The sequence below is a fragment of the Sorex fumeus genome, unplaced genomic scaffold (assembly GCF_029834395.1).
Source record: "Sorex fumeus unplaced genomic scaffold, SorFum_2.1 ptg000064l, whole genome shotgun sequence".
Lineage (NCBI taxonomy): Eukaryota > Metazoa > Chordata > Mammalia > Eulipotyphla > Soricidae > Sorex > Sorex fumeus.
In genome coordinates this window covers 6599794-6660877 of record NW_026606121.1, presented here as the reverse complement: position 1 = coordinate 6660877, position 61084 = coordinate 6599794, and the positions used below count along the sequence as shown (strand labels likewise).

Sequence of the window (61084 nt, the reverse complement as noted above, 5' to 3'; positions counted from 1 at the left end):
GGTTGTGGGCGGGGTGGGGGCTGACTGGGGGTCCCGGCAGGGGTGTGCGCAGAACGGGGGGGGGGGGTGTGGGTCCGGGCCGATTTGGGCGGGGTCTGGGGCGGGGCAGGGCAGGGCTGAGGCTGGGGTCCGAGCCGGTGTGGGCGGGGCGGGGGCTGGCGGTGGGGGGGTACGGGCCGGTGTGGGCGGGGGCTGGGTGGGGGTCCCGGCAGGGGTGTGCGCGAGGCTGGGGTGAGGGAGGAGTCCGGGCCCGTGTGGGCGGGGTCTAGGGGGTCTGGACGGGGCGGAGCGGGGCGGGGTCTGGCGTTCGGGGTCCGGGCCCGTGTGGGCGGGGCGGGGGCAGGGTGGGGGTCCCCGGCAGGGGTGTGCGCGGGGCTTGGGGGTCGGGGAGGAGTCCGGGCCCGTGTGGGGAGGGGTCTGGGGTCCGGACGGGGCGGGGCGGGGTCTGTCGTCCGGGGTCCAGGCCCGTGTGGGCGGGGCGGGGGCGGGCCGGGGCGCGGGGCGCGGGACCCGCTGGACGCTCGGGCTGGGCGGGAAGGGCCAGCTCGGCACCTGCGGCCACTCCGGGCGGGCTGCGCGGGCGCGACTGGCGGCTGCTGCTCGGGCCATGGTGCACGTGGGGGGCGCGGGGTCTCCGCGCCGGCCGGGGCCGCCCGTGAGCTACGGACGGACGGAGGGACGGAGGGACGAGGGACGAACGAGGACGGACGGACAAGGGGCGGCGGCGGGAGCGATGCGGGCCGTCCCGGAGGCCGGTGCCGCCGGGCGCGCTCTGGCCCTGGCCCTGGCCCTGGCGCTGCTGCTGCCCGGCGTGCCCGCGGAGGACCCCGCTGCGCCTGCAGCCCGGCATGTGAGTCGGGGCGGGGGCCGAGGGGCGCTTTGTCCGGGGCGCGGAGTGGGCCTGGCGCTGCCCGTCGAGCCGCCCGGCCCCCCCCCCCCGCCCGAGGCCTGGTCTCGGCGTTAGCACGTGCGCCCGGGCGCGCGCGGGACGAACCCGCGCGGGTGGGCAGGAAGCGAGGCCCCCGCCGGCCTCCGCTTGGCGGCCCTTCCTCATCGGCGGGAGGGCCGGACCCTGCTGGGCGGCCGGCATCCACCAGCCCCGGGCAGGGCTGCCTGCCCCTCCTGGCTCCGTTCCGGTGTACCTGGCCTGCGCCCTCCGGCCTGGGCCTCGCTGGGTCCGAGCGGGAAGGATGGACCTTTGCGAAGGCGCAGGTTGGGCGGGAGTGGCCGCCGCCTTGGCCCTCTGCCTGCCTGTGCCGGACGCCGGGCCCTGCCCCTCGAGGGACGGTCACTGTGTCCTCCCGCCGGAGGAGGCCGTTCAGTGGCCCAGGCCCCTGGGAATTCTGGGTGCTGGTTGGACGGACGTTGCTCAGACCCTGGGCATGTGGGAGCGATGCCAAGGGCCGGTTTCCCGGTGCCCCTCTCCCCTGGGCGCTCTGGGGGGGGGGGAGGACTCGGCCTCCAGGCTTCCTGAGCAGGGGGGCTTGCCCCGTGTCCCTTCCACCGCCCTTTGCCTGGGCGTCTTGGGGAGCCCCACGTGTTGTTGGGCCACCCTGGGGCAGGGGGAACCGTGGCTGCAGGGCAGGAGGGGGGTGCCCTGCCGTCTCCCTGAGGGGCTCAGGGCTGCTGGAGGCACCCACCCTTTGCTCCCCGAGCCGGGAGTGGGGGAAACAGGGGCGACCCCCTGGGGTCCATGAGGACCCCCAGGCCGGTTTTCTGGACCTCCGCGGGTACAGGAGGTGAAGGCTGGTTTCCGGGGGTCCAACTGCTTGAGCTCTGCTGCTTGTCTCTGTGCAGCCGCCCTGCAGCTGCCGGAACCGCAGAGCCTGGGGCTCTCCCTGGCCTACAGTCCCACAGGGAAAAGGGGCGCCCCGGTCACGCCAACTCTGGGTGCCCTTTGGGGCAGAGTGGGTGGTCTGGCGCTTCAAACCGGCGTCTTTTTACCAAGTAAACGGGCCTTTCTGCTCCGTCGTCCAGAGTGAGTTTCTCTGTTGTCTGTGCTGGCCTCTGCGCGCCCGCCTCCTGAAGCGTCCTGGGGACCCAGAGACGGGGGCTTGAGAAGCATTGGGCTAGCTCAGTCGTACCGCTTAGATTCCCACCCAGACCCCTTTACGCCCCACAGACCCGCAGCCGCCACACCCCAGGCCTCTGCAGGCGAAAGGTGGGGAGTCCCGCCCCAGTGGGGTCTTGCACCTGGGGGATCCCCGTGCCTGGGGGATTCCTGCCTCTGGGGGATCCCTGCCACAGGGGGGTCCCTGCCACTGGGCAAATCCTTGCCCCTGGAGAATCCTGGCCCTGGGCAAATCCTTGACCCTGGGGAGTCCCTGCACCTGGGAGAATCCCTGCCCCTGGGGGAATCCTTGCCAGGCAGATCTCTGAAACTGGGGAATCCCTGCCCCTGGGGGTTCCCTGCCCCTGGGGGAATCTCTTCATCAAGCACATCTCTGCACCTGGGGAATCCCTGCCCCTGGGGTAATTTCTGCCCCTGGGAGATCCCTGCCTCTGGAGGAATCCCCACACCTGGAGGATCTCTGGACCTGGGAGGATTCAGGTTCAGGCACCCACATGCTGTCTGCACAGGAAGTGGTGGCATGAGATGGGGGCTTCGGGGTCGGGGGTTGGAGCAGAGCTGGAGCTCGCAGCCCGGCCTGCCTCCCCCCGTGTGTGCCAGAGCCCAGGGTTTGGCCGCATGCCCAGGGGTTCATTCCAGCCAGGATCCAGAACTACCCACGTGGGGGAGGGCTGGAGCCTGGCCTCTGTCCGTACCCCCCTGTGCTCGCTCCCAGGCCACCCCCCGCATTCTGACACTCCCCTCAGAGTTCAGGGTGCTGGAAGCCCCAAGGGTATAGCCCACAGTCCCAGTCTCTGGACACCCCCAGCCTCTAGATACCTCCACTCCTTGGACACCCCCAGCCTCTGGACACCCCCACTCCTTGGACACCCCCAGTCTCTGGACACTCCCGATCTCTGGATGTCCTTCCAGCCTTTGGTCACCCCCAACCTCTGGGCACCCTGAGTCCCTGGACATCCCCTTCTCCAGCACCTCCTGTTTGCCTGCTGGCCTGGCCTGCAGCCAGCTCCCACTTGGGGCCAATGTGGGGATGGGCCATTTGGTCAGGGGTCAGGGTCACCCCTGCTGCTGGGTCTTGGCAGGGGTGGGCGCGTGGGGGCAGGAGGTCACTGTGCCTTTTGCCCCTGAGACCCTTTGCCCCCAGCCGGTCAGGTGTCTGGGCGGGGGTCTGGCCCCTTGGGATGGCTGGATACGGAGCTTGGGCCTGGGCCGGTACCCGCTGACCTGCTGACCACTGCCCTCTGCCGCAGGCCCCATGTGTGTGCTGAGCAGGAAGTGACTGTGGTGGGCCGCCGCCAGCCCTGTGTGCGGGTCTTCAGCCGTGCTGTGCCCGTGTGGAGGACCACGTGCGGGCACCGGGCCTGGTGCCTGGGCCACGAGCATAGGTAGGTGCTGGGTCCTGTCACCCAGGGCCCTGACACCCTGTCAGAGTGCAGGCTGAGGCCTTCCCGGGACCAGCTTTCTTGTGCTGGAGGGGGCAGGGGACAAGGAGCCCCGCCCCGTGTGGAACTGCATGAGGGAAGGAGCCTGGGTGAGGCGACCCCTCTGTTAGGCGTGTCCTGGGTCAGATATGTCCCAGGTCAGGCGTGTCCCGGATCAGGCGTGTTCTGGGTCAGGCATGTTCCAGGTCAGGCGTGTCCCGTGTCGGGTGTGTCCCAGGTCAGGCATGTCCCATGTCAGGTTTTCCTTGTCAGGCATGTCCTGTGGCAGTGGTGTCCTTTGTCAGTTGTGTCTTATGTCAGGCATGACCCATTTACTCCTATCACCCACCCACATGAGACTGTCCCACATTAGGCGTGTCCCCTGGGAGGCCATCCCATGTCAGACATGTCTCGTGCGATGTGTCCCACGTTAGGCGTGTCCCATGCAGGCCGTGTCCCCTGCCAGTCCCCAGGGGTGAGGGGTGTTCTGGGCCTGAGGTACTGGCGCTGTCTCGGGCAGTTTGCAGTGGGTGTACTCCCTGCCCAATCAGCAGTGCCCACCCTCATGCTCTGGAGTGACCCTTGTTTGCTCGTGGGCCTCTCCCTGTGCTGGGTCTCACTGTGAGGCCAGGTGGGGGTGGCATGGCAGGTGGTGTCCACTCTGCCCACGTGGTCTTCCTGGGTTCTCCATGCCCTCCAGGTCCTCACCCCCAGACTGACCCTTCCTCCCACCGTGGGCAGCAGGCTGGGTCGGCCCCCGCCTGTGTCCATCCCCTGCCCCTATCCGCATCAGACCCCCACCTCCTGAGCCTCCAAGCGCGTGTGACCACACCTGAGCCCCCAGACACACCTGCCCCTCTCTGAGACGGAGTGTGGGAGGCCCGTGGGCGGCGGTCCTGACGACTCTTCTCCTTCCTAGGACTGTCTATCACGTGAGTTCCAGGCAGGTATACACAGTGCAGACGCGGACTGTGTCTAGGTGCTGCCCGGGCTGGAGCCAGCAGCCAGGTGACCGCGGCTGCCTGTCAGGTGAGTCCCGCAGGGCCCGGCGTGGGCTCGGCTCAAGGACGCGAAGGGCTGTGGACAGGCAGACGAGCTCCTGGGTAGAGTCCACCCTCAGGGCCAGAGGGGAGAACAACTGCAGGGCACAGGCGGGGGTGGACACAGGAAGGTCGAGGAGGTCGCGGGCACCCGAGTGTCTGTCGAAAGAGGGGCTTTCTGTCTCCTGGTGTCTGTTTTGTTTCTGAGCTACGCCAGGATGCTCAGGGGTTGCTCCTGCCTCTGTGCTCAGGAATCACTCCTGGTGAGCTTGGGGGGCATATAGGGTGCCATACAGGGGTCGACCCTGGGCCGATGTTGTGCAAAGCACAGGGCCTCCCAGCCGTGCTGTCGCCCCGTCCCAAGGGCTGGTCTCCCAGAAGTGGAATCCTGGCATCACGGCTGTGTGTGAGGCCCCGGGACACTGGCCAGGGGTGGCCAGGTTATGCTCACCTTGTCGTGGATGGGGCCTGGGTTTTGGAACTGGCCCCTAGAGGTGTGGGTGTCCCTGGGGTTGTCCGAGGTCGCCATCAACTGCCTCCTGGCAGGAAGCTAGGAATAAGTGTCCAGGCTGGGCTGGTGGCAGGGGAGGAGGGGCGTCTCCGTCCCCACCCCTGGGTCCTGGCTCTGTCCCCTGGGATGGCAGAGGGACCTGGTTGGGTTCGAGGCCGGTGCTTCAAAGCCCAGGTCCCCATTTCCACGGGCCTTGCTAAAGGCACGACAGCCACGAGGATCCCGTTGGGGACAGGGTCCGGCCTGGGGGCGGGAAAGGAAGTGAAGCCGTGCCTGTCCCCCGGACTCACGGGAGAGCTGGCCTGGCTGGGTGCCCTCCCTGTGCCACTGGGCGGGGCGGCTGTCGGGGTTGGCTCTGCCCACAGGGCTACCCGTGCTGGGGACCGTCCTGCCCAGACTCCCCAGGGCTCTGTGCTTGAGGTTCGTCTTTCTCTGTTTGTTTAGAAACTTTATTTTTAGCTCAGGATTTCCTTGTCGTGTATTTGGCTTTGATGTTTGTTGTGACGGGGAGCAGCCTGGGACGTGCCATCTGGGGACATAAGCTGTTCCCTCTCATGGGGTCCTGAGAACGGAGGGGACGCGTGGGGCCGGGGTTCCCGGGCACCGAGGGGGGCTACCCGCGTCCGTCCATCCGCCTCACTCAGTCACTCATTTTCCACGCATCCCCTCGCTCCCCACTCGGCCACTCCCACTCGCGCACCTCAGGTTTCCCCAGCTCCCACCCAGATGTGGAGTTGAGGGGTGCAGCCTGGTGGGGGCTGTCTGCCCTGGGGGGTTGCTGGTGTGGTCATCAGAGGTCATGAAGGACATAAGGCCGCGCAGAGGATGCAGGACGTGTCTCGTGGAGGGTTTAGCGGCTCTGCTGGCCAGGACGTGGCCGGAGCTGCTGGGGGTGGTCAGGGACCCTGTGGCCGGCTGGCATGTGTGGAGTGCCATCACAGTCGCTGGCCTCTGCAGTCCGGGCCCTTCCCACGACTCCACTGCGGCCACCTGGGGTTGTGGCTTCTCTGCAGGGGCCCCCTGGCCTGGGGCACCGCCCCCAGCCATACCCGCAGAGGGTACCCCGAAGCAGGGGCCCGGTTGTGCTGTCTGCTGCTCACAGCTGCCCCAGCATGATCCGACGTGCCAACCCCCGTCCGGCCAGAGAGAAACACGTCTGTGTTGAGAAGGGAGTCCTGTGTGCACGCAGGGGACAGGCCGGGGACAGTAGGGACACGGGAAGGGAGGGAAAGAGGAAGAGGGGAGGAGGGGGGGAGGAGAAAGAGCTGCCCCAGCTGGCCTGGCCCGTGGGAACTTCCCTCACCCAGATAACAGGCCTGGAGGGTGGGCCCCCGGCCACAGCCCTGCCCGGAGCGTGGGGGTCCGGCCCATAGTGGGTGGTGAGGCCGCTGGGACCCGCTCTGTTCAGGGGAGCCTCTCCGTGCACCTCTGGACCGGGCACACAGGGCGGTGTTCTTGCGGCCAGTGGCCCTGCTCCTGGGCTGGCCGTGGCTCCGGCTCTTCCCCTGCCTCTGGGCCCTTCCATGTCCCCCAAGCCCAGGGCCATAGCCCTGGGGAGCAGATGCCCCGCCCTGCTTCCTGCTGCCTGGACGGCAGGGTGGGTGCTGTGAGGGGCCGCAGGGGGGACTCTGGGCTTGGGGCGGGATTGTCTGAGGGGCACCTGGAGTCAGCGCACCCACGGTGCCCTCTCAGTTCCCACCACAGAGCCAGGGGGAGCCTGTCTCAGTGCTGACATGGGGTGCCGAAGTGCCGGGTGCCGACATATGGGGGTGCCAACATGCCGGGGACGCAGGCCTGCACCCAGAACTAGCTGCCTGTCCCCCACGTGGTCCCCCGCCCTCACATCCTGGAGGCTGCCCCGGTCAGGGTGGCTGGCCGCGGGCCAGGAGGAGAGAAGTGTTGGGATGGAGGGTGGCCCCTTTCCTGTCTCCGCCCCGTCCCTTCCGCGTGCGCACTGTGAGAACCGCAGAGCTGGTGTCCGGCTGGGAATCGTGAGACCAAGGGGCAGGGGACACTGTCTGGGGCAGGGGGGGCGCCCAGCACGTCCCACAGTGCCGGAACCGTGACTGTCCCCTGTCTTATTTGCTTGCACAGGCGTGCCGACATATGGTCTCCACGCTCACACCCATACACGTGCCCATCCCCCAGTCACGCAGGGCTGCCCACACTCAGGCTAGTTGGGCTCACACATGCTCCCTGCACGCTGAGACACACAGCACAGTGCTCACACTGGCTCCACATGCTCCCGCCACAGACCGGCCCGCATGCAGTGTGTGTGTGGGTGTGCATGTCTGCGTGCACACGTGTATGGTGGGCTTGCCTGCTTCTGCCCGGTCTGAGGGACAAGGCTGCTGGGTAGCCTCTGTGCTGCGGCCACAGGCTCCCGGGGTCAGGCTCACTGTCCCCTCTTGCGTCTCCCCCCAGGACCACAGATGGTCCCAGGCAGCCTCCGTCCTTTGTGTCCCTGAGTGCTGAGGCTGGACTCCCCCCACGGCCCTCCCCTGCCCGGCACCTTCTCCCAGGCGGGGCTGGAGGTGCCGATTCACTGGCAGCAGACCGGGCTGTTCCCACCCACACTGGTGTCCTGGCTGCCTGAAGGGCCCTTGGTGCCAGCTCTTTTGATTGCCGGGGTTTCTTCGGATGTTGGTTCCTGCAGTGGAGACGCCCCACTGACCTGTCCCTGGGGGAGCAGAGCGCTCAGGGCTGCCCCTCGGCTCTGTGTGGGATGGGCCGCGGGCGGGCTGGCGGCTGCATGTGGATCTCTGCTCCCCACCCGGGCTGCGACTTGGGTGACGCATGGGAAAAGGGTGTGCGGAGTGTGTGACTGTTTCATGTATAACTGTGTGTGTGTCTGTGGTAGTATATTTGTGCATTTATATGTGAATGTGTGTATATGTCTGACTATGCGGGCACTTATGTGTAAATGTGTTTGTCTGTGACTGCGTGTGCATTTGCGTGTGAACGTGTGTATGTGTGTGCGTATGCCTGTGACCGTGTAAATTTGTTCACGAGTGTTTGAGTGCACGTCTCTAGCTGTATTGCATACATTTGTATATGAATGTGGTGTGTGTATCCACGTGTGTTTATGTTGTGTGTGGGGTATGCACGTGTGTGCCCCGACATGTGTTTGCGAGTGTTTGGGCGCATGGACATGTGGAGCATGTGTGTTCAGGGTGGCAGGGCGCAGGGACTCGATGGGGGCATGGCTATCTGCACATTAGGGCCACGCTGACCAGTCTTGTCCCCGGCCCTTGTGTCCGAGCCGATGCAGCGGTAGAACCGGAGCTGGACAGGACAAAGGGGCCTGGACTTGGTCCGGGTGGCTGTACCCCTCTCCTGCGTCCCTTCTCCCTGGGTCCCTGCCAGATACAGGCTGTCTTCTGTGTCAGCAGAGCTGAGGCCTTGCTTCTGCCCCGTCCCTGCTGTCAGCTAGGTGAGTGGACATGGAGCCCCTCGGCGAGGGCACAGCCACGGAGCAACTCCAGTGACCACGGGCCTCCCGCCCACTGAGGCGGTTGTGGAAGGGCCCCCGAGTCCCTTCTAACCCTGCCTTGCCCCTGATTGGTGCCTGCCCTACCCAGCGTGTGGCGGCTGGGCAGCGGGCATCCCTGGGGCCCTGAAGGTGTGGGCGTACCTGTTCCATGAATGGGTGACGGGGTGTGTGGCGAGTGCTGAGGGCAGCAAGTTCCCGGGGGCCCCATTTCCCTGCCACCCCAACTTCTTGGTGGACAGCAAGCGGGAGCCCCCATATTTGCTCTTCCCGTCTCCGGCATGGGGCAGGCTGCTCTGGGAGTCGGGCGTTGTCCCCCAGGCCTGTCCGGTGCCCTGACCCGCCCTCTCTGCAGGGGGTTCCCACAGGTGGAAATGGGGCGGCCCCAGCCCCCCAGCGGGCAGCAGGCGGGGAGCCAGGCCCATGGGGCCCATTCCCATGCTGGGTGGGGGCAGGACCATGATCTCAGGGTGCGGCTCTGGGGAAGGGCCCAGGCTGGGCTGGGCAGGGGCCAGTGCTGTTTGCGAGAAGTTTCCATGCTGGGCCAGCCCTAGCCGTGGCTTCCTGGCTGTGGGGGCCTGGGGATGGCCCGTAGTGAGGCCCAACTCCACCAGGAGGAAGTGTCCCCTGTGTGCCCACCCTGCCTGGGGCACCTGCTGGGTACCGGCTTATGGGTGCAGGCTAGGGTCGGGGGGTTGCAGGAGCCCAGAACCTTCCGCCCATTCTTGATGTGACCAGCCTTGACCAGGGCAGCCCGTGGGCCCCGGTGAGGCAGTTCCCCAGCCTACCCAGATGCCCGGGGCAGAACTGAGCATCCTCAGCCCTGTGACTGGGGCTTCCTGGGGGGCTCAGGGCCAGGTGAGTGGGGACAGCCGTGCTGCCTCCTCAGACTGCAGGCAGTTGGGAATGTTCACCCCATTAAAACTGGTTCCAGTTTTGAAAATAGAAACCATCTTTTTTTTCCTTGACTCCCCCAAATTCTTCTGTTTGAACTGGGGGGGGGATGGAAGAGGGAGTTCTGTTTGAACTTGGGGTTGATTGTGGAGATGGGGGAGGGGAGCCCCTGGGAACCTGAGGGGGCCACGGGGGGGGGGGAGGGGGAGAGGGAGGCGACCCCAGTCCAGGGCAGCCCTCAGGCCCTCTGGAAGGAGCGAGGGGACACTGCCGGGACAGTGTGGGAGGGGGCTGCGCCCTCCCAAGGCTGCTGCGCGGGGACAGGGCCCCCCTGCCTGCAGCATCTGCCCCCTCCGTGCCAAGCTTGTCCCGAGGGAGACAGTCTTGGCGCTGACTTGGTTTCCCTGGCCTCAGGGTGGCTCTGAACCCCGGGCTGGGTTGTCAGCAGTTGAGTCAGAAGCAGTGTGGGGGATTCCCGGGGTTCCAGCGAGAGTCTATGGCTAGCATCCCTCTGAGATGCTGGAGAGTGCCCCCATGCTGCCCTAGGGTGGGACCCAAGCCAGGGTACTGAGGGAGCGCTTGGCCTCCAGCCTGACTTCTCTCTTGGAAGGGGGTCCAGCGTGGCCCCTGCCCAGCCAACCTGTGGCCCTCTGCGCCTCTGAGGACTCCTGAGCCCCTCTGGCGAAGGATGCTAAAATCTCCCCCTTCCTGTAGGGACCAGGTGAGGGCCCTGCCTGGGGCTCCCTGCGCCTAGGGAGGGGCTGCGCACTGCTGAGGGCAGGGCCACAACAGAGGGGCGGGGCTGTATTTACAGGGGCGGGAGCCACAGAAGAGGGGCGGGGCTTTCTTGAAGGGGCGGGGCCCTGGTATGGGCGGGGTCAGGCTAACGGGCAGGGGCGCCTGTACCTGTTGGGGTGGGGTCAGTGTCAAGGGAAGGGTCATCTGTGCTGGAGAGGAGGATGTGTCGAGGGGTGGAGCCATCTATGCCTGGAAGGGCAGCCAGTGCCGTGGGAGGGCCCAGCCGGTGCCAGGGGCAGGGGTCCTGTGACTGGGATGACCTGTGACCAGGGGCAGTGCCGAGGGCCCATGGGTGCTATGCGCCCGAATGCACGTTCTGGGGCAGCCTGGTCCCCAGGGCTGCGCCTGCAGAGCTGACCCAGAACCCTGCCCCTTGGCGAGGCGTCCACGCGGTGGGCTGGGGGCGCCCCCAGGCTTCTGTGGCTCCGCAGTGCTGGGACTCGGGGCGCCCCGAAACCCCCTCAGCACCCGGGGCCGCCCCTGCTGGCGTCTCCCAGCTGCCCGTCCTCAGCTTCCTGGACGCTGACCCGTCTCCCCCTGCGCCCGTCCCCGCCGCCCCTCACCCTGCCCTGCCCAGCTATGTCCCTGCCCCCCTAGCGGAGGGCAGAGCTCGCTCAGTGTGTGGCCCCCACGGGCTCGGGGCTCCCTGGCTCGCTCGCTGCTGCGGCCCCAAGCAGGCGGGGGGGGGGCGTTGCGGGGTGCGCTGGCCTCTGGGTGCGCTGGCCTCTGGCCGACCTCCCTGGCCGCCTGGAGCAGAGCCAGCAGCCTGCGTGCCAGGGCCAGGCGGGTTCACGGCCCGCTGCCCGCCCGCAGATGGGCTGTGGCTTCTATTCTGGGCAGCCGCGGTGCCCCCACCCCCGCCCCACCCCCCTCATGCCCACCAGGCTTCCCCGGACTTCAGCAGGCAGGTGGGTGCTCGGAGCCTCCCCTCTGTCCAGGTCAGCTCTGCGGGGGCTGCGGGCACTCAGGTGGCCGGGTGCGGGTCAGCAGTGTGGGGGCGGCTGCAGTGAGGAGGGGTGTGGGCTGCTGGGGGCGGGCATGGGGGGTCTTAAGGAGGAGCGACCCGTCCCCCCCCCCCCGCCCCCAGTTCCTGAGGCCTGCAGGCCTGCACCCCCTTCTCCTCGCCCAAAGAACGGGCCCCTGGGGAGGCTGTGGTCCCGTCCCCCTGGCCTGGTCTCCTGGCCCGTGTCCGACCTGGGGCCCTCCCCAGCCGCCGTGCCCCCTGCCCCAGAGTGGGCCACCAATGGGCTGCTTCCAGGAAGTGCGCCGCCCCCTCCCGGGTTGTTAACGAGGCTCCTCGGCTGGGCAAGGCTGGCACGGCCTCCCCGCATTCCAGAGCAGGGCGGGCCTCTGCAGCCAGGCCTGCGGCAGGGGGCGCGGGGCCAGCCGCCCTCCACCCCCCCCTCCCCGTCTCTGCCAGAGGGCTCGCCCAGGCCGAGGGTGCTGGACCCCTGCAGGGTGCAAACGCCGGGCCACAGGCACCCGTTTCAGGCCCCTCTACAACGGGGCCAGCGCCCCGCGCGCCCTGGGCCCCTCCCGGCCCAGCCCCTCCCCCCTCCCCCCGCCCCCGCCCCCGCCTGTGGCCAAGCGCCCTGGGCCGGCGGGAAGGTGGGCGAGGGCCGCTGCGGACCCTTCCGGAGGGCGCGGCGGGGCTGGACGGGCGCCGGCGCCCCCTGGTGGCTCCGAGGAGGCAGTGCGGGCAGTCGAGGGTGTCACAGCGGCCCTGTTGCTGGCTCCTGAGCAGTCCGTGCCACGCATGGCCTGGGAGACGCAGCGGGACGGTGTCCAGGTTGCCTGGGCAGGGGGGTCCTCCTGGGGGGGACTCTTCCTTTGCTCTGATTCCTCCTCCATACCCCTGTGCCTACACCGAGCAGCCCCCCAGAACCTGCCCAGCGGCTGTGACTGGGTGGAGGCTGCAGTGGGTCTGGGGTCCTCTGAGGGCACTGTCAGGGGTCAAGGCTGGGGTCACATGTGGTCAGAGCTGGCTGGAACACGAATAGCTGTTTTGGGGACAGTCCTGGGCACACGGAGGTCAGAAGCTCAGGGGGCTAGAGTGACTGCGTGGGACAGGGCAGGGCGGGGCCACACGAAAGCCAACAGGGGACTGTAGCCAGCGCAGGGTGGTGGGGATTGCTGGGTGGGGAGGGGGGGTGCAGCTTCTGGGAGCTCCCGGCCAGCCTGGGTGAGGACAGTGCTCCAGGGAGCTGGGGTCACCCCAAATGGGGCCAGGCATGTCCCTCCTGGTGGCCAGTCGGTGGGGAGGTGCCCGGAGACCAGGAGTCAGTGCTGGGAAAGGCACCTGCAGGCCCATTCCTGGCACATGTGAGCTCATATGATACATACAGTGCCCATGTGTGCACCACTGGGTGACTGTACATGTGAATACACACACACGGGCAGCACTGCCCAGGCATGTAGGCGTATAGCATGTGTGAACATAAGCATAGCACACGTGTGACGTTGGACACGACAGGCATGCAGGTCATATGGCACTCAGTGAGCACAAGGCCAAGTTTGTGTTGACAAGGACACCGACGCCTCCAACACCTCGTCCGATCTGCCTATTGTCTGTCATCTACAAGTTGTTCACTAGAGTCATCCTAAATAGGATTGGCAGAACACTAGATAAAGGACAACCATGCGAGCAAGCAGGGTTCTGCAAAGGATTCAGCACCATCGACCATATCCACACGATAACCAAGCTCATTGAGGTTTCTCGGGAGTTCAAGATGCCGCTCTGTTTAACGTTCATTGATTTAAAGAAGGCCTTTGATTCTGTTGAGATGGAAGCGGTCATTGAAGCCCTAGCCAATCAGGGCATTCAAGCCCAATACATCAGGATCCTCCGTGAGCTGTATTGCGGATTCGCTACCAGGATCTCACCATTCTACAAAGAAGTGATCGTTGATGTCAAGAGAGGGGTGCGGCAGGGTGATACCATTTCACCGAAACTCTTCAGTGCCACCCTCGAGAACATCATGCGACGACTGGAATGGGAAGGAATGGGAGTGAAGATAGATGGTCGGCAACTACACCACCTCCGCTTTGCTGATGACATTGTTTTAATAACACCAAACATCAGCCTAGCGGCACAAATGCTGGCCGACTTTGACCGTGAGTGTGGAAAGGTAGGACTACAGCTGAATCTTACGAAGACAATGTTTATGAGAAACAGCCTTGTTCCTGACGCCCCATTCGCTCTCAACGGAACGACCATCTCCGAATGCAACAGCTATGTGTACCTAGGTCGAGAAGTCAACATGACAAATGACCTGGCACCCGAGCTGCGCAGGAGGAAAAGAGCAGCTTGGAACGCTTTCAAGAACGTCGAAGAAATAGCTAAGAGGATGAAGAACCTCCGGCTCTGGGCACATCTCTTTGATTCCACTGTTCTTCCTGCATTAACATATGCCTCAGAGACCTGGACCCTACGCAAACAGGATGAGAACGCTATTCAGGTCTCCCAAAGAAGAATAGAAAGAGCTATGCTTGGAATATCACGTTTCACTCAAATGAGAGAAAGAATCCGGAGTTCTGACATCCGTCGACGATCAAGAATCAGGGACGCTGTCTCATTTGCCAAGGTGTCGAAAATCTGATGGGCTGGTCACGTAATGAGATTTAAAGATGACCCCTGGACTAGAGCTGTTACCGACTGGATTCCACGGGATGTCAAAAGACCGCGTGGCTGCCCACCTACCAGATGGTCAGATTTCTTCGTCAAGATCATGAACGATCGGTTTGAGGCCCTTCATGTTCCCGGAGCGAACAGATGCCACTGGGCTACACTAGCACGCGACAGGGACAAATGGAGACGTTACTGGCGCCCGCTCGAGCAAATCGACGACTAACGGGAAGTGATTAAGTGATAAGTGAGCACAAGGCACGCGTGTGTACATGCACCCAGTCACATGAACTCGTGCGCGCAGTGAGTGAAGCCGCCACATGGACAGGATGTGGATGTCTGCGATGGAGTCCATCAGCGTGTCACAGCCAGGCGGCTCCTGAGAGGCCCGGAGGGACACACGGACATGGGTCAGCAGGGACACCAGCCAGCAGGGACACATGGACAAGCAGGGATACACAGACAAAGAGCGACGCATGGACAAGGAGGGACACACGGACACGGTCAGCAGGGACACATGGACAAGGAGGGACATAGGGACACAGGGGCCAGGAGGTCCAGGGGCCAGGAGGGGGTGAGGACAGGCCCCTGCTCCTCCCTCATCCCAGCCCCGTCCTGAGGCCTTGCTCTGGGGCTGAGTGGCCCCGGCTGGCTCTGTCCCCTGCCCAAAGCCCTTTCTGCTGTCACTGTTACAAGGGGAAGCTTTGGACAGTGCTGGCCTCACCCGGATCCATCCAGTATTGTCCTGGCCCATCCTGGGGCCGCCCCAAGGACAGGGACCTGTGTGGGAGCCACTCCCTGGAGTCGAGGTGCTCCTGGGTGGGAGGCCAGCGACCCTGGGGTTTCCCCACCTCAATGGGCCCACTGACCTGGGGGCTGTCAGGGATACCATTCTAGAAGAATCCCGTAGGGCAGTGGGGGCGCATGCAGTCTCGGCAGTGGCCACTAGGGGGTGAGCTGGGACCGGCCCGGCCGAGATGGGCCTCCGCTGCCGGGTCCAGCCGGGAAGAGCGGCCGGGGGCGCCTGCCCGCAGCCCCCCGCCCTCCCGAACTTCCTAGTGGCCGCGTGGTGGGCGCGGCTGCTGTGGGGGACCCGCCCGGCCAGGGCGCCCTCCCCCCTCCCCCCTCCGCCCCCCCTGCCCCCCCATCTCTCCTGTGGGCCCGCTGGGGCGCATGGACCGGCCTCCAGCCTCACGCCAGGGTCTCCGGGGCTGTGGGCTACCCTCCCAGTGCTCGGGCCTCCTGCGAGGGGCGGAACCCCGGCCCCAGGCCAGGCCACTCGCGCAGCCCGGCGGCCGGGCCAGCTCCACTGGGCTCCAAACCCGGGCCGAGACCCCCTGCTGGGAAGAAGCCACGGGATGGGCCTGCCGCTCCCTCTCCTCCCGCCCCGCCCCCTCCGCCCTTACCGCCCCTCCGACCACGACCCCTCCTCCCTCAAGCCCCGCCCCCTCCGCTACCCGCTCCTCCCGCCGCGCCCCGCCCTGCCCCTCCCGCCCCCAGCTCCTCCCCTCCCCCTCCGCCCATCCCGCCCCTCCGGCCCCGCCCTGCCCCTCCTCCCGACCCTCCCGCCCCGGCGCCCCCATCCCGCCCCCTCCCTCCGTTTCCGCCACGCCCCTCCTCTCCCCTTCCCGCCCCTCCCTCCCCTGCCCCACTCCTCCCCAGCCCCTTCCTTCCTCACGTGCTGCCCTGGCCGGCCCCGCGCCCCTGCCCTGAGGTGTGCACCAGGACCCCGCGGGCCCCACCGGGCAGTCTCGGGCACGATAGTCTGCTCGGCACCGGACGCTGGGGATCGGGCAATGATGCCGAGACCCCCCGCCCCGCCCTGCCCTGCCCTGCCCTGCCCTGCCCTGCCTTACCCTGCTCTGCGCAGGTGGGGCCCTGGGGTCACCGGAATCTCACACTCCCAGCTCAGGGCTCCTCCCGCCCCCAGGACAGGCTGGGACCCCAGACAGGTCGCCCCTTCTGTCCCCCAGACAGGACTCACCCGCCCTGAGGCTTGGAGGGACCCTATGGCCTGCCTGGGGTGTGACTGTGACAGCCAGCCCTCCTTCCTCTGCCGCCGTCTGTCGCACCCGCCCTGGGCACTGGGTCAGCTTGAGGGCCCGTCAGCAGTTCAAACTGATGCACACAGAAAGAACCTCAGGAAGAACCTCTGGCGCCTGCTTGCACCAGTTAGCGCCAGGGGCGGGGGTGCGGTGGGCCCAGGCTGGGGAACGTGGGGGGGCGGGGCAGGGGGGCCTGTCCTGCCCAGCTCGGGGAATGTGGAGAGCCAGGGCCCAGCGGCCCTGAGCGGAGCGAGGGGGTCTGAGTCCGGAGGCCCCGACTCTGGCCCCCCTCCCTGACCGCGGGAGACGGAGGGGCTTGGGTGGGGCGGCCACGGATCCTGGTTCTGACCGGCCCAGCCCAGCCGTGCACCTCACATCACTGCAATCCTGGCCCTGGAGTCCTTGCTACCTCGGCCTCGTGGTGGGGGTCGGGCCCCAGGTGTGGGGGGCCCCCCGGAATGTGCAGTCCCCCCCCCACCGCCCATGTCAGGCCGGGACGTGTCCCAGAGGCGCCCACAGCCTGTCCCGTGAGCGGCGTGCCCAGGGCTGTCCCAAGCCCGGAGGGGGCGGGCGCACACAACCGCCTGTCTCAGCGCTGACGCCTTTCCCCAGCAGTGCCCCTGACAGGGTGCCGGGCTGTGGAAGGAAGGGACCCCGGGGCCATGGGGGCTCGTGCCCAGTCCTGGCCCCCGCCGCCCAGTGCCCACCACCTGCTCTAGACCGGGGTGCGTCGGGTCATGGGGGTGAGGGGCTGGGGATGGTCCACTGTGGGCCTGGGGGGAGGTGGGTTTGGGGAAGCCTGACCCCAGCTGCTGCCCTGCGGGAGGCAGGGTGAGAGGATGGACTCTCGGGGCCAGGTCTCCAGAGCGCCCCAAGGGACACCCCCACTGACCTCCCGGTCTGCACCACAGACCACCTGCAGCCACCTCAGAGGACAAAGGGAAAGCTCAGTGGGCAGTGTAGCCTGGGGAGACCTGTGTTCCTCTGTCCCCACACTCAGGCCATCCCTCTGTCCCCACACACACAGCCCATCCCTCTGTCCCTGCACACAGCCCCCTGTCCCTCTGTCCCCATGCACAGCCCCATGCCGCTTTGTCCCCACAGCTCACCATGGAGGAGAGGCTTGGCACTGCCAGCTGCCAGCTCCTGCCCGGCTCTGCCGGGTGCCTACGGAGCGCCAGTGCCTGGGCTGCCCTGCCAAGTGCTCATGCTGTTCCAGCCACTCTCCTGTCCCCTGCTTGCTGCCGGCTGGGGGGCCACCCAACCCCTGCCCACTCCTAGCCCAGTGGGGTGTGGGGCCGCTCTCCCTGGGGACCTCTGTTCACGCAGGAGCGGGCAGCGTGCTGGGCACTTGCTCCCTGCTTGTGCCTTGGCCCCAGAGACAAGGTCTTGGCCTCCCAGGGCAGCGCGGCCTGGCCTCTGCCTCCTGCTTTGCACCGAGCCTGGGCCAGTCTGCTGGGCTCTCTGACCCAGTTCCAAACTGGGTCCCTTCCCGGCCCCTGGAACTCTCCCTCTGAAGGGCCAGTGGGCACTGCGGTGCGTGTCCCAAATGCTCCTGCATCAACTCCAGAATGTTCTCCCAAAGAGACCCCCCCTGGGCTCACTCTCCTGGCCCTCGGGTCTGGGACTGCTGGGGTCACAGGCCAGGAGTGTCCACTGCTTCCAGCACTGTGTGTCTTCTGGTGGACATGGGCGGGCATGTGCCAAGTACCTGGTCTGGCCTGTGCCGGGCACAGTCGCTGCCCGTGGGGCGGTGTGTCAAGCCGTGTTGGGTGGGGGGGTGTCCCCGGGGCATCCGTGGGGTCTGTGGGGCGGGCTCAGGCTCTCCCTCCCCAGCCCAGCGGGCACCTGCCCTCCCGCCTCAGGAGGGGGGGACGGGTGTGTCTGAGGCTGCCTCAGGTGGGCACTCTGGGATTTGCACTCAGGGGCTATAGGCTGGGTCCTACTGGGCGCCCTTCGCTGGCCTGCGTCGTGACACCCAGATGGTCGAGCACAGAGACGAGAGGGGGGGATGGGGCCGCCTCCCCCTCGCTGGCCCTGGCCCCCGCTGCCGGGAGGGCCCCTCTGCTGGTGATAGATAAGCCCGTCCCGTCTCCTCAAGCTGCCTGTTGCCAGTGCTCCAGCTGGGGGCCAGCTGTCGAACTCAGGGGCGTGAGAGGCTGCGCGGAGTCCCCTTTGTGCACTGTGTCCTTGTGGGGGCTGGAGGGGGACAGTGTGGCAGCGGTGGTCAGTCATGATCCGGGACTGGGAACACCTCTACCCGGTGGGGGCGTTCCGTCACCCCAGCTCATCCTGGTCCCTGATGTGACATCACGCCTCCCCTTACCCTGCCCACGTGTCGCTGGTCCCTGCAGCCTGGCATGACCCACAGTTTGGGGACAGGGTGACGTGCCGTCTGGAGGACGCCTTCCCTCCGCAGGGCTCATGGCCGCCTCGCACCAGACACCGGCATCTTCCCATGAGTGTCTACCCCCCCATGGCCCCACAAGTCCCAGGCACCCCCACTGCCGGTTCCGGGGGGCTCTCGCCGGCCACCTCAGTGCCTGGACTTGGCTGCAGCTCAGTCTCACCAGGCCAAGGAGCAGTGTCCTTGGGCCTCGACCTCGTGCAGAGGGTTGAGTTTGCCTTGCACATACCCGACCTGGGTTGATCCTCAGCACCCATGGGGTCCCCTGAGCACCGCCAGGAGTGGGAGCGCCCTGGGTGTCATCCAAAAAGCAAACAAAGCTTTTTCCTTTTTGAGTCATCCTTGTTCGGGCAGTGCCGGGAATGGAACCTCATGCTCGGGCTCTGTGGTTTGGTGGAGCTGGGCGCTTGCGTGAGGCCCGGCCCAGCCCTGGGCTGGGGACCCTGGCACTGACCACGTGGCCTCAGCCATTGTCTCAGCCAGGACAGCTGCAGCGCGCTGACCTCCACGTGGGCCGTGGGGCCCTGCGGCCAGGACGCCCCCTGCTCAGTGGCATCAGACCCCGATCCCTGAGGTCTTCTTAATGTCATGCTACGCCTTGGCTGACGGCCCAGCCTGGGCGGCGTCACGGGCGTGGGAGGAGGGACTGGCCGGGCCCCTTCCCCAGCCTCAGCCCCCCGGGAGCCCGCTGACCCGGCGCCGCGTGTTTGGGATGGCTGGGCCCCGAGTCACCGTGCGCCCCGCGCCAAGTGCTGCCGCAGCCTCCCCTCGGTGGCCAGGACCCCGACACAGCGGGCGCTCTGGGGAGAGGGACCTGGCACCCGTGGAGGCCGCCCACGGGGACAGAGGTGCTGGCCAGCCCGGGCTCCCTGGCTGCCCCCAGACGGCCATGTCAGACCTCCCTGAGTGGACATGCCCTTGTTTCTGCCCTTGGGAGACAGGCCCTCAGCACAGGCCACCGCTCAGTTCCAGAGTGCCCAGCGAGACCCCAAGGCCAGGCCCCATCTAGCGCGTGGGACCCCTGGAGAGAGTCCTGGCCAGGCGCCACCCTCCCTTTGGGGGTGCTGCCATGGGAAACGGCGGCAAAGATTGGGGTGTGCCTCAGGGTGCTGGGCAGGGGATGCTTCCCTGAACCTGGTCCTCCCCTCCCAGGAGAAAGCGTGGCCCAGGTCATGGAATGCTGCCCGGGACCAGCCCCTGGCTGCCCTTCGGCACCGGACACAGCGGGGAGGCCGGGCACTGTGGCACACAGGATTCGTCCCGGCCCCGATGAGGCTCTGCTGGTCCCCTCACTGCTTGCTGTGGCCTCCTGGACAGGCGGGGACGTCTGCAGGGGCATTGTGGGGCGGATCCCCAGGGACAGAGGCCGAGTCTGGGTCGCAGAGAGGCTGGTCACACGTGAACACACGTGAGCTGAGGGCCCACCGCCTCTGTCCCTGCTGGGTTCTCTCTGGACACGGTGCGGTGGGCCGCGGGTCTCTGGGCATGAGAGGCGGCGTCCCTGGCGGCAGCAGCAGTGGCGCGGGCGGGCGGAAACAACCGTGGCTTTGATTTCCTTCCTCGGGGAGGAGCGGTGATGCGTTTAGCAGGAGGCGCCCGCGCGGGCGGGGGCAGAGCAGGGCCGGGCCGAGGGAAACACCTTCCTGCACAACCCTCCCCCCCACCCCAGTTCAGGGCCTCCAGGGCCTTGCCCACCCTGGCTTCAACAGTCAGGGACTTTGAGCATCTGGGCGGGGGCCAGGCATGCCTCTAAGGGGCCCTGCCAAGAGGGGAGCTGCCCCCACCCCCCCACCATCTTCCTAAGAGGGGGCCCGGGGAGCTGCCCCGCCCTGCCAGGTCCTCGGGTCCTCAGCTTCCTCCCCCAGAGGACACCCTGGCCCCCTGCCTTGACTGTACGCCCCACGCAGTGCCCTCTCTGCGCCCCAGGGCGGTGTAGGGGGCACATGCTCAGTGACTGAACCTTGGGGCAGTGCCTGGCATGGCCTGGAGGAGCACCCGGGAGGACTTCATGGAGGAGGTGTCTGAACTCCAGGGACAGACCGGGGTAGGGGAGCTTGTGGGCTCTGCCATGCTCAGCTCCTGGTCTCTGAAACCTGGTGGCGTCAGGGGCCTGTGAGGGCCGGGCCCAGCACCCGGGAGCCTTGGCATGTGGGGGGGGCGGCACTGGGCCTGGCGCCCGCCCTTCTGCTGACACACAGACATTCCCGGCAGCGCGCATCGGGAACGCGTTTCCCAAACCACTTCCAGACCCCGCAGCCGCCACGCGGGGGGAGGCACCGTCTGGGTTGCTCCTGGCCAGCCCCATGTGGGTGGAGCCCTGCGCCAGCGCACCCCCAGACCTGCCCCCACCCTGAACCAGCTCTGGAGACCTGCACGCAGCCCTCAGGTGGGGAGGGCACTGCACAGAGTAGCTCCCTCGGCCACCGTTGAGTGTGTGTGTGTGTGTGAGCACGCAAGAGAGAGTCGTGCATGTGGGAGTATGTGTGGGAATGAATGTGTGTTTGTGTCTGTGTATGTGAATATGTGTATGTGAGTGTGTGTAGAGAGTATTGTGTGGGTTTTTTGGGCCACACCCGGCGATGCTTGGGGGTTACTCCTGGCTCTGCACTCAGGGATTGCTCCCAGCAGTGCTTGGGGGACCCTCTGAGGTGCTGGGAACTGAATCTGGGTTGGCTGCATGCAAGGCAGTTGCACTGTTCACTGCTGTCGCTGTGGCCCCTGAACATGTGTTTTTAACTATGTGTGTGTGTATGTGAGTGAGAGGAAGTGGGAGTGTGTGTGAGAGACTGCATGTGTGAAAATGTGTGTTACTGTGTGTAACTACATGTGTGAGAGTGATTGCATGTAATTGCATGTGTGAGATGTGTGAGTGTGTGTATGCAAGTGTGTAACTGCAAGTGAGTATGTAAGTGCATTATGTGTGACCGTTGTATAACTGCATATGTGTAACTGCATGTGTGAGAGTGTGATTGCATGTGTGTAACTGTGTGGGAGTAATTGTGAGTGTGTAGCTGCATGTGTGTGACTGCATATGTATAACTCCATGTGTGGTAGTTAGATTGCATGTGTGTAAGTGACTGCATGTGTATGACTGTGTATGTGAATGTGTAACTGCATGTGTGATTGAATGTATGTATGTGTGATTGCACATGTATGTAACTGCATGTATGACTGAGTGTATGTATGTGTGTAACTGCATGTGAGTGACTGCATATGCGTGTGACTGCGTGTGTAACTTCATGTGTGTGACTGCATTTGTGAGTGTGTAACTACATGTGTGAGAGAGTGACTGCATGTGTGTGTATGACTGTATGTGTATGTGATTTTGTGTTTGAGTGATGGGTGTGGGGGCTGCAGGTGAGAAGGGGCAGGAAGGCCGGGTGGTAGGAGGGGGCAGTGGGGGGTGCAGAGAGGGACCGTGGGTGTCCAGGGCTGCTGTCTGTGTCTGATTGGCTGGAGGTCAAGGGGTTCCATGGAGCTGGGCTCTGGGCTACGTGGCCCCAGGGTGCCCCTCTTGCAGGCCAGTTTCCCATCAGTGCTGGCCTGGGGCCCCTTGCCTGACTGGGGGTTCCAGGCCGCCCTTCACACGCCCTCTGCCACCTTTACTGAGGGTGGGAGGGTGCGGCATCTGCTCCTGAGGGCCACTACCCCCGACCTGCAGGGTCTCATGAGGACCCTTTGGGGTGCTGATGGCCCCCATGACCCGGCAGGACCCTGGGACGCTTCCTAGGAGCTGCGTGTGGGCACAGCTTTGAGGCGCCTCCTTTGTCCAGGCTTGTCAGGAAGCATTTGGGTGAGTCTCTTGGGGGGCTGCTCTGGGCACGAGACCCCCTGGCACCCTCCTGGCCTGGGAGCTGTTTGTCCCTTCCGGCGGCCAAGGACCCCCTCCGCTGCCCCACAAGGTGCTTTGCACCTCCTGTCCCTGGCTGCCCTCTGGGCCTGGGATCTCCCCATCAGCAGAGCCCTGGGGCAGCGGGTGCAGGGGCATGGCTGGGGTCCTGGCTACTCTCCAGAGCAGGGACAGCCCCCAGGGCAGACCCAGAGCAGCTGCCAAGGGCAGGGGCAGACGGAGTATGGGGCGCCAGCGTCCCCGGCCACACAGACCCGCTGGCTTTCGGGTCCCTCCCGGCAGGTCCATGTGTCCCCCCACCCCATCCTGCAGGGGGGTGTAAGCCCCTGGGGCACGGCCTGGGTGCCATCCCTTGTCACAGATGAGACTGTGTTCGGCTGGCGGGTACAGAAATGGAATCCAGGTTCAGGGGCTCCCAGCGGTGAGCCTGCCTGTCAGACCCTCCAGGCCTCCAACAGACAAGGCCCCCAGGAACCCTGCCAGCCGGGGGCACTGGGGTGGGACTCTGCTGGATGTTGGCCGCTGCCTTGTGTCCAAGAGCTGGCCCCCAGGCTGGCCCCTCTGCTGGGGGTGGAGGGGCGTCAGGAGGGGGGGCCTGGACTCGGGGAGGGTGCCTGTGGGGTGCACGGCCACGCTTCGCACTGCCCGCTGCCACCTGCCGTGTGTGCCCTTTCCGGGTCAGGTGCCCGCCAGGTCCCCAAGGGCGGCCGGCGGGGGATGCGGGGGCTCCGCCCGGTTCCTCCCCCACGTCCCCTCTCCTCCGGTCGTGCAAGGGCTGCGCCCGGGCCAGCAGACTTGGCGGCGGGTCCGTGGCCGGCTGCTGGAGGCGCGGCCCGCCTTTCTTTTGTGCCTGTCCAGGAAGCGCGTCCGGCGGGGGCCACGCGCTTGCGTGTCAGGGGCGCGCGGGCCCGCGTGTGCGTGCGGGCGCGCGTTCGCGCGTGGGTCCGTGGCCGAGTCCGGGCGGGGGGCGCGCGCGCGGGCGCGCGCAGGCATGCGCGGCGCGGGTGGGCGGCGCGCGGCCGGGGGCCCGGCGGGCCGGGGGCGGGGCGGGGCGGGGGGCGGGCCCGGGGCGCCCCGGGTCCGGCCTTTACCTGGGGGGGCGGGGAGCGCGCGGCGGCGGTGGCCATGCAGGCGGCCGGGGCGCGCGGACTGGCGGCGCTCTGCTGCCTGGGGCTGCTGGGCACCGTGGCGCGCGTCGCGGCCACGCACTACCGCTTCCTCTGGAGGGGCTGCTACCCGTGCCACCTGGGCCGGGCCGGCTACCCCGTGGGCGCCGGCGAGCCGAGGCCAGGTGGGCGCGGGCCGGGCGGGCGGCTCTCCTTTTGTTCCCGCGGTTCGAAGTTGGCGCCCGGCGCGAAGGGCGCGCGGGCGGGGGGCGGCGGGGCCGGGATGCGGCCGGGCGCGCTGGGCAGCGGGAGGCCGGTCCTGCGGGGTGGGGGGCGGCCGTGAGCCCAGGCAGGTGCCCCCCTCCGGCTGGCCCCGGCCCCCAGGGCTCCCAGGCCCGGGGAGCCCGCGCCCCCCCTCCCCACCCGGCCGCTTCCTCCAGGATGCTCAGGAGGCTGGCGGGACCCCGCTGGCAGCATCCTCAGGAATGCGAGGTGGGTGTGGGGTGCGGCGGGGCTGACTCATCTTCCCGTTCACCCTGGGGCCGCGGCTCGCCCCTCCGGGTCTCCGGCCCCCCCCTCGTCCTCCGGATCCCCCCGCACTCCTGGAGGCTAGCCGTGGGGGGCACCTGGTCTCCCCTGAGCCACTGGCTCTGCCGGGCTGCCCGAGGCACTGTCCGGCCCTCCTGTTCCCCCAGCTCTGCCCCTCAGCAGGGGGCAGGCTCTGAGCCCAGTGGGCGCAGAGCCCACCCCCCGTGGTTCAGCCGTCCAGACGGCTGGGCCGCCGAGGCCCCGGCCCTGCCCTGCTCTGCGCCCACAGCGGCGGCTCCTGTGGCTCGTGGGGGCCCTGGGGCCGGGGGAGGCACAAGGCAGTTTGGGGGACAGGCTCTAGTTTCTCTGGTGCCGCCGAGACTGCGGGGTCCCCCCCCCAACAGAGACACTGTACGCCCTGCGTCTGTGCGTGGAGAGCCCCCGTCCAGCTGCTCGGACCCACCTCTGTGGGCACCCTGTGCTCCCTGGCATGAGGTGCGGGTGGAGCTGGGGTGTCGTGGACTGGAGGGAGCCCGCGCCCCTCAAGCGTCAAGGTGGGGGCTGCCGACCGGTGCTCCTGACCCGCCTCTTCCAGAAACCCATCTCCCCCCTTTCTGACCCACAGCGGCCCTGGGGTGCGGGGCTGTGTCCTGATGGGGGAGGAGGGCTAGCCAGCCCCTCCTGGTTTTGCAGCTGGGGGTCCTTGGCCACACGGGGGTGTGGACTGCAGGAGCTGCACAGACGTGGCCCAGATGGCCTGAGTGGCCGCACGGGGGGACTGCAGCCGCCCTGGAACAGCCGTGGAACAGCCGCCCCACGAGCCAAGTTCTGCTCCTGCAGAGAGGGCCAGATGGTGCAGGGTCTAAGGCCTGGGGAACTGCAGCCCCCCACCCTGCTGTCTGACCTGGGGGGCGCGGCCTAGACCCGAGGGGCTGCTGCCAGTGGGGGTGTTGGCTGTGAGGACGGCCGGCTTCCGCCCAGTGGATCCCCAACCTTGGTTCCAGCTGGACTCGGCATGTCCCTCAGGTCATCTGCCCAGCCTCCCCACCAGACTAGGACCCACAGGAGCCTGGAGCAGGGCACAGAGGTCCCAGACGGGTGGGCAGGGACTGTTCCTGAGGACACTCCGGGGGTGATCACGCCGTGGCCTGGGGTCCAGCCCACTCCCAGCTTGGCTCCTGGGGTGTCTCCGGGGCCTGAGGGCTGCCCTTCTGCATCCGGTTAGCACTACCCAGTACCCGGAGAGTCCATGGTGGGCACAGGTGGTCCCTCGGACGGCTACATGCACCTCCCGGGCTTGCCACTTCCCAGAGAGCCACGGGGTTCCCCACCTCCTGTCAGACCACACTCTCACATGTGTCTGTCCTGGGGCGTCAGGGCCGACAGAACTGAGACCCTAAAGTCTCGGGGAGCCTCTGCCGTGCTTCGTCTCGCTGGTTCTGGGTCCCCTCCCTCCCCGGGTGTCTCCCTGAGGCCTGGTCACTGTGGGGGGAATATCTCTATCCTTGGGCGTTCTGGTCACTGGGGCCCGGACCTGGCGTCCAGCTTGTGCCTAGTCTCGCTGCCCAGCTCACCCTGTCCCTGCTGCACGTGGTGGGGGGACGCTGCTCCTCCAGCCCCGTCAGCGGGTGTTCCAGGGGTCAGCTCTCCCTTAGCTGGACCCACCTGACCATGGCGCGGGGTTTGCTTTCTGAGTGTGAGCTCCAAGTCCAGTGTGAAGGGCCCCGGGGGCAGCTGCACCCCGTACCCCATCAGGGGGTGCCTCAGATGCTCCGGCCCCACAGGCGTGGGGAGGGTTGGGGTGCTGCAGGCGTGGGGAGGGGGCTTGGGGGTGCTGCAGGTGTGGGGAGGGTTTTGAGGTGATGCAGGCATGGGCAGGACTTGGGGGTGTGGCTGGCATGAGCAGGGGTTTGGGCTGTTGTAGGCGTGGGGAGGGGTTTGAGGTGCGGCGGGCCTGGGCAGAGCTTTGGAGTGCTGTGGGCTTGAAAGACTTGAGTTGTTGTAGGCATGGGGAGGGGTTTGGGGTGCGCCAGACATGGGTGGAGTGTGGGTTGCAGGTGTGGGGCTGGGGGTTCTGCAGACTTGGAGGAAGTGTTTTATGGGGCGCAGACCTGGCAGCAGGGGAGAAGGGGAGGAGAGAGGCCTGGGAGGCTCAGGGCTGCAGAGGGCTGCGGGGTGCAGAGGCTGAGGTGGGATTTCTGGGCGGGGAGGGGTCTGGGTCCCTGGAACAGCCAGGTGGGTGCTGACCGTGACCCCTGTGTCCCCTTGCAGACGTGGACGAGTGTCGCCTGCGCAACGGGGGCTGCCAGCAGCGCTGCGTGAACACGCCCGGCTCATACCTGTGCGAGTGCAGCGCTGGCTTCCGGCTCCACGCGGATGGGAGGAGCTGCCTTGGTGAGCCCCGCCCACACTGAGCCTGGCCCCGCCCCTACCCGCCCACACCAAAACCTGGCCCCGCCCACATGGAGCCTGGCCCCAAACTTGGCCCACCTCCACCAGGTCTGGCCCCGCCCACACTGAGACTGGCCCCGCCCACACCGATCCTGGCCCTGCCCCCATCCACCCACACCAAATCTGGCCTGCCCGGTCCCACCTCCACTGGGTCTGGCCACGCCCACACGGAGCCTGTTCCCCCCTCGGCCCCACCCTCACGGAGCCTGGCCCCACCCACACCGAGCCTGGCCCCGCCTCGACCCCACCCTCACTGTGCCTGGCCCCGCCCACACAGACACTGGCCCCGCCCCATCTGCGCTCACGTCCTAGCCGTGCCCCACCCCATCTCTCCTGCACACCTCCTCATACCCCCAGTCCAGCTGCTCCGTGTCCCCCAGTACATCCTGCCTCGGGAGCCTCTCTCCCTTGAGCTGGGAGATCCTGGCCCGGGGGGCTGCTGTAATTTTGGAAGGCTTTGTGGGCCACATGGTGTGACCCCTCAGCAGCCACCTCTGCGGGGTTAAGGGGGTTCCAGTAAGTTAGGGGGCGCCCAGGCATGCTACGCTCTCCATCAAGGAACCCCCACAGATCTTGCTCCCGCCGTGGCCAGCACTCCTGTGCGAGTGGAGCACCGGCTTCCCCCTGGGGAGGGGAGAAGTGGGGTGGAGATCCCGGGACCCCCAGGGTGCAGGGCAGAGTGCCAGGCCTGCCCCAGGGGCTGGGGATACAGGCCGGCCCCTCCCTGTTTGTCTGGGCGCCGGTGGCCCCCTCATCCCACCCGTGCTGAGCGCTGGCCGGCGCCTCCCTCCCGCTCTTCTGCGCTGTGGCGGGGCGTCCTGCCAGCCCCGGGGGGCCAGCGCCGCACACATGTCCAGGCGCCGCCCGGGAAGCGTCTCTGGTCAGAAAGTGGGAGCAGATGCAGGAATGTGGGCTGTGCTTCAGTGCGGGCGCGTGTGGGGCTGGGGGCCTTCTGGAACCCCGGATTCCTGCCCCCCCAGACCAGCCCCATGTGCTTGGGGGACCAGGGTTCCGGTGGCAGTGCTGGTGTGTGTGTGTGTGTGTGTGTGTGTGTGAGTGGTACGTGTACACGTGTGAGTGAAAGTGTGTGTGCGGCTGTGGATGGTGAATGAGTGTGTGACTGCATATGTGTGTGTGACTGCAAATGTGTTTCAGTGTGTGCATGTGTGACTGTGTGTGTGATGTTGGAGATTGGACCTGGTGTGTGCCCCGTGGCCCCAGCAGCAGGCACAGGCTCATGTGGGACTCTGGGATTTGAGCTCACAACTGCATGCTCGCAGACTGCTAGCCCTGCAGTCCTCCCCCCATTGATCTGACCCCAGGAGCCCAGATGCCCGGCAGATGCTGCTAGTGCCTCCCCTCCGACGGTCCTACTCTGTGCCCCAGACCCAGGGGTCCCAGACTGCCGTCATTGTCCACTGCTGTCTGCCCAGGACCGGTCACTCACTCTTTGGGGCTTGCATGGTGCTTCTTCCCACATGCAACCGCCTGCTGTGACCCCAGTACCTGCAGGTCCCAGAGTGGCCCCTTGGGGTATCTAGTTGGCCCTGAGTGCTTGGGGGTCGGGTGAGGCTTGTCCTCCAGGAGGTCCTGCCCCCAGGGCTCTAGAGCAGTGGGCTCTCCTGGGCTGCTCACAAGCAGTGAGGGGAGCCCCCCGCCTCTCTACTGCCTGCTGGGTGGGGTGCATTGGGGTGGGTCCCGGGGGTTTCCATTGGCCTGGACACTGTCTCATCTGTGGACCCCAAGCGTGGGGCAGGTGTGGGGCTCCAGTCCCAGGTGAAGACTGTGGGGTACAGTGGCTCTCTCTGAGCCCAGAGCTCCCCGCTCCCATCCTCACAGATGGTTCTGGAAGGCGCGGCTCGGGGCCCACAGCTGGGTGGCAGGCGTGCAGATGTGGCACAGCTGTGGGGGCTCCTGGACCCTGGGGAGCCAAGAGCTCTCCCAGGCTTTGTCGGGCGGTGGGGGAGGGGGCACCCCAGCACTGTCGCAGCGGGGGTCGGGTAGAGAGAAGCTGGGAGCTGGGCGGAGAGGGGGCCTGAGGCACATGGGGTGAGTCTGGGCTGAAGGCGGCACCGCCCAGGGCCCAGACAGGCCACGGGCACGTGCCAGCCCCTGTGGGAGCCCGGGAGCCCCGGGAGCCGCTCCTGCTTGGCTGTGGCGTTCAGGAGGCAGGCGGGGTGGCCCGGAGAATGGTGCGTGGGTGGGGCCCTGCAGGGGGCCCAGCCGCACCCGGACATGCACAGAAGGCTCTGGGCACAGTGCTCCTCCCTCACCCACTCCCCAGCTCAGGACTCTGGACACAGTGCTCACCCAGCTGTGGATTGCTGTGTGTATGGGGGTGCAACCACCTGTCACTGTCCCCGGCAGAGGCCCTGAGTGACCGGGACTGAGCAGCCTGGTGCTCAGTACAAAGTCTCCAATGCACCGGCTGGGACTGAGGGCTGTGCAGGGTGGGCTGGCCCTGGGCTGAGCTTGGGGGCCCTTCTGCAGCCTGCCCTCCCCGTGCTGTGCCCTGCTGCTCACCCTCCTGGGCAGGCAGGACAAGCTTTTCACCACTCTCCTAGCCACAACCTAGTTCTCTGGAGGTCGGGATTATGCCGTAATGCCCCTAAGCCAAACAGCCAAGCAGGCAAGTACTCCTGGAGGGCACTGTCTGCTGTCAGAATAGGGATTGCAGTGCCTCTGGAGGGCGCCTCCTGCTGGTGGAAATAGACGTTGCAGCTCCTTTGGAGAGCGCTGCCTGCTGGCGGGCGCAGGGATTGCAGTTTATTTGTTGGCACCACCTGCTGGCAGGAGCGGGGGATTGTAGCTTCTCTGGGAAATGTGCCACCTGCTGGTGGGAATGGGGATTGTAGCTCCTTGGGTGCCCGCTGGAGCCTGGTTACTGCACGTGGGGCCCTTGGGCCGGGCCCACCAGCTCGGCAGCTCAGGGCCCCACCCTCCTAGCCTCACAGGACCCTGATGGCCTCCACAAGCCCTGACTCCAGTGCAGTTGCCTTGGGCCGGGGGATAAGGACACAAACACCCAGCCTGTTGGGGGTTCCAGGGTGACCTGTGCTTCCTCAGAACTACACCTGGGTGCGACTTTTCCTCTGTGGACCGAGCAAGGTCTCACAGTGACTCCAGGGCCCTGGTCCCCTCCCCCTGCAGTTGGTCCCTCCAAGGCCGCCCAATGCCTGAGAGGTGGGTTTGCCCACCTTCCTGGGACTGTGTGCCAATGGTGGGGCCTGAGCCTGGGCACCCCCACCTGGAAACCAGGGACTGGCTGGGGGAGCCATGGGGCTCTCCCTACCGGTCTCCCACCTACTATGCGATGCATGCCTGTCATCCTGAGCTGGTCTCGAAGGCTGCTCTCTGGAGGACATTTCCTCCCAACGCCTTGTCCCTCCCAGGGCTCCCGGCACCCCCCACCCTGTATCCGCTGGCACAGCCAGGAAAAGCGTCTGGTTGTGATTGAGTCTGAGCGCGGGTGTGGGGAGTTGTGACCACAAACCCCAAGAATGGGGGCAGCTCAGGCCACGTCCCGGGGCTCCTGAGTGGCCGTCATGGAGTCAGCAGAGTTGTTCTGGGGGAGGGTCTCTGTGTGAGGGGCTGGGGCTGGGGCGCTGGTGTCCTCAGCGCGGCACTGCCAGACCTTCCAGCATGTGCAGGACAGTCACGTCCAGCTGGCTGGGCCCCAGGCTGGCCCCCACCCCGTGGCCCCACCGCCCACTCCACGTGGGGGAGCACGTGTGTGGCCGTGCGTCTGCTGCTTGCCCTGGACGGAGCAAGCTGGGCTTGGCAGCCATGGTCCTGGCCTGGAGCCGCTTCCTGGGGTGTGGGCACGCTGCTGTTCCACCAGCCAGGCCCGCAGATCCCACCCGATGTGCTGTGATGACAGCCCAGGGGCCCAGGGCAGCCCATGTCTGTGGGAGCTCAGCAGGGCTGGTCAGAGGCACACACTATGGGAGCCCACATCTTCCTGCAGGGCTGGTCAGAGGCACACACTATGGGAGCCCACACCTTCCTGCAGGGCAGGCTCTGAGCTGGGCCTGGCCAGTCCCCAGCACTGCCCACTGGGGCCCACCCCGCAGCTCAGCCTGCGGCCAGCCTTGCCACCTGGAGCTTTGCTCTCAGGGCCCGGCACCCCAGGTATTGGAGCCTGGAGTGCAGTCTGCTGGGGTCTTGGAAAGCTGTCCCTGGGGCCTCGGAGGCCCAGGGGGTCCATCTGGGCTGGAGGGGCAGGATACCTGCTGCTTCTCACACCCAGTCCTAGGGTGGCTGGAATGGGACCCTAGGAGAGTGCTGACACCCAGGCCCGGCTGATAGGCCCCTTTGTCTCCAGCCATCAACTCGTGCACCGTGGGCAATGGCGGCTGTCAGCACGAATGCGTGCAGCTCACGGCTGCCCAGCACCGCTGCCAGTGCCGGCCTGGCTTCCAGCTGCAGGAAGACGGCAAGCGCTGTGCGAGTGAGTGCAGGCAGCCCCTGCCCGGGCCCCGCCCCTCACGGGCCCGCCCTAGGCCCTGGCCCCGCCCCACTAGCTGGCCTGCCCTACAGCCCCGCCCCCAACCGGCCCGTTCCCAGCCTGGGCCACGCCCCCGCCTAGGCCCCGCCCCCACAAAACGGACCTACACTATAGCCCGGGCCCTATCCCTTCCTGGCCCTGGCCCGGTCCCACAAGCCGGACTTGCCCTATAGCCTGGGCCCCACCTTGCCCGGGCCCCGCCCTCAGTCTGGCCCCGCCCCACACGCTGGACCTGCCCTACAGCCCCACCCCTGTCTGGCCCCGCTCCCATCCCAGGCCCTGGCCCCGCCCCACAAGCCCGACCCGCCCTAGGGCTCGGGCCTGCTCCTAGCCCAGTCCCTCCACACAACCAAACCTGCCCTATAGCTAGGCCCCGCCCCCAGGCCCCGGGACCCCCCCACCCCAGGCCTGACCTGCCCTACACCCCGCCCCTAGTCCCAGGACTGTTCCCGGTCCCGCCTTCATGACCCCGCCCCCAGCCCCGCCCACTTCCCCGCCCCCTCCTACAGCCCAGGACTGCTCCATGGCGGGACCAAGGGGATGTGGGCCCAGCTGGGGTGGGCCGTAATGGGGGTGCACAGGAGTCTTCCGAGGAGCCTCTCCCTGCCTGGCGGATCCCACCGTTCCGGGCCGACGGAGGGAGGCGCTCCCCAGCTGAGCCGCCAGGGCTGGGCGGACCCTGAGTCACGAGCCCCCAACTCTGCCTGGCCACAGGGCGAAGCCCGTGCGCAGAGCGGAACGGCGGCTGCATGCACACGTGCCAGGCAGCCCAGGGTCTGGCTCGCTGCTCGTGCCACGCCGGCTACCGGCTGGCTGCTGACCGCAGGACCTGCGAAGGTAGGCGCCCCTGGGGCCTGGGAGTGGGGTGCTATCACCCAGTAATTGGGCTCTCCTGCCCAAGGACACCCAGGCACCGCGTGGACGCTTCTTTCTGGACCCTCCTCCCACGTCCCCCATTGCAGCTTCTCTGAAAAGCCGATTTCGGGGGGGTGATTCCCACCACCCTGAGAGTGAGGCTGGGGTGCCTGTGTCCAGGCCAGGTGCTGGCAGTTTTGGGTGTCCTGCCAGTGGCCACAGAGTTGCCTTGTGTGACCTGGCACCAAGGGCAACCCATCTGGTCAGGGGCACCCCAGGAGTCAGCCCCGTCTGTGTGGGGGGCAACTTGCTGAGGACCCCAAGTTCTGGACCAAATGACCGATGCGAGTGGCACAAGGTGGCTGGGGGCCCCTTTACCCTCTCTCCTGCAAGGCGTCTCCCGTCCCAGGCTGCGGGTGCAGAGGGGAGGGGTCTGGGTCAGTGGTTGGGCTCTGGGGGCCCGGTGCACCCCTTCCTGTCTGGGACTCTGCAGGTCTGGGGTATGGACCCGGGCCCGTCTTTGCTCTCCCACAGATGTGGATGAGTGTGCCACGGGGCTGGCCCGGTGCGCCCACGGCTGCCTCAACACCCAGGGCTCGTTCAAGTGTGTGTGCCACGCAGGCTACGAGCTGGGCGCCGATAGCCGGCAGTGCTACCGTGAGTGGGGTGCAGGGGGGCGGCGAGGGGCTGCTGCTGGGCCCCCTGACCAGCCTGTCCCACAGGCATTGAGATGGAGATCGTGAACAGCTGTGAGCTGGACAACGGCGGCTGCTCCCACGGCTGCGCCCACAGCCCAGAGGGTCCCCAGTGCTCCTGCCCCCACGGCTACATGCTGGATGACGACAGGAAGACATGCCTGGGTGCGGGAGCCCCCCAGCCTCAGCCCTCACAACCAAGCGCCCCAGCCTTAGCCCCCGCAACTGAGCACCCCCAGTCTGAGTCCCCCAGCCTGAGCCCTTCAGCCTCAGACCCCACAGCCAGCCCCCCAGCTGAGGCCCCGCAACCAAGCCCCCCAGCCTGAGCTCCTGAACCCCCGCAACCAAGCCCCCTACCCTGCGTGCTCCATAACCCCATGCAGACCTGATGCCCCACAAACCACCTGCACACTGCAGTGGCCACACCCCATGTGGGGCCCCCTTCCGCCTCCCCAAGTCCTGCCGGGTGAGGGCACTCTGCCCTCCCTCTCTTGGGGTGCCTGGAGCGGTACCCCTGGGGGCGTGGGCAGGCCGGCGTAAGGGTGCCAGCAGCCTCCGTGCCCCGCAGACATTGATGACTGTGCCCAGGCGCCCTGCTGCCAGCAGGTATGCACCAACACGCCCGGCGGGTATGAGTGCGGCTGCGCCGCGGGCTACCGGCTCAGCGCCGACGGCTGCGGGTGTGAAGGTGCGTGCACGGGCAGAGCTGCGGGACGGCCAGGCGGGCGGGCCCGAGCGCTGGCCACAGATCAGCCCGCCGGCTCTGCCCGCAGACGTGGACGAGTGCGCCTCGGAGCACGGCGGCTGCGAGCAGCGCTGCACCAACCTGGCAGGCTCCTTCCGGTGCTCCTGCGAGGCCGGCTACCGGCTGGACGAGGACCTCCGGGGCTGCTCCCGTGAGTGGCCCCGCGGGAGGCGGGGCGGGGCGGGGTGAGGTAGGCGGGGCAGGGCAGGGACGCGTGCTCTGGCCCTCTGCCCCCCAGCGCTGGAGCTGCTCGAGGTGGACCTGGCCGGACAACTGCCCTTCGCGCGGCCACTGCCCCACGTGGCGGTGCTCCGGGACGAGGAGCCGCTGCTCTTCCAGGAGGACTACGCGGGGGCCGAGGAGGAGGTGGCCGAGGCCCGGGGCGAGCACTCCCTACAGGAGCGGTTCGGTGAGTGCTGGTCCGGCGGGGCGCGGCCCAGGGCCCGATGTGCTCTGGGCTAAGACCCTCCCCTCGGCCCCCAGTCTGCCTGGACGGCTCCTTCGGCCACGACTGCAGTGTGACGTGTGCTGACTGCAGGAACGGGGGCGCCTGCCTGCCTGGCCTCGATGGCTGTGACTGCCCTGCGGGCTGGACTGGGCTGGTCTGCAACGAGAGTGAGCGGGCGCGGGGCCACGAGCTGGGCCATAAGGGCACAGAGGGTGTGGGGGCCCAGGGGCCGGGGTGGGCTGTAGGGGTGGGCATGGGGCATAGCAGAGCCCTCCCTTCTGTCCCTGATCTGCCCCTACCCACCCGGGCTGCCGTGGCACCACCGGGTGTGCTGAGGGAGCCCTGTCCCCTGCAGCCTGTCCCCCGGACACCTACGGGAGGAACTGTACCCTCTCCTGCCGCTGCCAGAACGGGGGCACCTGTGACCCAGTCACGGGAGCCTGTCACTGCCCGCCGGGCGTGGGGGGCGTCCACTGTGAGGACGGTGGGTACCAGCCTGACCCAGGGGGTACCCGTCTCGGCCCCCTCCTGGGAGGGGTGTGGGGTACCTGCGCCCCGGGGAGGGCTGAGCCCAGACCCGCACTCGTGAGGCCCACCTGGGGGGTGGCCCGTCCTTCTGGGTGGGTTCCCAGCGGGCGGCACTCTCGGGCGCTGGGACTGTGGGCCTGTCGTGGCTTCAGTGCTGCTGGAGGGGTGGGCGGAGAGGGCCAGGTCGTCCAGGAGAGGCCGCGTCCAGGGCTCATCATCCCCAGCCTGTTGTGGGGGGTCCTCGCCCACCCGGGCCCTCCCTGCTGGCCGCCCGCCCCTCCCCACAGCTCCATCCATCACTGCCGGCAGCCCCTCCCTTGGTCAGTTCTCCCGATGACCCCGCCCACCAGCGATCCGGCCCCTCCCTGCTGGCAGCCCCGCCCCTGGCCCCGCCCCTTCTACCAGGCCACCCCGCCCCCAACTCCTCAGCTATGCGGTTGAGTGCAAATGGGGCCCTGCCACTGGATCCCCCCACACATCCCATTCCTCCTGCCCCCAGGCTGCCCCCAGGGCTTCTACGGCCCCCATTGCCGCAGGAAGTGCCACTGTGCTCACCGCGGGCGCTGCCACCGCGTCCACGGTGCCTGCCTGTGTGACCCTGGGCGCTACGGTCGTTTCTGCCACCTGCGTGAGTCCTGCCTGGGCTCAGGGTGGGGTCCCTCAGCTCAGCCCGTGTCCCGTCTGGTGTCCTGTTCCCATCTGCAGGCGAGGCCGTGGGGCTCAGTGGGGACTCAGCTGGGTCCTGGTGGGGTCCCCTCACCACGCGGCAGCTGCCCTGAGCCCAGCCCCGGGGGTCACACAACTGCCTGGGGGCCCTGGACACAGGGAGGGGCTCCCCAAGCCCCTCACAGCCTTGCCTGGGGGGCACTGTCCAGCGGGTGCCCTGGGGGATGTCCATCGCGGCTCCTGCCCCGGGGGCTCCGTGCCGGGGTGGACAGAGCCCTCACGGTTCTGTGGTGCAGCCTGCCCGGCCTGGGCCTTCGGGCCTGGCTGCTCTGAGGAGTGTCGCTGTGAGCCGAGGGGAACGCGGGCCTGCGACAGGAAGGACGGCAGCTGCTCCTGCAAGGCCGGCTTCGGAGGCGCTCGTTGCCAGGCCGGTTAGTGCAGGCAGGGGGGCGGGCCCAGGCAGCTGCAGGACCCTGAGCCCCTGTCTCCCCCCAGAGTGCCAGCCCGGCTTCTTCGGACCTGGGTGCCAGCAAGTGTGCTCCTGCCTGCCAGGTGTGGCCTGCGACCCTGTCAGCGGCCAGTGTGGGGTGCTGTGTCCCGCGGGCCTGAGGGGGAAGGACTGCGACCAAGGTGGGTGGCAGCTGGTGCCAGGGCCAGGGCTGTCAGGCTTTGCTGGGCAAGCCCTGGGCACCTCCCCCTCCCCTGTCCCCTGCCTTGGCATATGGCAGCCACAGGCCAGCCCCTCTGAGGGCTGCTGCCCACGCCCACGCAGGTGTGGCCCTCTGTGCCCACACCCTGTGTACCTTCCCTGTGCCCCCCCCTGCCCCGTGCCCCTCACCCTGCATGTACCGAAGCACGGCCTCTGAACGCCCCCGGCCCCTTCCCTGTGCTGACTCGTGGGCCCCAGGCATGCACAGGGTCTGGTGAGTTGTGCCCAGATGGCTCTGTGCTGTGCCCTCCCCCACTGGTCCCCCTGCAGAGTGTCCCGTTGGCACGTTCGGGCTGAACTGCTCCAGCTCCTGCTCGTGTGAGGGGGGCCCCTGTGACGCGGTCACCGGTCAGTGTGACTGCCCCCCCGGGAAGACGGGCCTTGGCTGTGCGGCAGGTGAGGGGCGCCCTGGGGTGGGGCACCTGGAGCGGGCAGTGGGGCTCACTGGGGTCCCGTCTGGGGGGAGCCAGCAGCAGGGCCTCAGGGAGCCTGGTGACCGCGGGGAGACTCCTGAGGCCTCTGGGGCCTGGGCTGCCAGGACATCGCCCAGAGTGTGGGCACGGGGACACTGTGAGCCTGGACACTGTGAGCCTGTCTGGGCCTGCCTGTGCCCACCTGGATACATGGCAACCACTGCCAGGATTTGGCCTAGCCCCAGCCCTACCTCTACCTGCATCCCTGTAGCTCTCTCTCTGGCCTGCCCCTCCTGCTGCACCCCTGTCCCTTCCTGTCTCTGCCCTGCCCCACCTCCTGCAGTGTGCCCCACAGGGTGGATAGGGCCCGGTGCCAGGCTCGGTGCTCATGTGCAGTGATGGGCACTGCCACCTGGTGAGTGGGTGCCGCAGCTGTGCCCTGGGTGAACTGGTCTCAGCTGCCAGAGGTGTGGGCAGCCCTCAGCCAGTGTGCTTTGGCTCCCTGGCCCCTGGAAGAGATGGCAGAGTCCGTGCCCCTGGCATCAGGCAATCAGGTGGCGCCCCCCCCCCCTTGTAGCTGTGAAAGTGGTGCTGGGGCCCATGTACAGCATGTCCTGCAAATGCAGCACTGACCACTGTGGCTGAGACACATGGGTACTGGGGGCAGCTGCACACCCACACCTACAGCATGGGCACAAGTGCTCCCCACACGGGCACACAGTGTTCCCAAACATGGGCCCATGGTGCTGTAAACATGGATACACAGTGTTCCACACACGTTTAGAACATGAGCAGAAGCATGTACACACATGCATGCCCATATACGTACACATGGGCACACAGCTCATGTAGGCACATGTAAACATGCATCCTTGCCCATGCATGAATACGTGCCCACATGTATTCTAGAGCAGGACAGCACACACGTACATATGTGCTCCAGGCTCCTGCAAACATGGGGATGGCACCTGCCTCCGGCCCCTCCCCCGTGACCTTCCCCCACCACCATCGACGTGCGGTGGCTCATACACCATGCACAGGTCACGCGTGGGGCTCTCCCCAAGCCTTGACGTCCCCTTGGCGTGGGCTGAGCCAGTCCCCTTGGGCATCAGTGCCTCTCATGGGCGGGCAGGCCCGGGCCCAGCTGTCCTCAGGGCCCTGTGTGCTGGGCCGTGTGCGGTGGTGCCACTGTGGGCCCTGCCACCCCATCCACGGCTCCGGCCTGTGCCTCGCTGGCTCCTGGGGTCTCCACTGTGCCCAGTGGTGTTTGACCCTGACACATTCGTCCTGCTGCCCTGTCTGGGGTCATTAGACCAGACAAGGTCCCCAGGCCAGCACCCTGCCCCAGCCGCGCTGCAGCCCCGGGTCTGACCCCTGAGCCTTGTCCTGCTGTGGCCCAGCTCCCACCACAGCCCAGACACTCCCGCTCCCGTGGGCCTCCCCGTCACGCCGTCAGAGGGCAGTGCCCCTACCCCACACGCTCGCCCTCTGCCGGGCAGACCCTGGGCTCACCTGTTCTCGCCCGGACACTCCCTGCTTTTCACACCTGGGGGAAGTCCAGGGCCACCAGCCAGAGCTGTGAGTGGGGGCCTGGAGCTGGGGTCCTGAGGCCCCCAATGCGCCCACTGGGCAGCCCCTCTCTTGGCCCCAAGAGGCCCGGGCCTGGTCTCAGTGGGGGCTGGGTCCCTCCCAGGCCACACGGCCTCAGGTGGGAAGCATGGCCCAGCTAGGCACCGCCCTGACTTGGAGCCACCTGCTCTGAGCCAGCCCCGCACCCCAACTCCAGGCTTCCTGGCAGCTTCTCCCGTCTTAGCCCTTCTCATCCCGCAGTCTGTGTGGAGGGCACCTTCGGGGCGCGCTGTGAGGGGCGCTGCGCCTGCCGCCGGGGTGCCCAGTGCCACCATGTGACCGGTGCCTGCCTCTGCCCCCCGGGATGGAGGGGCCCCCGGTGCGAAGAAGGTGAGACCTGGGGCCCTCGCAGACTGTCTTTGCCCCGTCCCCGGGCCCTGCTGGGGGCCCACTGCCCGTGCTCCCCACAGCCTGCCCAGCTGGCCGATTTGGAGAAGAGTGTGCCCAGCGCTGCCAGTGCCCCCCGGACGCCCCCTGCCACCACGTCACCGGGGCCTGCAGCTGCCCCCCTGGCCTCCGTGGGCCCGGCTGTGCGCAGGGTAGGTGACCGCAGCTGCGGCCAGGCTCCTCCAGCTCAGCAGGGCGCACGGCTGACCCTGAGCGACCCTGCGGGGGCCCAGGGCCAGCTGTGGGGGGCCCACGGCTGACCTCCCGCCCACACCCAGCCTGCCCGCCTGGCACCTTTGGGGAGCGCTGCACACAGCAGTGCCAATGTCCTGGGGACCATCACACCTGCCACTCTGCCTTGGGGTGCGTCTGTGCTGCTGGCTTCCATGGCCCCAGCTGCCGGCAAGGTGAGTGCGGGCTCCCCACTGACCCACCAGGGGGCCCAGTCTGAGGGCACGGGTGGGCAGTGCCTGGCGCCTGTATACTGCCCTTCCCCTGCAGCGTGCCCGCCCGGGCGCTTTGGGCCTGGCTGCCAGCAGCTGTGTCAGTGTCTTAATGGGGGCTCCTGCGACCCGGCCTCGGGCACCTGCCGCTGCCCCGCGGGCTTCCTCGGGCCCGACTGCGGCCTCGGTGAGTGTGGGGGTGGCGGGGAAGCCCTGCCGTGGTGGGGGGGGGCGGACTGCCCAGAGGGGTCGTGGGCACCCACGCAGCCGCCACCTCCTGTCCGCAGCCTGCCCGCCCGGCCGCGCTGGCCCCGGCTGTGCCTGTGTGTGTAGGTGTGGGCCAGAGGCGGTCTGCGACCCTGTGACCAGTGCATGCAGCTGCCCTCCAGGGAGGACTGGCTCCCAGTGTGAGCATGGTGAGACTCGGGCTGGGCACACACTCCCACGGCACCCACACAGTTCCTCGCCCCCGGTCAGCATGGGCGCCCAGGGCGGGCCTGGGGACTCGGACTTCCGCCAGGACATCCTCCCTGCCCGCCTGCCAGGCGCTCATGTCCGTGGGGGTCCTGGACTGCTGACTGGGGTGGGTGTCCAATTGGGAGGGGCATGCGTGTCCCCTGGGAGCAGAGATGGGCCTCAGGGGTCAGAAGGCCTGTGTGGAACAGGGCAAAATGCGATGTGCCCAGGTGACCCCAGCCTGAACTCTGAGCGGCACCCGTGTCCCCTCAGGGTGTCCCCAGGACCGGTTTGGAGTGCACTGTGAGCAGGAGTGTCTGTGCAGGAATGGGGGGCTCTGCCACGCGGCCACCGGCGCCTGCTCCTGTGGTCCCGGCTGGACGGGGCTCCACTGCGAGCTGTGTGAGTGGGTGTCCGGGGGGCTGCGCGGGGGCCTGGGTCTGCCGTGTCCCTGACGTGGGACTCCCTGCAGCCTGCCCCCCGGGGCTCTATGGGGCTGCCTGTCGCCTGCCGTGTGCCTGCGGGAACAGCAGCTGCGACCCTGCCACGGGTGCCTGTGTGTGCCGCGCCGGGGTCTACGGCCCCTCCTGCCAGCACCGTGAGTCCCGGCTCTCCTGCACCGACTCCAGCTGCGCCAGGGTGGGAGTTAGGGGGCTGGGGTCTTGCTCTGGGTAAGCTGAGGCAACTAACCTGGCTCCCCCAGCCTGTCCCCCCGGTTTTCACGGACCCGGCTGCCGCGCGGCCTGCGCATGTCAGCACGGGGCCTCCTGCGACCCCGTCAGTGGACGCTGCCTCTGCCCGGCCGGCCTGCAGGGCCAGTCCTGTGAGCAGTGTGAGTGCCCAGTTCCCACAGCGCCCCGCCACGCCCCTACCCCGCCCACAACCCAGGCCCCGCCCCACCCACACAGGCCACGCCCCCTACAGAACTTGGTCCCGCCCACAGCCCCAACCCCGTCCAACATGCCCTGGGCCCTGCCCCGCCCGCCTGACTCAAGACCCCTGCGCCCATCAGGGTGTGCGCCCGGCTCCTTCGGGCAGGACTGTCTTGGGCGGTGCAACTGCCAGGGCGGGGCTCCCTGTGACCCCACCACCGGCCGCTGCCTCTGTCCCCCGGGACGCACGGGGCCCACCTGTGACCTTGGTAAGTCTGGCTCCTGGGGGTGTTCTGGGGGCAGTAACGCGGAGCTGCTCCCCATGAGGGGTGGGAGAGACTCTGAGGGGGAGCCCCCCAATCTGTGCCCGGACCCCACTGTGCTGTGTGCAAACTCCGCTGCACTCCAGCTTTGCGGTGCTGGTCACCGAGGCCACTCGGGCACCGCCCACGGAGTGCCCCCTGGGCAGAGAAACAGACCTGGGGCTGCCAACGAGCCCTGGTCCCCGGAGAGGCCAGGCCCTACGACTGCCTGGCAAGTGATGGTACTGAGGCTCCCACCGCCCACAGGATGCAGAAGGGGCTTCTTTGGGCCCGACTGTGCCCTGCGCTGCGACTGCGGGGGCGGGGCGGACTGCGACCCCGAGAGTGGGCAATGCCACTGCCTGGACGGCGCCACGGGGCCCACGTGCCGCCAGGGTGAGTGGCTGCAGGGGGTGGGGGAGGGCCTTTGGTGCGCTCCCTGATAGACCAGGAGCCCATAGTACACAGCAGTACCCACCCTGCACGTGTTGGCGGTGAGTGCCCACATGTGACCACACGGCTGTGTATGTGTGCTCACACAGGCGCTGACACATGCTTGCATTGTGTGCACTGGGGCGGGGGGCTGCTTTAGAGCATGCGAATACGCACATGTGCTCATACCTGTGTGCTGTCATGCACACGTGTGCTCAGGACATGCTAGCTCTTTGTACTATGTTCAGAGCATACTAGCATATCCTCGTGTTGCAGTGCACACGGGTGCTCCTGTGTGCCCACAGCAGTGCGGGAAGGTGCAGGGTTGTGCCTTGGCCTCAGTTTCCTGGCAGTGAGGGAGGTGGGGGGGCTTGTTGGCAGAGTTGGGGTGCCCTTCACTATTCCTCAGCACCCCCATGGGAAGGGGGCTACTTCTGCAGGTGGGTGAAAGCGGAACCAATCTGTGTGTGGACCTCAGAGGGGTCTCTCAGCTTGGGGGTCCACGTCGGTCTCCTTAAGGGCAGGCTTGTAGCCTCTGGCCTCCGAACATTAGAGGCAGATGGTGAAGAAACGCGGTGAACAGCGCCCCTGGTGGTCGGCAGAGACCCTGCATCCCGGGCACTAGGCAGCCGGCCCTGGAACCAAGGGTTTGGGACCCGAAGGGGCGTGACAGGGGTTCCGGCTCAGGTTTGCTCCCATTCATCGTGCGCTCCGCCCCCTGGGGAGCCTTTGGTCTCCAAAGGACTGCCCTGTGCTCACACTGGCTAGCTGGTGCGCACGGGGAGGGGCCAGGCCTGGCCGGGTCAGGCGGGGCGATGGGCTCTCGGGTGGGCCCCTGCAGTCCCCGGGAGCCGGGTCCCCACCCGTGGCCCGAGTAAGGGACAGGGGTGTGTGGGTGGTTCATTCAGAGAGGGCCCTGGATGGAGCGGGGAGGGGGGCTCGCCCCTTCCTGGCTGACCCCGTGACCCCTGTGTGTGCAGGGCCCATACTCCCCGCAGCCCCCACAGAGCCCGGAGCGCCTGCAGCATGAAGTCCACCAAGGCCACCCAGACCAGCAGAGCACCCTGGGCGCTGGCGCTGAGGAGGGGGTTGGACCCAGGACGGCAAGGACCCCTCTCCTGGAGGACACCCTCCCGTCTCTGAGCCCGCATACTGCCCGAGCCGGGCCCTGCCCGCCTGCGTGGCTTCTGTTGCCCTCCCTTGGGGCCCTGCGTGTATTTATGGACATGCCCACCGCACCTGTGCTGGGGCCGCACCTGTGCTGGCGCCCAGGAGTGACCCCGGGGGCCTGTGGTGCGGGGTCACCGTGACAGGCACGAATGAAGAACCCAGGTGACTTCCCGCTTGTCCTCTGCTCTGTGTGGCGCCTCCTGATTCAGGCCCTGCTGCCCTGGGCCCTGCCCTCCTGGGGCCAGGGTGCCCCCATGCAGGCCTGACCCTGCTCCTGGAGGCTGGGTGCACACACACTCACACTCACATGCACACGCACTCACACACGCACTCACACACACATTCACATGCACTCACACACACGCACTCACATGCACACACACCCTCACACATTGACACATCACAACACCCCACACATTCACACACCACACACATTCACCTACACACACATTCACACATGCACCTACATACACAATCACACACCCACACATTCAGTCCCTCCATATTTACGCACACTTCATGCTCCCCAACATTCACCCAGAAACCCCACCCCACACTCACACATTCTTCACAGCAGAAATGGGGTAAGGGGCCCGGCGTAGCTTGGTTGGGGACTGTCACACCACAGGGACCTGGGGCTGCAGGTTAGCATCTGGACTGGAGCCCTCTCTCTCCCCTTCAAAATCCACCCGTCACTGGGCCCCACTCCTCCGCGCACTGGGAAGTGGGTTCTGGGAAGGGCGGTCACTTGGACCAAGAGTAAGTGACAAAGAGGCAGGGGGCGGGGCCTGCTGGAGTTGCAGAACTGCACTGGGCGGGGCCTGGAGGGGGCGGGGCGGGGCCTGGAGGGGGCGGGGCTGCAGAGGAGGGGCAGTACACGGTGCTCGAGGATCGAACTGAGGACGCTGAGCACACACCCCCGCCCTCTGAGCCACTGTCCCAGCCTGGACTGATGAACTTTATAAACATGAAACAGGGAAACACAGAGAGGCAAGGGCTAAGGATGCTGACAGAGGAGGAACATGTGGAGCTGGCAGCCAGTTGAGGGCAGCGGGCAGGACAGTGGGTGGGCAGGATGCTTTCCTGCTACGAGGCTCACTGGGCTGGAGTCCCTGCAACACCAAGGGGCCCCCCAGGAGTGACCGCTGAGCAGGCCTAGGATAAGCCCCGAGCACGGCTGGGTGTGGCCCAGACACACACACAGGAAGGTCACACACCCAGGACAAACACACAGGAAGTTCACTGTGACTCAGGGAGCAGGACCGCAGACACCAGAGTTCCGTCTTGGACAAATGTAAAGTGCCAGAACCAGAGCAAAGAGAAGCGAGACGGCAGCTGGACAGCCACCCTGATCTGCCTTGGATGGGTCAGTCATTCTATAAGATTCCCTAGAGAACCTGTTGCCAGAAGCCGGTGTGCCTCTGTCACTCTGCCTCTAGTGCTGATGCAGAATTCCCAGAGCTGCAGAGGGCATCGACTCAGCCCCTAGGACTGGCCATGGTCTGCTGAACCCCAGAACAGTGAGAGCAGGGGTGGGCTGCGCCTACCCAGCCATGGGCTCCTTCCTGCTCTTAGGGGGCCCTTCCCAAGGGAGACAGGGGGTCTTCGCCTGCCAGACAGGGGCGCCAGGAGCCCTGCCCGACTAGGGGTGGTGGGGACGACAGCGAGAAGGCCCTGACACTCGGGGGACAGGACCAGGATGAGCCCCCGGAGATGTGGGTGGGTGGAAGGGGGCAGAGCGGTTGGCACCTGTGCTGTCCAGGCTACAGCCCAGACTCGGATATGGGGCCGACTCGGCGCCCACTAGGGGGCGGCAGAGTGACTTGTCCATGTGGCAGTGGCATCTGCGGTGCCCACAAGGCGCCCAAGGCCCGGATGGAGGCAGGGTGAGGCGTGAGCCTGGGGAGGGGCCAAACACAGACCCGCTCACTGTGCCAAAGCCAGGGCTGGCACCTTGCTCTGCCCAACCCCAGTGGGCACAGGCCTGGGGGTGACTCCGCCCATTCCTGAGGAGGCACCTCAGTGGGGAAGGGGTGCGACCCCCTCCAGGTTAGGGGTGCCCACTCCTGGCTTGAGTAGAACGGCTGAAGTCCAGCCGCGGATGTCCCCTGCTCAGGGTCACAGAGTGGAGGGCAAGGGTGAGGGTGTGACCCCCCAGACCCTCAGTTCCAGTGACAGGGCGTCGGAGCAGGCACAGTGGGGACAACCACTGTCGGTATCTGGGCCGACACAGAGAATGCCCGGTGTCCAGCTGGTCAGAAGCGACCCCGTGCACACACACCACATGCCCGGCCAGCTGCATCAGGCCAAGATCACGTGGTAGTGCAGCCCAAGCCCCAACTGAGGCCCCCCCAGGGACAGGGCAGCCCTGACTATCTCTGACCTAGGTCAGTTGGGGTAGGGCCCAGCGGTGGGGCTCACCTTTGGGGTCCCCTGGGACACAGCAGTGGTATCTGGGCCCCCGCCCCTCCCCTTGGGCAGCTGCATCCTGGTCCTGGCCCATCCTGGGAGGGACAGGACACCCCAAAGTGACCACACAGCACCAGGATGGTGGCACCCTAAGTGTCTGCACAAGAAGTGCAGGGATGGGCTGTAGTGACTGCACACGGGCTGAGCTGCCAGAGACCCCACGTGTGCGAGGAATGTTTTAATGTTCTAGAAATGTTGAGGTCACAGTCTCAGTTCCACTCGGGGCACGGGGTTTCCCTAGACAGTCCCCCAGGGCCAGCCCCCATCAGCTACCGGGGCGGGGCAGTCACTGGAGCAGAGGAATCGGTCTCATAGCACTCCCCGAGGTCTTGGCCTGGGGGTGCTGCTGATGCCCTGGGAGCTGATCTGGAGAGTTCTCCTGGGGGCAGAGCTGGAGGTTGTTCCCAAGGCCAAACAGGAGTGGTCCCAGAAGGGCTGGAGTGTGGTCCCAGAAGGGCCGGAGAGTGCTCCCAGGGGGGCTTGAGGGTGCTCCCAAGGCCGAACTGGAGTGCTCCCAGAAGGGCTGGAGGGTGCTCCCAGAAGGGCTGAAGAGTGCTCCAGGGGGGGCTGGAAGGTGCACCCAGGCCGGGTGCCTACACATCCGTCTCCAGACGCAGCCTGGCCATCCGGCGTACATTGTCCTCCACGGCCACACGGCTGGTGATGCTGCAGGCCACGTCCTCTGGGAACCAGCCCGTCTCGCCGTCCCGCAGACGCTCCCCGTACAGCCACCCTGGGAGCATGGGGCCTGAGCACGGGTGCACGAGCCCCGTGTCCCTGCCCTGCGCCCCCATTCCCGGGCACACCGCCCATGCCTGGCCCCGGCTCACCATCCTCCTGCTCCAGGACGAGCACCACGTCTGCCTGCTGCAGGCTGATCTCGTCCACCTGCTTGGCCAGGTAGGCCCTGGTCACCTCCACCTGCAGCAGGTCTGGGGACACAGTGACAGGACTCAGCCAGCTGGTCCCTCCCAGTGCCCCCCAGGGCAGGGCCCCGTGTCACAGCCAGGATGGGGGGGGAGTGGGCATGATGCAGACCCGCCGGGCCTCACCTCCTTTGTTGGGGGACCCCTGCTTCTCCCTCGGGCTGAGAGCCGTGATCCACCGGGCCCGGTCGCTCCTGGGGACAGATGGGGTCAGTGCTGCACCTGGCCGCTCTCCATACAGGCGATGTTTCCCAGTGCCCGCACCCCCACCCCGCATCCCCCCTACTCACGCAGATTCTGCGGCCAGCAGGAAGCTCTCCCGCCGGCCCTCACTGTTGCACTGCAGGGTCAGCCGGAAGGGGTAGGGCACTGACGAGCTGCGGCTGCCGCCCCCTGGGAGGGCCGCCTCCCCCGGCTCCAGCCTCTGCACCGAGATCTCGTCTACCTGCGCATAGTCCTGCACCAGGAAGCTCTCCTCGCTGTGGACAGACATGGGCAGAGGGGCCGTGGTGGGCACATGGCCACAGAGACACAGTGGGCAGGGACACAGGTCGCAGTGCACAGACGGGTACAGGGGCTGCAGTGGACAGACAGACACAGGCACAGGGGCCGCAGTGGACAGACAGACACAGGCACAGGGGCCGCAGTGGACAGATGGACACAGGACTGAGTGGCCAGACAGACTGGGCTGAGTGACAGAGGTGCATGGGCCCCGGGCAGAGCACACCTCTTCTTCTTGGTGAGCACCAGCACATCATTGAAAAGGAACAGGTAGGCGGTCGGCCGGCTGCCCAGCTTCCGGAAGAGCCCAGCGTCCTCCACCAGCAGCAGTTCCCCGCGCCGCCGAAGCCAGCGGGACGCCGAGATCAGCGGGAGGGACTGCGGGCGGACACGGTGAGGTGGGTGGGCTGTGCCTCACAGGGCCCTCGGGCGCAGCTGCCTGGAGCCTGGCCTGGCCCAGCACCCTTGGGGCAGGGGTGCCAGCAGGTGGCAGCGTCTCTGCCAGAGCCCCGACAGCTGTCCCACCTGAAGCCCCCCCACCCCAGGCACCATCACACTTGAAGCGTGAGGCCCAGAGAAGACTGCAGGTTTCACCCTGACACCTCCTCCCGAAAGTCCCCCCATCTACTCTAACCCTCACCTGGAACCTCTTCCAGGAAGCCCCCATGGCCCACCTAGAGCCTGGTCCCCTCTCCACATGGGGCCTGCCCCGTCAGCCCAGGGTACCAACAGTCACACGCTCACAGGGGCCAGCCCACAGCTCAGCCCGCCCCAGCCCTGCGTCAGCCCACAGCTCAGCCTGCCCCAGCCCACAGCTCAGCTCACCTCAGCCCACAACTCAGCCCATGGCTCAGCCTGCCCCAGCCCTGCAGCTCAGCCCGCCCCAGCCCTGCCCCAGCCCACAGCTCAGCTCACCCCAGCCCACAGCTCAGCCCATGGCTCAGCCCGCCCCAGCCCTACCTCAGCCCACAGCTCAGCCCGCCCCAGCCCTGCCTCAGCCCGCAGTTCAGCCCGCCCCAGCCCTGCCTCAGCCCACAGCTCAGCCCGCCCTAGCCCTGCCTCTCAGCTCACAACTCAGCCCTCCCCAGCCTGCCTCAGCCCGCCCCAGCCCTGCCTCTCAGCTCACAACTCAGCCCTCCCCAGCCTGCTCCATCCCTGCTCTCAGTATGGGCAGGACTCCTGGCCCGGGCCAGCCCACCCTCTGCCCTGCAGCCCAGGGGACTTGGGTGGCTGCTGGTCGAGCTACCTTGACTTTGCTGAAGTCCAGCTGTGTAGACAGTCTGTACATGAGCTCCGCGCGCTCCATCTTGTGGGCCCCCTCGTTACACTTCTTCACCAGCTGCAGGGGTGAGGCAGGCTGAGTGCGCAGCCCATATGCGGTGGGGAAGGACCTCAGAGCTTCCCCTGCCGCCCGGTCTCACCTTGCTGATGGCCTTGAGGGCTCGGCTGGCGGCCTTGTACCTCTCTGGGTGTCCCTGAGACTTGAGGCAGAGAGTCTGCAGAGAACACCAGAGAAGGCTTGGCCCAGGGCTGAGGGCTGTAGCTCAGAAGGGCCCCAGCACCCACACTGGGCCCATCCCCCCAGGCAGCCCCAGATGGAGCCGTGGGCTCAGCAGCAGGAGCCGGGGCGGCCACTCGCAGACGTGCTGGCTGGAGGGGCCTGGGGGACGCTCTGCAGTCTGGTCTTTGTTCTGCCCACCCGGCCGGGCCAGCAGGGCCAGCGCTGGGCACGAGTGCCCTGGGGCCTTCTGGGCTCCTGCCCGTTGGTCCCGCGTGTGCTGCGCAGTGCACACGTGTGCGCAGCCTGGTGCCTGTACACACGTGTGTACTGCATGCTGGTGTGTACATGGGTACATGCACGTGTGCCCTTCCCCCCGGGGCCCCCAAATCTATCTCCGACCCTGGGGCAGTGGTGGGGGCCGCACCAGAGCCACAGCCCGGGTGCCAAGGGGCCGTGACGGCCATGTGCTACAGGGGACCCAGCTGCCACTTACTGGCGTGAATGAGCCCCCGGTGCCCCCCAAAATATCCCAAGGGGTCCAGAGGTGAGAACAGAGCAGAGGGGAGGCTCCGAGCGCCCGGGTGGGCGGGCCAGCTGGGGGGGGTACTCACGTCCGTGAGTAGCGGCAGCCGCGTCACGCGCTGCATGGGGAGGATAAGGAAGGAGATCAGGGGGAGCCCCCCACACGCGGGCCGCCGCTCCGTCTCCCGCAGCACATCGCGGAAGGCCACGTTGTTGCTCCTGCCAGGACACAGGCCGGGCTCAGCGGGCGGACGGCACCCAGGGACACAAACCGGGGGTCAGCGGGGGGTAAGGGCAGGCGGACCGGGGGATACAGGCTGGGGCTCAGTGGGGGACCCGGGGACACAGGCCTGGGGCTCAGTGGGGGGCGGATAGGACTGAGGACACAGGCTGGGGCTCAGCGGGGGGTGTGGGCGGGATGCAGGACACAGGCTGGGGCTTAGTGGGGGCGCGGTCCAGGCAGCGCTCACATCAGCTTCTGCAGCACCCTCTGCTGGTAGACCTCGTTGGCGCAGTAGAAGACATAAGGGTGGAAGTGGTGCTCCGCGTGCTCTTCCAGGATGTCACTGATGTCCTCCACACACACCTGCTCCTTGTGGCGCTGCTCCAGGGCCTCGAAGAACCTGCGGGGCACACAGACACGTGCACAGGCGTGCACACGCCAGCTACATGCACATACATGCCGTACAGAGGCAAACATGACATGCCAGCTACACACATCACACAGAGGCAAACATGACACACCAGCTACATGCACACACATGCCACTGATGAAACATGACAGGCCAGTTACACGCAAAGATGTTGCACAGATGCAAACAGATCATCTACACACAAAAACATGCCACAGATGCAAACAAGTCAGCTGCACGCAAACACGTTGCACAGATGCAAACACATACCAGATACACACATACATGCCACACAGATGCAAACATGGCAGATACACATACATATCATGTACACACATACAGGTGACACAGATGCAAACATGGCAGATATACATGGCACACCAGATACACATACATGCACACCATGCAGCGCACACCACATACACATGCATGAACACACCACACATACAAATGCAACCAAACACACACAGGCACACACCAGATACGTTCATATACCACATGGACATGTGCACGTATGTGAGTACCAAAAGGCATATGTGCAGGCATGAACCCACAGACACACGCATGCACACATTCAAGTACCAAGCACTTACAGGCATCAGAAACACACAAGTACATAGGCACCATGCACACACCAGATATATACAACACATGTGCCACAGACATGCACACACATGAACACACAACGTGCATTATGGAAGCGTATGCATGCACATATATGCACAAAGCACAAGTCCAGAGACACATGCATGCACAATACACACGTAAGTGCATACACACACACACCCATGCACCCACATCACACACAAGAGCACACTCACACTTGTGCACACACACAGAAGGATCCTGGGAAGACCGGGTGGCACGCAGCGGTCACGCAGCAGTCATGGGTCCCAGGCAAGGCTTGGCTCCCCAGCCTGGGCTGACTTCCTGTCACTGAACTTGGGCACCAGGACCTGATGCTGGGGGTGTGACTGCTACTGGCCTCTCCGCCTGACAGACCAGGTTGGGCCCGGGGTCCCCTGAAGTGAGTACTGGACGCCTACTCTCTGTTGGGCTCTGCCGAGAGGAGGGACAGGGCTGTCCCCAGAACCCCTGAGTCCTACAGGGTAGAGTGGGGGGTATTCCTCAGAGGGGACAGAGCTACCTGCCCACCCGCCGGGGAGTGACCAGGCCTGGTCACCATAGCTGGGGGGCTGAAGGGCTATGGTGTGGTGGAGGCTGGAGGTGCCGGAGGGCCTCAAGGGTCACCCCTGCACAGAATCCTGCAAAGATGGGCAGCCCCACCCTGCCCCCTGTCCCATGATCCCTGCCCCGTGACCCCACCCCCATGGTCCCACCCCTGTGACCAGGCCAGCTGCCTGCCCCTGCCCCACAGTGGCCTGACAGCAGAGCCCAGCACCCTGACACCCCAGCCCTGGACCCCAGAACTTGACCTAGCACCCCACGACCTTGGCATCCTGAGACCCCGTCATCCAGACACCCAACACCCGGCCCCCGGAGTGCCTCCTGGGCACTGTTGCCCAGACCCACCGCTGGCTGGCGCGCTGCACGTCCAGGATGTTGGAGAAGAGGTGGTGGAAGTCCGTGGGCGAGACAGCGGCCCGCAGCTGCGGGGACTGCAGGAACTCGGCCACCAGGATGCCCAGGCTGTGCTGGTACGAGAACTCCGACGTGAGGATCTCGAAGATGGCCTGCGGGGACAGCGGCACTGTGTCCATGGCGGCCAGTGGGGACAGCGGCATCGGGTCCATGATGGCTAGCGGGGTCAGTGCAGCATCATGGCCATGGTGGCTGCGGGGTCAGTGCAGCATCATGGCCATGGTGGCCGCGGGGTCAGCGGGACTGTGTCCCCTGTGCACAGTGGTGTCGGGGGTGCCCTGGACACGAAGCCCAGCCCCGCGAGGCCAGGCACAAGGCTCCCGGCCAGGCTGGCTGTCGCGAGGGCCAGCTGCAGGGCTGGAGCCAGCCAAGGGCCACTCTGGCTATCCTGGCTACTCTGGTTCTGGGCAGGGCCGTGCCGTGGACGACCCCCACCCGCCATGTCAGCCACAACCCAGCCCTCACCTCCTGCCTCTTGCGCTCCTCGGCGGACAGCTGGTCCAGGATGCCCAACTCCACCACCTGGGGGCACAGTGGGGTCAGCGCAGACCTGTCCCCTGGCCCTGACCGCTGCCAGGGAAGGGTGGGGAGAAGGTGGGGCAGAGGGGCCCTGCCAACCCAGCTCTAGGGGTCAGAGGGGAGGTGGGGGCGCAGAGGGAAGGCAGGGGCAGGGCACAGAGGGAAGGCTGGACGGGGTGGGGGGTCCCAGCCTGTCACCCATGGGTGCGGGTGAGTCAGGGTCTAGTGCCCACGCCCCCTGACCATGTCCCTGTGCAGCCACGACCGAGCCGGGGCCAGGACCTGAGAGGGCAGGAGTGGCGGTGGGGACGCCGGCTCTCAGGGCCCTCCTGGAACATTTCTACCTCTGGGAGCTGGCTCCAGGTGAGCTGCGGGGGCCGGTGGGTCTTGACCACGATGGGGGTGTCCACCTTGCGGGCCCCGCCAGGGCTGCAGGGCTCAGCCGGGAGGTCGTCGTCCGACTCGTGGCTGGTGTTCAGGCCGCGCTCCCGGATCTCCTGGTAGAAGCGAGGGTCTGGGGAGAGAGGTCCGTCACCGGGGTCCTGAGCCGGCTGCCCCAGAGGGCACATGCCAGCTTCAGACTGGCACTGACCAACTGTGTCCTGAGTGGGGGAGTCTGGGGGGGCAGTGGGCACAGACCACGTGGGCTGGGGAGTACCCTCTTGCTCCTGGCCAGCCCAGATGGTCCCACTCAGCGTCTCTGTCCCACCTACCACCCCCACACTGTCCTGTCAGAGGCAAGGGGCTCACCAGGGGAGAGGGGGACCTGCCAGTGCAGGCCCTTAGCCGTGCCAGTCCTGTGGGCACCCCCGCCCCCAGAGTGCCCTCTCGGGGCCCTCCCCAGCCCTGCTGAACCCCAGAATCTGACTCCCTGGCCAGGAACCCAGTCAGGCCACAGTCCAAGCGCCTCCCTGGCTGGACTGTCAGCCCCGGCCACTCAGCACCCTGTCCCGAGTCTGGTTGGACCAAAACAGGGAACTTTCCAGAGCTTTCTAGATCCCTCAGAGCACCACCGGACCTCAGTCCCTGGGGGGGGGGGGGGTCAGGTCAGCATATGCCTCAGGACCCTCCTCCCTGCCTGAGAGAACCTGGGACCCTCCTCCCCGCCAGGCAGACCCCTGGGCCCTCCTCTCCACCTGGCAGACGCCGAGGAGCCCAGCCTGGTGGCCCTGTGCCACTCACCGTCCTTGAAGGAGCCCTTGTTCGCGCGCTTCCGCCCGAGAGTCTTCTGCAAGGGGAGACAGAGCCACGCAGCCAGTCAGCAGCAGGACAGGCCCACGGGTCCTGCAGCCACTCTGCTCGCTGGGCTCCATGAGTGTCTGTCCCACCAGGGATGAAGGACAAGGGTGCAGCAAGGGACTCGGGACAGACAGGGAAGGCAACAGAGACAAATGATCCCAGAGGGGCTTCCTGGAGAAGGCAGTAGGGGTGAGCACTTCAACAGGGAGAAGCGAGTCAAGGGGGCACAGAGAGCCCCCCAGAAGGGTAGAGAGGCAGGAGGGGGTGAATGAGCCCAGTCCCAGTGAGGCACAGATAAGGGGCAGACAGCTGTGCCTGTTGCAGAGGTGCAGGGGGCAGGCTGGCCTGGGGGTCCACACGCTGGCCCGTTCCTTGGGAACCTCCTTGTCGAGGCCGCCCTCCCCTCCTGGCTTCCCAGCGCTGGTGCCCAGGACGAGTCAGGGCCTGAGAACTCCCTTGCTGGTCTGGAATGTGGGGCCCTGCCCTGCCTCCAGGTTCCACCCGGGGCTCGCCTGTTCCGGGGGCTCCTCTGCCGGTGGCACCCACACAGCCCTGCTCAGTGCTCGGGAACACCCCTGCCCCATCGGAAGGTCTCAGGCAGCCGCAGTTGGTGGGTGTGCGACAGGGGGAGCTGGGCCGGCCGTGGGGGGACTGAACTTGACCTGGGCAGACTCAGGCTTCGGGTCGCAAGGCCCTCACTGGCCGGGCCACGGAGGCCAGTGAGGGGGCTTCCAGCTCCACGCTGCCTGGCCAGAGCGCCCAGGGCAAGGGGAGCGGCCCTGGTGTGCCCACCGCATCCCAGCCCCCGGCTGGCTTGGGGTCAGTCGCCCTATCCTCACAGAGACCGGGTTTGGCCCTGCCACCAAGGCCACGTCTATCGGGCTGGCCTCGCCCAGAGACAAGCCCCGCCCCGACACACTCCCAGACCCGCCCAAGGAAGCCCCGCCCCCGGCAAGCCCTGCCCCAACACAGCTCTGGAAGCACCAAAGGAAGCTCCGCCCCGACATACCCCGGAAAACCACCCAAGGAAGCCCCGCCCCCACACCCCTGGACCCGCCCAAGGAAGCCCCGCCCCCAGCAAGCCCTGCCCCAACACAGCTCTGGAAGCACCAAAGGAAGCTCCGCCCCGACATACCCCGGAAAACCACCCAAGGAAGCCCCGCCCCCACACCCCTGGACCCGCCCAAGGAAGCCCCGCCCCCAGCAAGCCCTGCCCCAACACAGCTCTGGAAGCACCAAAGGAAGCTCCGCCCCGACATACCCCAGAAAACCACCCAAGGAAGCCCCGCCCCCACACCCCTGGACCCGCCCCAGGAAGCCCCGCCCCCGACACGGCCCCCAGGAAGCCCCGCCCCGGAAGCAGCCCCGCCCACCTTGCTTTTGGCCACGCTCCGCGCTGGCTGGCAGGGTTCCTCAGCCAAGGCCTGAAGCTTAGGGGTCATCAGGCTGGGGTCCTCCTCGCCGCGAGGGCCCCCCAGGCCCTTCATGGCTGCCCGGTAGCTCTGGTTCCGCAGATTGCGGCGCAGGGCTCCCCCGGAGCTCACGTCCACGTCCATGTCGTCCAGGGAGCTGGGTGGCGGCTGGAGCAGGGGCTCCCTGCGTGCAGCCTCCTTGCTGAGCACCGCTGCACCGAAGCTCTGGTGGCGGGCGGGGGTCTTAGTCCTGCTGGACGCGGCCAGGCCCTTGGGGATCAACTGCTGGGTGCCCATCTTCAGGGCCGCGGGGCTCTCTGTGCTCAGGATCACGGGGCCGGTCCCCGCGGCCTCTGGGGGCCCCGTCGGCGAGGAGTTGGCGGGGCCGATCCGGATGCTCAGGGTGCTCCGCACCATCGGGAGTGCGGGCACGGGGTGGCCCTTGGCGTCCAGCCGCAGCTCTGAGTGGAAGCGGTATTCGGGGAAGCCCTCCTCCAGGGGGCTGTTGGAACATTTCTGAGCCATACTGGGCGCCGGTCCTGGGGGGGGGGGGGAAGGGAGAGGCCTCAGGATGGGGCAACTGCCCTCCTCAGAGGGTAGCTCGGCTTCTGGCCGGGCTCACCCTGCTGGGGTCAGCATCTGCCGGCCCCTTTCTCCTGGCCAGCCTGCATGGGTCATAATGGTCTTCCAGGGACAGGCCTGAAGCAGGATGGGTGGGCACGAGAGCCTGAGGGGAGGTGGCGGGTGTCCCACTCTCCCACCTCCCCATCCTTGCAGCCCCACCCTCCTTAGGCAGCTTGGGTGCCTCCCGTGGACGGCACTCCCCAACAGCCCTCTCCAGAATAAGGCTGCTCTGAGCACTGGGACAAGACCTTGGGGACAGTATGTGGGGCTGCAGGGACTCAGGCCAGGGTGACAGCCACCCGAGAGTGCCCAGGCTTCCCCGTGAGGGCAGTGCCCCACACACCCTTGGCCTTCCTAGTTGGGTCCCCCATTCCCCCCTCACTACCCTGCTCCATGAAAGTTCACACCCTCCCACCAGCTGAGTTCAGAGTGGGGGAGGGGGAAGACACTTGGGGGTCTTGGGGCTCTGGAAGCTGCCCTTTAAGTCTCTCCCAAACAGTCTTCTATGAGCAAGCACTCCCTCCCGGACCCACTCTCTGGCAGCCGGGGTGGGCTAGACCCAGCAGTGGGCAGTGTTGCAGGAAGGAGGTGCCCAGCCCTTGGACAGTGACTGCCCCTTGGGGTCTGTGTCGCAGGGCCCAACCATCACACTGCTCCGTTGGTGTCTGGCCGAGCCTCCCTGCCAGCCACCCCCACGCCAAGGGCGGCCCACACATTCCGGGGATGTTCTGAGTCACCAGCCAAGGGTGACTGCAGCCATACACCCCCCCCCCCGCCGCCCGCCTCCACCAGCCGGGGGTGTCACTGGGTCCTATGTCCCCACCCCTGTCATGGTGCCAGCACACTCGGCCGGTGGCGGAGGCAGATGTTTGCCAAGTCCAGCAGAGGCTGGACCACACCCGCGGGTGGCGGGCACCAGGTTCTGGGACGACGGAATCCAGGTGTCTGCCCTGGGGCTGCTCTGCCCCACGGGTAGCCCCCAGCACCACAAAGCCCTTGATCCCTTGCTCCTGCCTTGCCTCTCCCTCTCTGCCCCCACCTGACCACCTGACACGCCCCGGCTCTTGGTCCAGGTGGATCAGGGCCCGCGGCTCAGCCCCGCCCAGCAGAGGGCAAAGTCGCTGGGGCCGGAAGGCACCAGGGAACCTGTCCGGTGAGCCACAGACCGAGACCCACAGACCAGGGACAGCAGCTGGGACGGGTGGGTGGAGTCATGGGCCAGGCCGTCCTCCCGCCTGAGTGCAGCGCAGACCAGCTGGGCCGGGCGCAGGGGTCATCAGCATGCCGTCCCCTGGCAGCCCCTCCACCTCTGACTATCCCCTGCCTGATGCCCCCACACAGGCTCACAGCTGCCTCCGATTTCTAAGCAGCACGACCCGCAACCCCCAGACGCCCCCTCCGGCGTCCCACTCCAGTCGTGTCCTCTGGGCCCACCATAGGCTAGTGGCCCTGGGTGGGGCTGGGCCGAGCTAGCAGGGCGGGGGCTGCTCCCTGCTGTGACGCTGGCTGGCCCTGAGGTGTGACTGTTTTAGGCCCTCCCTGGGGGTCCCGAAGGTCTCGCCTGTCCTCCTCCCAAATGACCATCTCTGTGCTGTCCAACGTGTCTGGTGCCGCGGCCCAGGCTGTGAATTAACAGCATAGAGACCGGGAGCCCTGCTTCTCTGACCGCTACTGCCCCGGGCCAGGGTCAGCACAGGAGCACTCGCGTGCACACACGCGCGAACACGTGTGTCACAGAACCCACGCACACAGGTAGGCACAGTGTACACATGAGCAACGTGCGCGTGGGTAAGCGCATTATGTCTGTGCGCACGCTAGACCCGTGCTATAGGTAAGCACACAGGCACAACACACAGGAACAAATACTTGCACTCATGTGAGAACAGACAGGTGAGAACACATGAATGCGTTCATGCATAGAACATAAATGCAGGAACACGTGTGTGACCAGAGGTGAGTCTGTATACATGCACACATGAGCAATGCACACACCTGGGCAAGCAAACCGGCAGGAGTATATGCATGCACACAGCAGGAAAATACAGATGTGTACACATGTGCACAACTATGAGCATGCGCGAGTCATGCATACACCTGGGTAGGCACACACATGGTCTGGCAGGCCCTGGAGAGCGGAACATGCCGCTCCCCTCCTCGGGGGCTGGTAGGGCCCTGAGCTGGCGGTGGGCTCGGCACCCACCCGCCGGTCCAGTCGGGCTTCTGGTCACTGCTGTGCTGGCCATCTCTAGTCCACAGCACCCCGTGCACCGCCCCTCATCCTGCTGAAGCCCCTGGACAGCCGAGACTGCTCCAGCGAGGGCACTTTGGTAGGTCACCACTCTGCAGCCCTCAGCTGGCTCTGCCGGGACACCGCCTGTGCCCGTGACATTCTGGCTGCCACTCACTGCTTCACACCCACGGGCAGTCCCACAACAAGGAATTCTCTGGAACAAATGTCCCTCAGGCTGGGCGGCGCCAGTCAGGGCTGCCCCGGATGGGGTGGGAGACCCTCCCGGCTGTGTTCCGTCTGGCCGCCGCCCGGCGGGAGATGCAGCGGGTGTGCCCTGTGCTGAGCGGGCACTGACCCTGCCCATCCGGCTGCCCCCTGCGCCTGTTACCCAGGTTGCCGATGGGTCCAACAGTGGAGAGAGAAAGTGACTCAAGGGTTCAGTGGCTAGCGGCAGGTGAGCAGGCCAGCTGGCCTGACCCAGACCTGCCGCTCCAGGGCCGGCCACACTGGGAGATGGGCACAGGTCACTTGGAAACCGAAAGTAACTCCGGGTGGCCGCACCCAGAGGTAGGAGCCCACCCCCGCGGAGACCCAGAGCCCCCCACAGGGTTGCTCAGGGGGAAAGGGGCACGAAGCCCTGGGACGGCCAACACAGGTGGCCCCTGCACCCCCGTTCTCCAGGGACTGCCGACACCCCCCCCCACTCCTGCCCGCCAGCCCAGGGGAGCCCTGGCGAAGGGGCTGAGACACCCCCCCCCCCGCAGACGCCCACCCGGCCCCCCAGGCAGGCCCGGAACAGCCGCCAGCCCCGGGAGCTACAGACAGGTGGAGGTGGGACAGGAGACCCCCAGGCCAGCCCTGGGCTGCGGCTCCCGGGTCCCAGGCAGGGTCTGTGCTGCCTGGATGCCGAGGGGGTACCAACCCCGCGAACTGTAAGGGGGACAGGAGGCAGGTGGACAGGTCTGCGGGACTCCGCTTTGGGGTCTGACTCCTGCTTGCTCGGGGGTCTCGCTGCCAGGAGAGCCGGGCCAGGCCTAGGGGCGGCCCCGGGCGCAGGCGGGCGCGGGATGGGGGTCTCCGGGTCCCCCGGCGGCCGGCCCCACCCGCGCTCCTCCAGCCCGGCTCACCTGTGCGCGGGGCCCGCGCGTCCCCGCCCCCCCGCGCCCCGGCTCACCTGCGCCGCGCGCGGGGCCCAGCGAGCGCCCGGGGCCAGCCGTGGACTCGGCGCCCGGCCGGCCGGCCCCTCCCCGGCCCCGCCCCGCCACTTCCTGTCCCCCGCGGGGGGGGGGGCTCGGGAGGCTCGGCCCGGGCGCCCGCACCTGGCTGGCCGGCGGCGCCACGTGACCCGGGGCCGGAGCGCGGGCCGGGCCCCGCCCCCGCGGCCGCGGGGTCCCCGCGCCCCCTCCGAGAAGCCCTCGGGCCGCCCGCGGGTCCGTCCGTCCGCGCCATGGCCGGTCCCCGCCCTAGGATTCCTGGAGCGGCCCAGCCTCGCCCCGCTCTCGCCGCCCGCACCTTGGAACGTCGGGGGGCGGGACCGCCCGAGCCTTCCGCCGACGGGGCCGACCGGGGACGGAGGCCGGCGGCTGGACCCGGGCCCGCCCGACGTGCCCGCCGCACTCACCGAGGCCTCTGCCCGCCGCGGGCCCGACGCCGCGCTGCGCGCCCCCAGCCCTGGGCCGGGCGCCACCCGCGAGTTGCAGCAGTTTTCTTTGCTTTCCTTGGTGCGTTGTTTTGAGCCACCCCCGGCCGTGCCCAGGTGTTACTCCTGGCTCAGCACTCCGGGGTCACGCCAGGTGGGGCTCAGCGGAACCATACGGCGTGCGGGGATCGAACCCCGGGCAGCGGTGTGCGGGCAAACACCTGCCCGCCGGCCTAACGCTGCGCCGTAGACAGCCACGCCCACCGGGACAGAAGTCCCGCCCTGTAGGAGGAGCCATTGTGTGGGCGGGGCCTGAATATCTCCTCCCCATGGGGAGAGCCCAGCTCTGTGGGAGGGGCCTGTCTGTCTTTCCTTTGTGGGAGGAGCCCAGCTCTGTAGGTGGGGTCTGAATGTCTCCTCCCCATGGGCGGAGCCCAGTGTGTGGGCGGAGCCTGTCCATCTTCCCTCTGATAGGAGCCCGGTCTGTGGGCGGGGCCTGAATGTCTCCTCCCATGAGTGGAGCCCAGCGTGTGGGCGGGGCCTGTCTGTCTCCTCCCCATAGGGGAGCCCAGCTCTGTGGGAGGGGCCTGTCTGTCTTCCCTTTGTGGGTGGAGCCCAACTCTGTGGGTGGGACCGTCTTCTCCCCGTGGGAGGAGCCCAGCCTGTGGGCGGGGCCACATCGCTTTTCCTGTGGGAGGAGTCACTGCTGGCCTCGCCTCTGACAACCTGGACCCTGATCTGGGTGCCACTTTGCCCCAGTGCAGGTGGCTGAGATGGTGCAGACAGTGGCTACTGTGGCTTCCCGGGCAGCGAGCTCTTCGCCTCCTCCAGGAGGAGGACCTGTTCTTCCGGCTCGGCTCCGGCTCCGGGTGTGTTCAGGGGCCTGGGGAGGAGACACGTGGGCGGGCGTGTTTCCCAGCCTCGTTTGTTTATTTTTTAGAATGTGGGCGCGACCCTGTAATTGAATGAGGGGTCTTGACAGATCTGGAACCGGTAAAAAAGCTTACAGGAACTCACTCCAGACTTGGCTGCCTTGGACCTGAAGACTCCAGCCCTTAGCTCCTCCCGCGCTAGCAGCAACCCCAGGAGCCCCAGAAGGCCCCGAGCTCAGGACACGCAGGGTGTGTGCTCTGGTGGAGGTATTTTCACTGGGCACGCAGAGTAAAAGTGTATTTCCGAACGACTACATTTTTATCCCTCAGTCCTCAACACATAGGTATCAAATTAGCATAATTTTGGATCAAAGTGCTAAAACGTTTGATGTTTAGTAATTGCTGTTATCTCTTCATATTTGTTTTTGGGCCACACCCAGCCTTGCTTAGGGCTCAGGGATCACAGAGCCAGGGATGGACCCAGGCCAGCTGCAGGCAGGGCAGGCCTCTTCCTGCACTTTCTCCCACACAGCCCTCTTCCACAGAAGCCAGCGAAGGCCTTCACCCATCTCCCTCCATCACCATCGTCTGTGAAGGCAAACGCCAGTGGGGGGTTGTATGTTCATTGTGGGGTGACGGCTGTGGCTGATCAGTGTTGGGGTGATCAGTGCTCCAGCGGTGCTGGGGACCAAACCTGAGCTCTCATCCGCTTCGCTGGCACTTTAGCCCTTGGGCGTCTCCCAGGCTGTGAGTGGTCCATTTATTTATTGACTTACTTATTTCTGATTTGGGGGCACACCCTGCGATGCTCAGGAGTTCCTCCTGGCTCTGTGCTCAGAGGAACCTATGGGATACCAGGGGTGGAACCAGGGTCAGCTGCGTGCAAGGCAGGCATCCTCCCCGCTCTTCTCTTGCTCCCACCTTTTGCACAAACATATGCACTTTTTGTAAGCAAGAGCTAGTATGCATCTGATGCAACTTATTTAATTGCAGAACATCTAGAAAGCCCCTGAGTGATAGTAGATCCCCTTAGTCTCTATTAAAATGTCAGAAAGAGTTCATGGGAACAGAAATTCACAGAAGTCTTTTATCAAATGATACTGTTTCCAAGGAACTGCTGGACTTGGTAACTGGCCTGGCAGCGCTTCCGGCCAGGAGTAAGGGCAGCCAAGCTTTGCGATTCAATGAAACAACAGCATTTCTGACACACAGCGGGGACTTTAGGCAACATGTTTGGGACGGGGGCGGGGTGACGCATCCTTGAGGAGTGAGAGATGCGTAACATGGAGCCGACGAATGCTTCCCCAGGTAAACTGGAGCAAAACTGGTGTGAGGGCCGGGAGACAGTGCTGGAGCACGCCAGGCGAGACACCATGGGCTGGAGTTGGATTTGCAGGAAAAGTTGACGCCAGGCTGGAGAGACAGAACAGCAGGGAGGGGCCTTTCCTGTAAGTAGCGGGCCTGGGTCCATCTCCAGCATCCTCCAGGGGGTCCCAGTCCACCCGGAGTGACCCTGAGCACAGAGTCAGGAGTAAGCCCTGAGCACCATGGGTGTGGCCCAAAAGCAAAACCCAAAGCAGTCAGAGCTGGAGGCTGCAAGCAGAGCCCCTGCGCCCCCGCTGCGTCCTCGGGGAGCCCCAGATATCCCAGAATTGGGCATTGTGCTTCATGATACTTCCAGAACGAGGCACTGTCGATGCTTTGTTCCTGCTCACAGAGGCGGTGACCCGCGGGGCACAGACTCCCAGCCCGCGCAGGGAGATGGGGAAGCGGAAAGATGAAGTCATAGTTTTTGACTGAGCAGAAACCCAATTTTGTTGATTTTCCTCCAGTGACATAGGACTGTGTTATTTGTTGGGTCTTTTTTTTTTTTTAAGTCCAGTTATTTAAATCTGTTGCTTCAAGGAAAAAATTGTAGTGTGTTTATGTTAAAAGATTCAATCAGAAGCTTTTCTGAAAACAGTTAACAAGGCTGAAGAGGGCGGGAAACACTCTTAGGCTCCAGACGAACTTGCAGAGGAGATACTTCCCAGAGAGCTGCTGTGAGAATCTAAGGAATGGTCTGGAGTGTCTGAGATGGTTTCAGAAACACCCGCCTTTAACTGTGGATTCGAAAGCCCCAGAGTCACCTTCATCACTGAAGTCACTCAGGCAGAGAGGGGCAGGAAGAATCCGCCAAGTGACCAGCGACACAGGTCCCTAGAAGCTGCCACATGAATCCTGACAGGGAATTAGGACAGGGTTCCCGATTGTTCCTGGAATGGCCCGGAACTTGCTTCCTCCTGCCACTTTGCTCCTCGTGTCTGTGTGCAGCCTGGTTCTCAGGAGTGCTGATGAGGCTTGGGGCAAAGTGCTCCCTGCTCCAGACGGCACCGATGACACAGCCTGCCGCCACAGTGCACCAGGAGCCCACGCCCACCCTCAGGCCCAGCACGGGCCAGCTCAGCCCCTGCAGGCTCTCTCCTGGGACCCTTCTGGGCCAGCACTGGGCCGCCCTAGGAGATGGGGTTGAGGTGACAGGGGACAGCAGCCAGGAAGTCAGCACAGGGTCTGGGAATGTACATCGTGTGTAAGTGCGCATGTGTGTACACATGTGTCAGCGTGTGTGCATGCGTGTGCAAGTCTGTGCATGTGTGCACATGTGTGAATATATGCATGTATCTGCACAGGTGAATGTGCACAGGGGCTGAGGATGTACATTGTGTATAAGTGCGTATGTGTGTACACGCGTGTCAGTGTGTGCGCATGCGTGTCAAAGTCTGTGCATGTGTGCACATGTGTGAATGAGTGTATCTGCACATGTGAATATGCGCATATGTGCTAATGTGTGTATGTGTGTACGTGCATGTGTGTGTGCACATGTGTGTGTGCATATGTGCATGTGTGCACACAGGTCTGCCTG

General features: G+C 66.3%; 2 protein-coding genes across 2 annotated transcripts; one reads left to right on the top strand and one right to left on the bottom strand.

Annotated features, from left to right (window-relative positions):
* The first annotated feature begins 23256 nt into the window (after positions 1 to 23256).
* MEGF6 (multiple EGF like domains 6) lies at positions 23257 to 41623 on the top strand. Its single transcript, XM_056128411.1, has 26 exons — positions 23257 to 23443; positions 26058 to 26180; positions 30562 to 30687; positions 31459 to 31581; positions 32134 to 32256; positions 32322 to 32459; positions 32863 to 32982; positions 33068 to 33190; positions 33278 to 33448; positions 33523 to 33654; positions 33843 to 33971; positions 34515 to 34643; positions 34978 to 35112; positions 35177 to 35311; positions 35661 to 35786; positions 37634 to 37762; positions 37843 to 37971; positions 38098 to 38226; positions 38321 to 38449; positions 38550 to 38678; positions 38992 to 39120; positions 39191 to 39316; positions 39422 to 39550; positions 39731 to 39859; positions 40160 to 40288; positions 41305 to 41623. Exons 1-26 carry the CDS (start codon positions 23278 to 23280, stop codon positions 41352 to 41354), a joined length of 3336 nt encoding a protein of 1111 aa, XP_055984386.1. The 5' UTR covers positions 23257 to 23277; the 3' UTR covers positions 41355 to 41623.
* A 2692-nt stretch (positions 41624 to 44315) lies between these two features.
* ARHGEF16 (Rho guanine nucleotide exchange factor 16) lies at positions 44316 to 56915 on the bottom strand. The gene is made up of 15 exons (XM_056128412.1): positions 56846 to 56915; positions 52779 to 53356; positions 51349 to 51394; positions 50511 to 50680; positions 50113 to 50169; positions 49579 to 49739; positions 47884 to 48036; positions 47503 to 47632; positions 46812 to 46886; positions 46637 to 46729; positions 45617 to 45768; positions 45180 to 45368; positions 45016 to 45083; positions 44794 to 44895; positions 44316 to 44696 (listed from the first exon to the last, which is right to left on the bottom strand). Exons 2-15 carry the CDS (start codon positions 53340 to 53342, stop codon positions 44557 to 44559), a joined length of 2100 nt encoding a protein of 699 aa, XP_055984387.1. The 5' UTR covers positions 53343 to 53356; positions 56846 to 56915; the 3' UTR covers positions 44316 to 44556.
* Between the last annotated feature and the right edge of the window lie 4169 nt (positions 56916 to 61084).

Bases quoted from the DNA above. Each gene is read 5' to 3' on its own strand.
- MEGF6 (XM_056128411.1), top strand. From the start codon at position 23,278: ATGCAGGCGGCCGGGGCGCGCGGACTGGCGGCGCTCTGCTGCCTGGGG. The intron at 32,257-32,321 runs GTGAGTGGGGTG...CCTGTCCCACAG, and splicing joins CGATAGCCGGCAGTGCTACC to GCATTGAGATGGAGATCGTG. The intron at 33,972-34,514 runs GTGGGTACCAGC...TCCTGCCCCCAG, and splicing joins GGGCGTCCACTGTGAGGACG to GCTGCCCCCAGGGCTTCTAC.
- ARHGEF16 (XM_056128412.1), bottom strand. From the start codon at position 53,342: ATGGCTCAGAAATGTTCCAACAGCCCCCTGGAGGAGGGCTTCCCCGAA. The intron at 50,681-51,348 runs GTGAGTGGCACA...CTCTCTCCCCAG, and splicing joins CAAGGGCTCCTTCAAGGACG to ACCCTCGCTTCTACCAGGAG. The intron at 46,887-47,502 runs GTGAGTACCCCC...TGTTCTCTGCAG, and splicing joins GGCTGCCGCTACTCACGGAC to ACTCTCTGCCTCAAGTCTCA.